Below are 72,089 nucleotides of genomic sequence, written 5' to 3'. Positions count from 1 at the left end.
GACTCCCACTGACTTCATGGCCGGAGGAGATCAAAGTGGTAGACTAATTTCTCTGGGCTGTAGGGGTTCAGGGCGAGGAGGAAGGGCCCTGGACGAATGACCACAAGGTCAAGAACTCAGTTCCGGTGAGGGCAGAGGGCCTGGACTGGCCAGAGTCACCAATCTAGGGCTATCATGCAGCTGTGAGGGAATCTTGTTGTTATTGATGATGATGATGGTGGTGGTGGTGGTGATGTTAATGAAGGATATGAGAACTGAGAAGGAGGGAATTTATTATAAAGAAATGTATATTTCACTGATTGGTTATACTTGGGGATATTTGGTTGGGTCGCTCTAGTTTTCTCAGGCCTTCATCGGAAAAAGGCTAAAGGTGCTAACTAACAGGGCTATCAGTGGTCCCTTGAAGTGAAGTGAAGCTGGAGATAAGCGGGCCGGTGGAGAGGGAGACTGTCGGACCTAGAGGCCATCTGGACCTTGTTCTCCTTAAGTGGTGCTGGGGTATGAATAGGGCTGGCTGGGGTATGAATAGGGCTGGGGTATGAATAGGGCTGGGTTATGAATAGGGCTGGGGTACCAATAGACAGGCACGGAGCCAGGATTTTTTCTCTCCCGGTGCTAATTGGGGGCTTGACCAATACGTGGGGGTGCTAAGAAAATAGTTGATTTTCATGACTATTTACAAGTGCATTTATTCCAGATTCATAATCAGACAACTGTGCATTGATAATAATGTTTCGGATGAAATGGCTATCACAACGTCAGAAATGACATATAATATCCAAAGTGGAGCCACAACGAGAAGTGCAATGCATTTAGCCTATGCCTGTTAACTGTGCACACACTTGTAAAACGAACTGGCTATCATCACTATCTTAGCGATTATATTTCTTTGCAAAAATACTTGTAGGCCGACTGGCTGACAATATGCATGTGTCTTCTGGTTCCATCCAGATCCAGATCAGTGTGCTTGAATCATGTTCCCACCACCGGACATGCGCTCTGTAAATTAATAAAAGGCCTTTCAGTTACTTACTAAGTGTTGTTTTATAGAAGGACGAAGTCTCTGTTGTTGTGGTTCAGTGCAAATGAGTCTATAATCTTCTGGACATCCAGGGCCTTGGTTCTTTCTGTGTGTATAGACAGGCAGGCAAGGTTGCTGAGTCGAGGGTTTGCCCAGTATTTCATTCTGTATATCATGATGCGTGAATTTAGCATTTCTAGGATTATCTGAGATTTTCTGTGCAACTGTTTGTCGATTTTGCGTATGACCTGTAAAAGTCCAAGGAAGTTTCCCTGGTTGACAGCCATGTCGTTTTCTATGTCTCCTCTCTGCGAAAGTCCCTGGAATGCAGAGTAACACAATGACTCCACAACTGCTCTCATATACTCTCTGTTCTCTTTGACTATTTTCAAATGTTTATCACTTAGAGCACTGCATGTTATTAAGCCAGACTCTTTCTGAATAGTCCACTCATTCCACGCTGTCATTGCATGTTTATTCTCCACACTAGCATTGTGTGTCTTGAAGGAACTTGTCGCCTTCTTCCAGTTCTGGTAGCCATTGTGGGTAAATGCTGCCTTCTCTCCACCATGGTTTCCTGGACGTTGAAAGTGGCGACATGCAAAGCAGAAAGCAGGGCCCTTTGAAATAGAATATTCCAGCCATTTGTAATCCTCATACCATCTAAGATTGAAGTAGCGATCCTGCTGTCCAACTTTTGTGGCTGGATAACGGTGAAGAAGAAGGCGCCTTGGTTCTTCAACAGGTGACTGGCTTAAATCAGAGGGAGTGGTGGCTGTGCTAACAGTGCAGCTAACTATGGCTGTGGGGCAGCTAGCAGCGACAAACTGCTCTGGTGCTCCCTCACGTCGTGGCTCACGAGTTTCTCTCTCCGACTCATCTTTCCTCTCCCTCTTCTTCTTTGGCCCCCTCGGAAACAGGGTCTGGGTCTGGATTTTTATGTTCTACCCGCGCTCTTCTCTTGATCAGAAAACAGTCCAACGCAACGGGTGAGATGGGCGACTAGCTAGCTAGGAGTTAGCTCACATAACGTAGCCTAACGTGCGTGAGCACATACATCAGACCCCCCCGCCCACACGTATACACACACACACACACACACACACACACACACACACACGTATACACACACACACACACACACACACACACACACACACACACACACACACACACACACACACACACTTCAAAGGGTACACACACGGCACGAGCATGCAGCCAGGGATTGGATTGGGAACAGAATGGCTGGTTATTAACTTTTACATATTTCTTTAAAAGGAAAAAAAAACACAAAAACGCTTGAGAGGGCTTAACTGGGGCTGTGCAGATTTGTGACGTGGCTATAGCTCCCCCTAGACCCGGTGTTGCACCGTGCCTGCGAATACGGCTGGCTGGTGTAAGAACTGGGCTGGGGTATGAATAGGGCTGGCTGGGTTACGAACTGGGCTGGGGTATGAATAGGGCTGGCTGGGGTACGAATAGGGCTGGCTGGAGTACATATAGGGCTGGCTGGGGTACGAACTGTGCTGGGGTACGAATAGGGCTGGCTGGGGTACAAATAGGATTGGGGTATGAATAGGAATGGGGTATTTATAGTGCTGGCTGGGGTACGAATAGGGCTTGGGTGTGAATAGGAGTGGCTGGGGTACGAATATGGCTGGGGTACGAATAGGGTTGGGGTATGAAGAGGGCTGGCTGGGGTACGAATAGGGCTGGGGTACGAATAGGAGTGGCTGGGGTACGAATATGGCTTGGGTACGAATAGAGTTGGGGTATGAAGAGGGCTGGCTGGGGTACGAATAGGGCTGGGGTACGAATAGGGTTGGGGTATGAAGAGGACTGGGGTACAGTACAAATGGGGCTTGGGTGCAAATAAGGCTAGCGTTACGAATAGGGCTGGTGGGGTACGTACAAATAGGGATCGGGTACAAATAGGGCTGGTGGGGTACGTACAAATAGGGATCGGATACAAATAGGGCTGGTGGGGTAGGGTACAAATAGGGCTGGGGTACAATGGGGGGTGTGGTACAGATGGGGTACACATGGGACTGGGTATCTTGGTTAGTGTTCCTAGCAGGAAATTCTATGATGCCAGTTTAGACATAAAATCTGGTTAAAGTCCCATCAAGATATAACCCTGAATGTAATTTCAAATTGAAGTCTACATAAATGCATGATGCACAATTCAGGTCAGATATTCACAGTAGGTGTCCGCATAGCAAATAGAGGTGTGGTGAGATCTGCTCTCTGTTCAGTCAGTTTGAAAAATGTTTGAGCTGAAACAACAGGAGACAAAGAAAGGAAGCGAGAGGGATTTTCTCTTTCCCTTTGTTTCTGTCACCTTGGCTACTGACACTTAGGGGAGCCCAGTCTTTAGTGGCATTGTTAAAGTGCCATCCTGGGCCCACCTCGTCTCCTACAGGTAATCCTGCATCATTCATTCATGAGGCAATGAGTGTTCGGTAAAGATTCACCATCTCCCCTGCATGAATCTGTTGGCAATAGATCCTGCTACACGTTAGGGAACATGACAACCACACTACCACTGAGCTCTCTTTAAGCTCTCTGAGCTCTCTGCTCTCCGACCCAGCCTTGCCTCTTGACATACTGTAATAGGCCAAGGGCAATCTCTTGCAGGGATGGTGTTTGAACCTGTACTTCCCTAAGAGCATGAGGTATTCATCCATAGACATTTGGTGGTACATTGCTCCAGTCTAGAAGCTCAATATGGGCTGTATACAGTACCTTTATGCATTTATCACCATTCCAGCTATAGATTGATCAGCAGTAGTAGATTTCTACTGTGAGAGTGTGTGTGTGTGAGTGTGTACGTGTGTGTGTGTGTGTGTGTGTGTGTGTGTGTGTGTGTGTGTGTGTGTGTGTGTGTGTGTGTGTGTGTGTGTGTGTGTGTGTGTGTGTGTGTGTGTGTGTGTGTGTGTGTGTGTGTGTGTGTGTGTGTGTGTGTGTGTGTGTGTGCGTGCGTGTGTGTGTGTGTGTGTGTGAGAGAGAGAGAGGCAGCAGGTATTGTCAGTGTTGGAATAACAGGATGGAATGATATCCAGAGCAGAAACATCAAACACCAGGAGACAGTTGAGTTATGGACCATCGACCGCATGCAGCAAGAACAAAGGGGGCGATGGAAACGGAATTGGTGGAAGAAAGAAAGAGATAAACGTATAGACTGAAAACAAGGTTTGGGTTCTGCTGTGAGTCACCTACAGTACAGGCTCTGCGGTTTATGTCAGGGAGGGCCCAGGGAAAAGCTGCTCCCATGAGGAAAGCAGTGGAGAGGAGAGGAGAGGAGAGGAGAGGAGAGGAGAGGAGAGGAGTGAGGGATGGAGGGATGTGTAGGGTACTGTGGGTCTGGATGATAGGAGACATTGCCCAGACGTTCCTAGCCGAGCTGTCAATCCATACCCTCCTCCTCTCCACTCCTTCGCTCCTAACTCTCTCCCCTCTTACCTTTCCTACCTCTCTCCCCTCTTCCCTCTCTCCAATGAATCAGGGCTCGGTGCTGGCGACATCAAAGACACAATGCATCACAGATAACAATACTATTAATTTGTCTTTCTCTGAGGAGGAGGGGGATCAGCGGCAGTTATTTCAATGACCCCAACATGCCACACAAACACTACAGAGATACACACACAAACACATAAACTGACAGGCAGACAGAAGAGCAGTCACACACACACTTGCCAAATTTGCAGTCTATGTCCTGTTCATTGTAGGCAGGTGCTGTAATGTGTTGCTGGTGAGTTACCTTGCTCTCTCTGTTTTTCTGGTGCGTGACAGCTCTGTATGGGCAGTCTGTCTATCTGCTGATGAATAACCAGGCCTTCTCTGGTTATCTAGACTTCCCTTTGAGTTGCACTGAGACACAGATGCATCTATCCATCTTCATCTGTCCTCTCTTTGAGTTCAGATTGAGTTGGACACCAGATCACTTTTCAACACAGATGAAACATTTGAAAGGGTTTTTATTTTTGTGAAAACACTGACATACGAAAGGCTTGTGATGTGTTACACAGTTTTTATAGGCTAGGTATGCTCAACAATGGAGATTGTACAGCGCATCCCCTCATTACGTACACAAATAATACACAATACAAAATACAAGCCATATAGCATCACTGCACTGAAAAAACTTTCATCAGATTCTCCTGGCTACTTTCTCCATGCGAGGATAAAGGGTTAATTTATATGAGCCGTAGCCTATGAATGCTAATGCACTTGAGATGTTCTTGAATATGTACTTGAATAAAATAAAATGGACTGGAGGAGGGTCTGAGTGTGAACTCAATGGAGATGGGAGTCCTTGCACTGCTGTAAGTGTCAAACAGGCCCTTTAAAACGGCTACACAGTGGCTAATACATTTTTTAAACCACCCAGATTTTATTATCCATCTGCTTGGATGAATTCCTAGGTTTTAAGGCATTTCTCTTGCTTTTGGAGTATTCTGTTAAAAAAAAATAGTAAAAATAAAAATGACTAAACAATTTCACATTCTTCATATGAATAAATAACTTGAGTTAAAAACAGGGTATTTTATCATTTTGTTAAAAAGAACAGTTAATGTGTTGAAAGGTCTCTAAAAGTTTGCTGTTAGTTTTGTTTTTTCTTTTGTTCATTTCTCATGAACGACAAATTTGTTACTCAAAAACCATGTCATGAAGGATGAGAATAATTAGGGATGGAATTAACACATTGTTGATTCTTGGATATATCCAGTAATTCTTCTTTGTCTCAAGGATATGAGTTTCATCTTCTAGGAGGCCTACAAGCATAGCATGTGACACAATAAGCCTACAGTCCTTGAATGGCGAGAGTGAGAGAGAGCGCGAGAGAGAGAGAGAGAGAGAGAGATCACGGGATCGGCCTATTTGTTTGTTTAATATTAGCACCGTTTGAGAAGTATCTTCCTTCACCGATGACAAGCCACAGGCCAGAAATGTCCATAGAAGTGTGGGAAGAAAATGTCCCTGGGTTGGTTAAGCAAATAATGTCTGTCAACCGTCTCCGTGTGACAAGACAAACAGGCTGCAGACTTAATTAGAGAAAGCGCGAGGAGCGCCCAAACCGCTTGCGTGAGTTGTGTTGTGCCATATGCTTTTTTTCCTTTCCATCTTTATAATGACTTTAGATGTTGTTTGCTTTGTGAAATAGCATACCACATAATTATGTAGCTGGTGGCAGAACTGTTGAAAGCTGACTTTGGGGAATGCGTTCTAAAATCATATTATTTTTCAATAATTTGACAGTATATGCCTACTTTTTTTATAGCCTCTCCTCTCTCTCTCTCCTGCTCATATGCATGCTCTCTCTTTCTCTCACACACACACACACACACACACACACACACACACACACACACACACACACACACACACACACACACACACACACACACACACACACACACACACACACACACACACACACACACACTATTTGACCCATTGATTGATTGTCTATAAAGTATATATAAACTGTTGTGTGTTTTTATAACTAAATACATGATTCATAATTATGCAAATAAATTCCCTCCATGAAGATGCCTGCTAAATAAGATAATGGAATACATTTCATTATCAGTTTCGTCTTGGTTATGGCTGACATTTAAACATTTTAACACAGTACATACACATTACATATTGGACCAATAATTGACATCTTTGTATAATCCAAAAAGACTGGAGCCATGTTCTGGGCAGCAGTGAAACAACAAGTGTTGCAGTTAGAGCTAGGGGTCCAGTCAGTGTGTGCTGGCATGTGATCCTTAAAGAAGTCCTACATGGCTGCATCACACGTATGTTCACAGTGTGGCTGCATTGTACCCCTGTAATTGATAGTAAACAGGTCTCATAGTGGCGTGTTTTACAGCTTTTTCCAGCCTTGTTAATTCGGACACAGAAACCCATAGCCTCTTTCCACCATGATTTAATTGCGGGGCTCGCTGGCTGCTCCATGAACATGCTTTTGTTATGGGCACCGTCGGTTGGGCCCCCTCGTGGCTCTGTTAATACCAGAGACGGAAATCAAATTCCTGCCGTGCTTGGCCTAACACTGGACAGTGTGTTTGATTGGGGATGGCTGGGGGCTGACAGTTTGCTCAGGACCAGAACTATGTATTTTAATTTCCCATCAGCCACTTGGTGATAGAGCTATATATTTTAAAGAGGATGTGTGGAAGTTCCATACTTTATGTCTCTTTTATGTTTGTTGAGCAGCTAGCTAATAGTTATGTAAGATTAAGATTTAGATTAAAAGTCAATGTTTGGTTTGAATGTTATAGTAGGTAGCAGGTGATACGTTATAGCCCAAGCATAGTCATGTCCTTCTCTAAATGAGAAAACAATCATGTTATGGAATCTGATATAATTGAATTGCTTCAGGTAAAGTGTTGGAGCAGGATTGTAAGAGACTTTCCAGTAGCTTCTTGTTGTATAAATGATGGTCACCAATAATCTGTTCATGTATCGGAGGCAGAGACAGATATTTTGAACCAAACAGCCACTGAGGAGAGTTATGCCATTGTGGCTCAATCATTCATGTTGTCGAATCAACTTCCCGGATTACGTCCAACACAACCCTTTGTGTGAGGGAGAGAGGGTGAGCGGGGTGAGTAGGGAGAGAGGGGTGACAGGGGGATGGAGGAGGGTGGGGGGTAGAGGAGGAGGCTGGGAGCGAATTCTTGTCCAAACATTCTGCACGCGGATTTGTATTCATTGCACCCCTGTTGCTATTGATATCATTACGCAGGGTGCTCATGCTGAGAGGCGGGGGCCTAGCCGGGCGATGGGGAGGTCACGGAGCCCGGGGCCCTAACGAGAAGTGACACTGGCTCCAGGTCGGCCAAGCATCCACCGGATTTCAATGGGAGCCGCACTTTCCCAGTCAGCGCATTAGATCAAAGATCATTACCTGTTAATCACAACACATGAGCGCGAGGGTTTCTGTTCCCTTCCCTTGGCTTCGCTACTCTATTCTGGGCTTAGTCCGGCTTTACAGGAGGCAGCTACCGGATTGGACGGACAAACCTCCACGGCCTCCCTGAGAACTGGAGGAAGCCCTCCACCCACCCATCCCACCCGCCCTGTTTCCCTCACTTGTGATGGGAGACTACTGCTAGCTTGAGAATAGTATTTGAGCTGTTGTTGCTTTAGCTTGTCTGAAATGACTCCACAGTCTGATCAGTCAAATACTAATAGCCCTTTCTATTTTTTACATTTGTCTTTATAAAGAGAGTTTCAAGGCTACCCTGTCTTCTATATGGTGGACTATGTTTAATACTGCTACATTGTGTCTATGTAATAGACATGGGAGCAACTGTGTTGTTGTGCAGTGTCTCTCCCCAGAGCCCAGAGCCAAGGGCCAGGCCAGCTAGGTCCAGCAGAGCCATGGTCTAATAACCCCTCTCTAATCCCATTTTGTGCTGCACCACGTTAGGTCACATCCTCTACCCGAGCGTGGTCAAACAACGTTGAGCTCCTGCGCTCCACGAGGGATGGAGACGACGCTCTTAAGGCTGGATGGAGACTGGCTGGATGAGGGAGACCTTTTATCCTCTTCTGTTCCGACCGGTGACCAGACAACGGCGCCCTGATGTCAGGACACCCATCTGGACCATCATTTGTGGATGAGGTTAATAATGTGCAATGGCAGGAAGTATGTAGTGATGATCCTGAAATGGCACTGTGTTTATGAAAGTATTTTTGATAAGCATGCCCCATTAAGAAAATGTACTGTGTGGTCATGTGTGCCCCATGGATCGATGATGAGCTAAGAAATCTAATGGTTCATATTAATGATGCCAAAAAGCATCAGACAGATCTGGCACTCAGTCTGATAAGCTAAGTTATTGTAAATTAAGAAATCTAGTGACCAAGATAAAGAAAGGATATTATCATCACATACTCGATGAAGTCAAGAGTGATGGGGGGGGGGGGGGGGGGGGGGGGGGAACGATGAAGAACTTTGAATGTTATGTGTAGGAATTCAAACCTGTCTGTCTCTTGATTAATCAGAGGGTATATTTATTAATACACGGTACCAGTCAAAAGTTTGGCACACCTACTCATTCAAGGGTTTTTCTTAATTTTTTACTATTTTTCTACATTGTAGAATAATAGTGAAGACATCAAAACTATGAAAGAACATATGGAATCATGTAGAAACCAAAAAAAGTGTTAAACAAATCAAAATATATTTTAGATTCTTCAAAGTAGCCACCCTTTGCCTTGATGGCAGTTTTGCACACTCTTTGCATTCTCTCAACCAGCTTCACCTGGAATGCTTTTCCAACAGTCTTGAAGGAGTTCCCACATATGCTGGGCATTTGTTGGCTGCTTTTCCTTCACTCTGTGGTCCAACTCATCCCAAACCATCTCAATTGAGTTGAGGTCGGGTGATTGTGGAAGCCAGGTCATCTGACACAGCACTCCATCACTCTCCTTCTCAGTCAAATAGACTGTACACAGCCTGAAGGTGTGTGGGTCATTGTCCTGGTAAAAAACAGGTTGAAAGAATGCTGCTGTCGCTTTCTGATGATAAGTCACTAGGTACAGATAATCTTGACGGAAAATTGCTTAGAGTTACAGCCAACCACATATATTAATAAGTGCTTAATGTGTGGGGTGTGCCCAGAAGTCTGGAAAGAGTCAAAGGTCATTCCATTAAGGAAAAAAAAATCTGCCTTCACTGGTCCTAATAGTCGTCCTATAAGCTTGCTGCCTGTATTAAAGTGCAATTCTGCCACTTTTCAACCTCATATTCATAATCTCCATCACCAAACCAGTGTTTACATATTTGACAACAGCACATTTCTGTTATCTGTGGTTTAAAAAAATAAGAAGGTCCTAAACAATACTTCTCTGTGACACCACAGGGTAGGATTTAATAGTAAACAACTGTGATTTTCAAAACCTGCAATGAGTTTTCTAGCCCAAGTGAGGGATTTTTCTTGCTCTCCACATCACTGCGAATCCCATAGTGCTTGAAAATAATGGTTTTTAAAATGTTTAAAATGTACATATTTTGTAGAAATGTGTCATTTTCACATGTTGACACTGGTATTGTGCTGGAGATAATTAAAATAATGTTGAAAAATGTTGGAGTTACCATTTTTTCCATTCTACAAGTATGGCCTAAGCGCAAATGACAGATGATTGGCTAAAGAGTATGGTTGACGGGAAGTTAGTGGGTGCAGTGTTTTTAGACTTTAGTGCTGCTTTTAATGTAATTGATCATGAACTGTTGCTAGCTAAACTCAAATGTAATTGTTTTATGTCTGCTGCACTTTCCTGGATGGAAAGCTATTTATTTAATGGTAGCTTTTCGGACAGTAAATGTTCACACTGTAGTGTTCCTCAAGGCAGCTGCCTAGGTCCCCTCCTCTACTCTTATCTTCTTTACTAATGATTTGCACTCAGTAATGAATAAAGCAATTGTGGTTATGTGTGTTGATGACTACAATGTATAGTACTGCATCATCATATAATAGTACATTTTTTTACCCCTTTTTTGTCCCCAATTTCGTCATATCCAATTGGTAGTTAGTCTCGTCCCATCGCTGCAACTCCCATATGGACTCGGGAGAGGCGAAGGTCGAGAGACGTGCGTCCTTCGAAACCCGACCCAGCCAAGCCGCACTGCTTCTTGACACAATGCCCGCTTAACACGGAAGCCAGCCGCACCAATGTGTTGGAGGAAACACTCTACACCTGGCGACCGTGTCAGTGTGCATGTGCTCGGCCAGCCACAGGAGTCGCTAGAGCGCGATGGGCCAAGGACATCGCGGGCGCCCAAACCTTACCCTAACCTGGACAACGCTGGGCCAATTGTGTGCCGCCCCGTGGGTCTCCCGCTCGTGGCCGGCTGCAACCCAGCCTTTAGATTTTCTTTAGGAATATAGTAATTTTTCAGACCAATTAATGTATACTAGCAATGAACATAAACACCAAACCAGACAGGCAAGTTCAGGTCATCTGATACCCCCAGACCAAGGACAAATCTCCTCAAATCTCCAGTAATATACAGAGCCATCACTGAATGGAATTCTTTACCAAATCACATTTCTTAGGCAAAAAGTAAATCCACCTTCAAGAAAACAATATAATAACATGTAATGCGTTCGACCATATGACTGGACAGATACTAATCCTACTTAATGTTGCATGTTTTACTCGTCAGATATTTAAATTGTCCGTAAAGTCTTAATGTATGGTGTCAGCTAATGGGGATCGTTTAAAAAAAGGATACCAGGATGACTACATACACACACACACACACACACACACACACACACACACACACACACACACACACACACACACACACACACACACACACACACACACACATGTACACTCATATACACACGCGTACACACACATGCATTCAATCTGGTCTTGAGAGGCCATGACAACGCATTTGGTTGACATGGGCTTCACACAGGCTACAGCTCAATACAAGGACTTTCAGCATGCTCATGCTATTTCTTTGTGTGGAACCATTTTAATCTGGTTTGACATCATGTTTTTACATATTATCAAGTGCATTATGCAAAATATTGGCTACTGAAAACAGCTTCACAAAGCTCGAGCTCCATGGCGGTGAATTGAACCGCTTTATGGTATCGTATGGTATCTATCTGAAACAGCGCTGTCCCGAAATTAGTCCCATAGTACATAATGTCCTTGGGAAATGGCTGCTGTGGCATGGTAGTGTCGCCCACTCCTCTGTATTTACCCTGCTTGTTCAGGGGGCTCCACAAAACACAAAGCGGAGGGGATGGGAGGGGGAGGAGTTGGCAGAAATATGTTGTTTCTGTGCAGTGTCCTGGGTCTTGAAATGCCAGCCTCTGTGCCCTGACCAGCATGGGAGTATGTGGACTGGAGGGAGAGGGTAGAGGATAGAGGGGGGAAAGAGAGAGGGGAGTGAAATGGGGGGGAGGGGGGAATGCTGTACTGAAGGGTCCATGGCCCATTAATCGTTTGTTTGAGTTTCCGCCCTGGTGAGCATGTCATGTCTCCATTAGAAAGGGTTTGTTTCTTCTTCCTGTCCGCCTCTTGGCAGCAGGGGGCTCTCACACATCTCACTTGGCTGTGTGCTGCTGTCTGGTGCCAGGCAGACTGTTCTCTCTCTGTGTGTGTGTGTGTGTGTGTGTGTGTGTGTGTGTGTGTGTGTGTGTGTGTGTGTGTGTGTGTGTGTGTGTGTGTGTGTGTGTGTGTGTGTGTGTGTGTGTGTGTGTGTGTGTGTGTGTGTGTGTGTGAGTGCGTGCGTGCGTGCGTGCGTGCGTGCGTGCGTGCGTGCGTGCGTGCGTGCGTGCGTGCGTGGGTGGGAATCGGGCATGGATTAATTGCGTTGACTAAAGACTGGGAAGATGAGACGAGGGCTAGATAGCTACTCGCTAATTCATTAATCCCAGGTTTTGATTTGTGCAGACATTGTGTCTCAAGTATTCATTTAACTTACTGTATCTGTTGTTGATTTGAATTGTACTGTATACAGACTGAGTCAATAGGATTATTGAATAAGCAAACTGCTATTCCTCACATGAAGGCAAAATATCAATATGAACCAAATGGATAAGACTTCAAAATGGATACGACTTCAACAATAGTATAATTTAAATAACTTGACTCTTCTAAAAAGTCAAGTAAGGCTAGTTTTTACATTCGTCAACACAACATAGTGTAAACTAACTACCTGCTAATGCTACTACAACTATACCATAAAACTGTATCACATACCGTAATATAATATAATGATGTGGTGTTATAACAGCCAGTCTGTGGGTCTAGCCAGTCACTCTGCTGGTCCGGGGAGGCTAACCTGCGCTGCCACCGCCTATCTTGATGTTAGTTTGACCTTTGACCCTGTGCTTTGCTGTAGACAGCAGCCTGCTGACCTGTTCAATGGGTTATTTTATTCCGCTGACCTGTTGAGCCTTCCTCTTTAACGTAAGATATGGCCTCCAAGTCAGCAATAGCCAGCCAATTAGGGCCCAGACGGAGATCAGAGTGGCACAATGAGCCGAGACTAATGAAGAGTCTTTATCCGCCTGTCTGATTTAACCTGGCCTACTACCGCCACACAGCCATACTGCAGATGGTCTGGTTGTATGCACACACACACACACACACACACACACAGACACACACACACACACACACACACACACACACACACACACACACACACACACACACACACACACACACACACACACACACACACAGGACTGTCAGGACTGATCATTATTAGTGGCATACTCATTTAATTTATCTGTAATCTACGAGAGGATTGTGATTGTATATGGTCATTAAGCAGATGCTTCATAAGCAACTTAAAGGGATTACATAAGTTCAATGTATGGTCCAGTACTAAGGAATCATACCCACTGATGTTCTCCTAACCAGCTGCTAAACTTTGTCAACCAAATCGAGATCACTTTCTTGACCTTATAGCGATATCTCAGAGTGTTTTGCATTTGAGCATGTCAACATAAGAACAGACAACATGAGGATAACACGTCAGCCTATGGTTCAGTTGGCTAGTGATGGTTGGAGAATTGCACCCTGCATTGTTAAGCAAAACTGTCTGGCTATTGATTTCTGATATGTTGGTGGCTGCTGTGGTCTTACTGCTTGAGTGCCCCTTTCCCCCTCCACCTCTCATTCCATGTCGCTAACTCAGCCTGACCTAGTGTGTGTACGTGTATGAAGGACTATCTCCTTTCTCCGCTCATACTCTTAATCCCTCCTTTTTCTCTTTCCCTCTCTTTTTCTTTGCACCCCTGACTGATCCTCAGTAGCGTTTGTCATCTAGGGACACGGCCACAGCCGGACTAGACGATTGTCTCAGTTTAATAACAGCGACAGAATCTCTAGAGGTGTTCTTTGACTGGCTCGCCACACATTTGAGGTCCTTGTTGTCAAAAGACAACATCCTTTTTCCCTGCCTCCCGGAGGAGTCCAGAGAGTGCCACCAAGGCCGCAGAGTGTCCTGTGCCTTCCAGAAGCCGGGAACACAATCAATAGCTTACTAGAGTGGAACCATAGTGGGCTGTGAGCTTCCATTTGTCACCTTGTCACGGTGAAACCCAGCTAATGTTTCGCCATGTCTCTGCGTGCTGGATTGATATCTGTTGCGCTTTAAGGCTCGAGGCTGTTGTCATAGTTAACCTCTCAGGTTTGTTGATAGCAAGAATATACTGGCCCTAGTCACCTTACAGTTTATACCTAACTATTGTGTAGATCAACTTGTAGCTATTGTTTAAAGCTTCTAGTTGCGTGAACAACAATCTTTCTAACATGCTTGTGTACGTCCCCCATTTAATATTTTTTTGATATGCAGATCTTCGAAATAACAAAATAGAAATGATATACAGTCACCTCCCAAATTATTGGTACCCTTGATAAAGATGAGCAAAAAATGTATTATACAAATACCAAGCTATATTGTACGCTCCATTTTTTTGTGAAAATTTGATGATTTTGTACTAATACAATTGCTTAGAGAAATAGATTTTGTTTAACAAGTTAAAAAAATTACAAGATTATTATAAATAAAAACAAACAAAATAAAATCTGCATCAACATTCTACTTTTTTAAGTTAGTCTCAGTTTAAGGAATTGTATTGTGGCCTTCCATGGCTTCCTGTTTCACTGGGGTATAAAAATGAGGTAACACGCATGTAAAATCCCTTTGTCATCCATCACCATGGCAAAAGGCAAAGAACTCACAAATAAAAAGAGACAGGCAATGGGTACAAAAACAATAGAAACATCTAATACAGTATACCACTTGCCACTATTAGGGAAACAATTAAGAAGTTTAAAACCAATGGAACAGTGGCAAACTTGCCTGGTAGAGGATTTTGTGTATCTTGTCCCCACTCACAGTGAGGAAGATGGTTCAAGAGGCAAAGAAAAGTCCAATGGTCACAGTTGGAGAATTACAGAACAGAATTACAGAATTACATTTCCAAATCTACAATTAGACTCCACCTCCATGACAATAGGCTATTTGTATTGGTTGCCATTAAAAGGTTGCCATTATGCTGCAGTAGTTTATGTGTCGGGGGGCTAGGGTCAGTTGGTTATATCTGGAGTACTTCTCCTGTCTTATCCGGTGTCCTGTGTGAATTTAAGTATGCTCTCTCTAATTCTCTCCTTCTCTCTTTCTTTCTCTCTCTCGGAGGACATGAGCCCTAGGACCATGCGTCAGGACTACTGGGCATGATGACTCCTTGCTGTCCCCAGTCCACCTGGCCTTGCTGCTGTTCCAGTTTCAACTGTTCTGCCTGCGGCTATGGAACCCTGACCTGTCCCCCGGACGTGCTACCTGTCCCAGACCTGCTGTTTTCAACTCTCTAGAGACCGCAGGAGCGGTAGAGTTACTCTTAATAATCGGCTATGAAAAGCCAACTGACATTTACTCCTGATTATTATTTGACCATGCTGGTCATTTATGAACATTTGAACATCTTGGCCATGTTCTGTTATAATCTCCACCCGGCACAGCCAGAAGAGGACTGGCCACCCCTCATAGCCTGGTTCCTCTCTAGGTTTCTTCCTAGGTTTTGGCCTTTCTAGGGAGTTTTTCCTAGCCCCCGTGCTTCTACACCTGGATTGCTTGCTGTTTGGGGTTTTAGGCTGGGTTTCTGTACAGCACTTCGAGATATTAGCTGATGTACGAAGGGCTATATAAAATAAACTTGATTTGATTAAAAAGCCTTTATTGAGAGCAACCAACAAATGTAAACGTCTGGAGTTTCCTAAACAGCATTGGTACTTGGATTGGAACTAGTGCTATGGTCAGATGACATGAAAATAAAGCTCTTTGGCTACACACACAGCATTGGTGGGTTTGGCCTCGAAAGAAGGATGCATATTCAGAAAATAACTTCATAACTGCTGTAAAATATGGTGGTGGTTGATGTTATACGGTCTTGTGTGGCTCAGTTGTTAGAGCATGGTGCTTGCAACGGCAGGGTTGTGAGTTTGATTCCCACGGGGGACAAGTAAGAAAATGTAGGCACTCACTACTGTAAGTTGCTCTGGATAAGAGCTCCTGGTAAAATGGGGCCGCTGGTCCTGGGGCCCTTGTTGAGGTCAACGGCATCATGAACTGTACCAGGACATTTTTTACAAAAACCTTGTTGCCTCTGCCAGGAGGCTGAAACTTGGCCGCAAGTGTATCTTTCAGCAAGACAATGACCCCCATCACACATCAAAATCTAAAAAGAAATGGTTAATTGAAAACTTTGCAATGGCCATCTCAGTCTCCAGACATGAACAACATTGAAACCCTGTAGTTTGAAGAGGGCAGTTCATAAGAGCAGAGTAGAACAAATAATATCAATGATCTGGAAAGATTCTGTATGGAGGAATGGTCTAATATCCCTCCCAATGTGTTCTCCCATTTCATAAAACATTATAGAAAAAGGCTAAGTGACGGTGTCCTCGCAAGGCTAGGGTGCACAAAGTATTGAAAACGGGGGTGCCAATAATTTTGACACCTATCTTTTTTACATTTGTTTGTATTACTTGTTAAACTATATTTTTTCTGTGAGCAACTGTATTCGTATAAAAGTATTTCCCCATTTTTTGAGCCTACAATATACTACAATATAATATACTGTAGCTCAATATTTGCATGATTTATTTTATATCGTCTCTTTTGCTCATCTTTATCAAGGGTGACAAGAATTTTGGAAGTGAGTTCACAATACTAAACACACTCAAACAGAGAGATACTGAAACACAATGGCAGCATGGGAGCCATCCATTATTGTCTCTGATGTCTCTCTCTCGAACTGATTTTCAAATGCTGAGATAAGCCCTTCACGGAGACGAGAAGCAGGCCTGGGTATTTTTACCCAAGGATCCACTTCTGTCCATGGGCTCAGATAATGAAGATGGTCCCAGAGCAAAGATTACCACCGATCCATGCCAGCCCCCCTCATTTTTCACAGCACTTTATTCGGGCAGAAGCTACTTGGTTAAGTACTTGTTAAGTGTGTTATGTACACACAACCATCGCCCTGGTGATGGTCCATTCTAAGTGTGCCTGTCATGTCCGGTGGAGGAGGACTGAAGGAGAACGTGTGGGAGGAGACCAGATCAGACCAGACAACATAATTCACCACTTGGTCACTTTGATCACAAGGGAACATTAACCTTCCCTCAAGAGGCCTTGTGTATTACAATGAGAGCCAGGGTTCTCATTATGAACATAACTCTATGATTACTACTCATTTAACCCCTGACGTGCCAACACTTCACTTTGGACAAGTGTGAACAGCCAGAGACACTTCTCAGTGGGATGTGTAGTTAAGATACGGTCTCGGTCATGTACTCTAGCTGGAACGGATGTGTGCATATGGATGCATGATGAATGAAACAAATTCCCTTGTCTTGTGATATGACTATAAACCCATTTGAACATGTCTACAGCAATGTTTTCACTCAGGATTCATCTTTTGTAATATCTCCACACAACTGGATGGGAACTCTTTCGGTTCCAATAACATATTTAGCTTGTTTACTTCTTTCATTGTAAACATGTCACTGAAGTCTATCTTCAAAGGCTCCTTGAACCAGACTGATGGTGGAAGATCTTTGTACAAGCTGTGCTGAGAACCTTCTTCTGTACACAAGAACGGGGTCAGAGGGGAATGTATCTCCTCAGATATCTACCTGTCCAGAAGACATCAAACATTTGCCACCAAAGATGATGTAGAGACACTAAAGCTGCTGCTGATGATAATGGCTATGACGAAGATCATCGCCCCCACACTTTGATCTGATAACAAGTTCCTTAAGAAGTCTTCCCCCCCACCCCAATAACTGCTTTTCCATAGACATAAAAGACAAACCATACTTTGAACATTCCACTTTTCTTTCCATGATCTCGGCACCCCTCACGTCATCACAATAACTCCCCAGCAGATGCATGCACCACGGAGAGAAGGGTTAAGAGGGAAAGGGGGCCCTGAAAGAAAGCACTGCTTAACCTTGACCCGTCTGGGGGGTGGGGGGATGGGGGGGTTCTCCAACGTGTCTGTGTGTGACTACAGCTGCCCCCCTCACCACTTTACACAGTGTTTACATTCTGGGAGAAGTCTTTATCTCCCCTGGGCCTGGGGTCCCTCTGGGTGAGTTTACATAGCGAACACACTGCTGGCCGGGCCAGCCGCAGACGGAGCCTCCCTGGGAAAGAGAGGGGAGAGCGCTGTCACACACTCATCCATCTGCATTCTGGGCCAGCAGCACCGGTTCGAGCAGAGCAGAGCGGAGCGGACTGGCCTTCTCCAAAACTCAAACACTGCAGAAGTAAGTTACCTGGAGTCTAAGGGCTGGAAGAGCTGGAAGCTGAGCTAGAAAGCCTGTATAAACTCCAGCAAGCGGATGTGTTGTCTATGTGCAAGTGGAGATGTTTGAACAGACCCTTTTCTCTTTGTGATCATGTTATAGCTGACATTTTGTTATATTATAACTCTAACAGCTGTATGTAAAATAAATAAAATGATAAGGTTTAGGAATTGACTCTGTTGACCCTTAAATGATAGTGAGATTGGAGGGAAGAAGATGAACATACAGTTTCCATTAAAATGCCCTTTTGCCATAATGAGGAATAGGAGCTACTCTTGGTAGGATCTTGAATATGTACACATTGAGACAATATGATTGGCATAACGGTGATGTGTGTATGGGTGGTATCCAGAGTCCTGCCTATCATCGCTGATGTCTGTCTGTCTGTTTGTTTTCCTATCAATCACATTCGAGCAATCCACTATCCAGCCAAGCCTATCTAGGGCTCTCAGTTAAGATATGGGGCTCTGGGCTCTGTTGCACATTGTTATTGTCACCTGTCAAGTGTTAGTTTAATAACGCTAGCTATCAGTCAATGCTGCTAACTAATAGGATTATAGAAGTAGGATCAACCTAGACATACTACAGTACAGTGAGAGAACAAGATGTGAGTTAGCTGTCAGTGAGACAACTGGGGCCTCTTAAACCACTATCTTTTATAAGAAAGAAAAAACAGTCAAAGTAATGCATAGGTTTCAAAAGCTATTGTTACGATGATGATCATTTGTTTTACACAGAACAATCATTGATCTTGACTCAGCGCCCATTTGTTTTACACAGAACAGTCATTTATCTTGACTCAGGGCCCATTTGTTTTTCACAGAACAGTCATTTATCTTGACTCAGGGCCCATTTGTTTTACACAGAACAGTCATTGATCTTGACTCAGGGCCCATTTGTTTTACACAGAACAATCATTGATCTTGACTCAGGGCCCATTTGTTTTACACAGAACAATCATTGATCTTGACTCAGGGCCCATTTGTTGTCGAATTGCATGGAAGAATCAGACCACTAACAAGATAAAATAGACCCTTCAACCCCTCTCCAGAGAATGTTATACACACACACACACACACACACACACACACACACACACACACACACACACACACACACACACACACACACACACACACACACACACACACACACACACACACACACACACACACACACACACACACATGCACACCTAGTCTATACACATTGAGACTGAGAAGAAGAAAATGACTTTTCTGTTCGAGGCGATAGCTAAGCTGTTAGAAAAGTCAAACAACCTGTCACAGATGAGAGAAAAGGAGCAGCTGATTCACTGCCCTGCTTTGGAGATTCCCACTAATGATCTTTGTGATACTATGAAGCACACTGTAGCAAACACCTTTATCTGTGGAGTGCAGAGCTAATATTTTGAAATAAACACTCCCCTATGTATTTGCATTTGGCCAGTGAAGCTAAAACGTTTAATTTGGTTCTATACTCCAGCATTTTGGATTTGAGATTGAATGTTTCATATGAGGCGACAGTACATAATGTCACCTTTTATTTGAGGGTATTTTCATACATATCTGTTCTACCATTTAGAAATGAGAGCACTTTATGTATCTAGTCCCTCCATATGAATTTACCCTCGCATAAAAGTGACATCTTGTACTGTCACCCCTTATGAAACATTTAATATCAAATCTGAAATGCTGGAGTATAGGGCCAGATTTACCAACTTTAGCTTCATTGTCCAAATAAATACGTAAGGGAATGTATGTACACTCCCCTGCGTATTTATTTGGACAGTGAAGCTAAAAAATAATTATTTGGCTCTATACTCCAGAATTTTGGAGTTGAAATCAAATGTTTTATGAGCGGAGAGTACAGAATGTCACTTTTTATTTGAGGATATTTTCATATCTGTTTTACCGTTTAGAAATGAGAGTACTTCATGTATCTAGTCCCCCCCATTTGAAGGTGTCATAAGTATTTGGACAAATTCACTTATAGTGTATTAAAGTAACCAAAAGTTTAGTATTTGATCCCATATTACTAGTGCGAAGTGACTATATCTACCTTGTGAGGCTACAAACTTGTTGGATGCGTTTGCAGTTTATTTTGGTTGTGTTTAGGATTATGTTGTGCCCAATAGAAAGTAATGTTAAATAATGTATTGTGTCATTTTGAAGTAACTTTTACTGTAAATAAGAATATAATGTTTCTGAACATTTCTACGTTAATGTCGATACTACCATGATTATGGATCCTCATGAATGAATTGTGAGTAATGATCAGTGAGGAAGTTACATATGCACAAATATCATTCCCCCAAAACATGCTAAACTCTCGCCATTACCAATAATAGAGGAGGTTAGCATTTTTGGGGAGGTATGATGTTTATGCCTCTGTAATTTTCTCACTCATTATTCACGATTTATTATTGTTTATCCATAATCATCGTAGCATCCACATTGATGTAGAAGTGTTCAGAAACATATTATATTCTTATTTACAATGAAAGTGACTTTAAAATGACACAACACATGCATCCAACAAGTTTACAGAGTCTCAATAATATATAATATGCAGCGGCTTCAGAAAGTATTCATGCCCCTTGACCTATTCCACATTGTTGTGTTACAGACGGAATTCAAAATGGAATTTAAAAAAATTCTCACCCACCTACACACCCCATAATGACAGTGACAAGATGTTTTTTAAAAGGTTTGCACATTCATTGAAAATGAAATAAAGACATATCTAATTTACATACATTATCATTCAAAAGTTAGGGGTCACTTAGAAATGTCCTTGTTTTTGAAAGAAAATCAAATTTTTTGTCCATTAAAATAACATCAAATTGATCAGAAATACAGTGTAGACATTGTTAATGTTGTAAATGACTATTGAAGCTGGAAACGAGGCGTACAGAGGCCAATTATCAGCAACCATCACCAAGTTTATAATTTTAAAAGGCTAATTGATCATTAGAAGGCCAGCATCCCGGAGTCGCCTCTTCACTGTTGATGTTGAGACTGGTGTTTTGCGTCGATTATTTAATGAAGCTGCCAGTTGAGGACTTGTGAAGCGTCTGTTTCTCAAACTAGACACTCTAATGTACATGTCCTCTTGCTCAGTTGTGCACCGGGACCTCCCACTCCTCTTTCTATTCTGGTTAGAGCCAGTTTGCGCTGTTCTGTGAAGGGAGTAGTATACAGCGTTGTACGAGATCTTAGGTTTCTTGGCAATTTCTCACATGGAATAGCCTTCATTTCTCAGAGCAAGAATAGATTGACGAGTTTCAGAAGAAAGTCCTTTGTTTCTGGCCATTTTGAGCCTGTAATCGAACCCACAAATGCTGATGCTCCAGATACTCAACTAGTCTAAAGAAGGCCAGTTTTGTTGCTTCTTTAATTAGAAAACAGTTTTCAGCTGTGCTAACATAATTGCAAAAGGATTTCTATTGATCAATTAGCCTTTTAAAATGATAAACTTGGATTAGCTACCACAACGTGCCATTGGAACACAGGAGTGATGGTTGCTGATAATGGGCCTCTGTACTCCTATGTAGATATTTCATAAAAAATCTGCCGTTTCCAGCTACAATAGTCATTTACAACATTAACAATGTCTACACTGTATTTCTGATTAATTTGATGTTATTTTAATGGACAAAAAATGTGCTTTTCTTTCAAAAACAAATACATTTCTAAGTGACTACAAACTTTTGAACTCTCGTACGGACTCGGGATAGGCGAAGGTCGAGAGCAGTGTGTCCTCCGAAACACAACCTAGCCAAGCCGCACTGCTTCTTGACACAATGCCTTAACCCGGAAGCCAGCCGCACCAATGTGTTGGAGGAAACACTGTACACCTGGCGACCGTGTGGCGGGCCGGGTGCAATGCACGCTGACAAGAGTCGCTAGAGCACGATGGGACAAGAACACCACTGCCGGCCAAACCCTCCCCTAACCTGGACGACGCAGGGCCAATTGTGCGCTGCCCCATGGGTCTCCCGGTTGTGGCCAGCTGCGACAGAACCTGGACTCGAACCAGGATCTCGAGTGGCACCTGGCCCGCCACACGGTCGCCAGGTGTACAGTGTTTCCTCCGACACATTGGTGCGGCTGGCTTCCGGGTTAAGCGGGCATTGTGTCAAGAAGCAGTGCGGCTTGGCTAGGTTGTGTTTCGGAGGACACACGGCTCTCGACCTTCGCCTATCCCGAGTCCGTACGGGAGTTCAAAAGTTTGTGGTCACTTAGAAATGTATTTGTTTTTGAAAGAAAAGCACATTTTTCTGTCCATTAAAATAACATCAAATTGATCAGAAATACAGTGTAGACATTGTTAATGTTGTAAATGACTATTGTAGCTGGAAACGGCAGATTTTTAATGGAATATCTACATAGGAGTACAGAGGCCCATTATCAGCGACCATCACTCCTGTGTTCCAATGGCACGTTGTGGTAGCTAATCCAAGTTGATCATTATAAAAAGGCTAATTGATCAATAGAAATCCTTTTGCAATTGTGTTAGCACAGCTGAAAACTGTTTTCTAATTAAAGAAGCAACAAAACTGGCCTTCTTTAGACTAGTTGAGTATCTGGAGCATCAGCATTTGTGGGTTTGATTACAGGCTCAAAATAACAATGTATCCATTTTCAGGCAAATGGGCAGCAGCTACGTTTGGCTACATACAGACAGTTAGTGGAATTCCCGCGAGAGGGTAACGGTTAATGTGATTGAATGTTAATTATTTGACTACTAGGCTACTTGTATTTGTCCTGTCATTTCGCTGAACACTAGATGGTTTAATTTTATTTTTGGCAGTGAAACAAGGCTACTCAGGCGAGAAAAAACATCACCCAAATGTATAGCCCTGTTGGAAAATCTCAAATGTGTATCACATTTTTATTGGCGTACCCACGACGGTATTGCGCGTACCCCTGGGGGTGACATGATTTGTAAACAACAGGTGTAGACTAATAGTGAAATGCTTACTTACTCTTACTTCACAAGAGTGCAGAGACAAATAGAAAAATAATAAGACAATAACTTGGCTATATACACAGGGATACCAATACCAAGTCGATGTGTAGAGAAACAAGATACACTTTTTTTTACCTTTATTTAACTAGGCAAGTCAGTTAAGAACAAATTCTTATTTTCAATGACAGCCTAGGAACAGTGGGTTAAGTGTCTTGTTCAGGGGCAGGACAGATTTTTACCTTGTCAGTTTGTGGATTTGATCTTGCAACCTTTCGGTTGTTAGTCCAACACTTTAACCACTTGCCTACCTGCTCCTCACAACTGAAAAAGATACAGTTGAAGTTTGAAGTTAACATACACCTTAGCAAAATACATTTAAACTCAGTTTTTCACAATTCCTGACATATAATCCTAGTAAAAAAATCCTTGTCTTAGGTCAGTTAAGATCACCACTTTATTGTAAGAATGTGAAATGTCAGAATAATACGAGAGAATGATTTATTTCAACTTATATTTATTTCATCACATTCCCGAAGTTTACATACACTCAATTAGTATTTTGTAGCATTGCCTTTAAATTGTTTAACTTGGGTCAAACGTTTCGGGTAGCCTTCCACAAGCTTCCCACAATAAGTTGGGTACATTTTGGCCCATTCCTCCTGACAGAGCTGGTGTAACTGAGTCAGGTTTGTAGGCCTCCTTGCTCGCACATGTTTTTTCAGTTCTGCCCACAGATTTTCTTTAGGATTGAGGTCAGGGCTTTGTGATGGCCACTCCAATATCTTCACTTTGTTGTCCTTAAGCCATTTTGCAACAACTTTGGAAGTATGATTGGGGTCATTGTCCATTTGGAAGACCCATTTGCGACCAAGCTTTAACTTCCTGACTGATGTCTTGAGATGTTGCGTCAATATATCTACATCATTTTCCGTCCTCATGATTCCATCTATTTTGTGAAGTGCACCAGTCCCTCCTGCAGTAAAGCTCCCCCACAACATGATGCTGCCACCCCTGTGCTTCACGGTTGGGATGGTGTTCTTCGGCTTGCAAGGATCCCCCTTTTTCCTCCAAACATAACGATGGTCATTATGGCCAAACAGTTCCATTTTTGTTTCATCAGACCAGAGGACATTTCTCCAAAAAGTACGATCTTTGTCCCATAGTCTGGCTTTTTTTATGGCGGTTTTGGAGCAGTGGCTTCTTCCTTGCTGAGCGGCCTTTCAGGTTATGTCGATATAGTACTCGTTTTACTGTGGATATAGATACTTTTGTACCTGTTTCCTCCAGCATCTTTACAAGGTCCTTTACTGTTGTTCGGCGATTGATTTGCACTTTCCGCACCAAAGTACGTTCATCTCTAGGAGACAGAACGCATCTCCTTCCTGAGCGGTATGACGGCTGCATGGTCCCATGGTGTTTATACTTGCATACTATTGTTTGAACAGATGAACGTGGTACCTTCAGGCGTTTGGAAATTGCTCCCAAAGATGAACCAGACTTGTGGAGGTCTACAATCTTTTTTCTGAGGTCTTGGCTTATTTCTTTTGATTTTCCCATGATGTCAAGCAAAGAGGCACTGAGTTTGAAGGTAGGCTTTGAAATACATCCACAGGTACACCTCCAATTGACTCAAATGATGTCAGTTACCCTATCAGAAGCTTCTAAAGCCATGACATAATTTTCTGGAATTTTCCAAGCTGTTTAAAGGCACAGTCAACTTAGTGTATGTAAACTTCTGACCTACTGGAATTGTGATACAGTGAATTATAAGTGAAATAATCTGTCTGTAAACAATTGTTAGAAAGATTACTTGTGTCATGCACAAAGTAGATGTCCTTACCGACTTGCCAAAACTATAGTTTGTTAACAAGAAATTTGTGGAGTGGTTGAAAAACGAGTTTTAATGACTCCAACCTAAGTGTATGTAAACTTCCGACTTCAACTGTACAGTATGTACATATAGGTAGGGATAAAGTGACTAGGCAATAGGATAGATAATCAGCTGCAGCAGCAGCGGTGTATGTGACGAGTCAAAATAGTTAGTACAAAAGGGGGTTAATGCAGATAGTCCGGGTAGGTATTTGGTAAACTTATGGTTTGGGGGTGGAAGCTGTTCAGGGTCCTGTTGGTTCCAGACTTGGTGCATCGGTACCGTTTGTCATGCTGTCGCAGAGGAAACAGTATGACTTGGGTGGCTGGAGTCTTAGACAATTTTTAGGGCCTTCCTCTAACACCACCTGTTATAAACCTGGATGGCAGGGAGCTCAGCTCCAGTGCCGTATGTACTGCCCTCTGTAGCGCCATGCAGTCAGATGATAAGCATTTGCCATACTAAGCGGTGATTCAGCCAGTCAAGATGCTCTCAATGCTGCAGCTGTAGAACTTTTTGAGGATCTGAGGACCCATGACAAATCTTTTCAGCCTCCTGAGGGGGAAAAGGCATTGCCGTGCCTTCTTCATGACATTGTTGGTGTGCGTGGATCATGTTAATTCCTTAATGATGTGGACACTGAGGAACTTGAAGCTCTCAACCAGTCGATGTGGATTGGGGTGTGCTCGGCCCTCCGTTTCCTGCAGTCCACGATCCACTCCTTTGACTTGTTGACTTTGAGGGAGACGTTGTTGTCCTGGCACCACACTGCCAGGCCTCTAACCTCCTCCCTTTAGGCTGTCTCATTGTCATCGGTGATCAGGCCTACCACCGTCGTGTCGTCAGCAAACTTAATGATGGTGTTGGAGTCGTGGGCGGCCACACAGACGTGCATGAACAAGGAATACAGGAGGGGACTAAGCACGCACCCCTGACGGGCCCGCGTGTTGAGGGTTAGTGTGGCGAATGTGTTGTTGCCTACCGTCACCACCTGGGGGTGGCCTATCAGGAAGTCTAGGACCCAGTTGCATAGGGAGGTGTTCAGTCCCAGGGACCTGATCTTAGTGATGAACTTGGAGGCCACTATGGTGTTGAACGCTGAGCTGTAGTCAATTAACAGAATTCTCATATACAGTACCAGTCAAAAGTTTGGACACACCTACTAATTTCAGGGTTTTTCTTTATTATTTTTTTTACTATTTTCTACATTGCATAATAATAGTGAAGACATCGAAACTATGAAATAACACAGATTGAATCACGTAGTAACCAAAAAAAGTGTTAAACAAACTAAATAGATTGTATATTTGAGATTAGCCACCCTTTGTCTTGATGACAGCTTTGCACACTCTTGGCATTCTCTCAACCAGCTTCACGAGGTAGTCACCTGGAATGCATTTAAATTAACAGGTGTGCCTTGTTAAAAGTTAATTTGTGGAATTTCTTTCCTTCTTAATGTGTTTGAGCCAATCAGTTGTGTTGTGACAAGGTAGGGGTGGTATATAGAAGATAGCCCTATTTGGTTAAAAACCATGCCCATATTATGACAAGAACAGCTAAAATAAGCTAAGAGAAAGGACAGTCCATCATTACTTTAAGACATGAAGGTCAGTCAATACGGAAATGTTCAAGAACTTTGAATGTTTCTTCTAGTGCTGTCTCAAAAACCATGAAACTCTATGATGAAACTGGCTCTCATGAGGACCGTCACAGGAAAGGAAGACCCGGAGTTACCTCTGCTGCAGAGGATAAGTTCATTAGAGTTACCAGCCTCAGAAATTGCAGCCCAAATAAATGCTTCACAGAGTTCAAGTAACAGACACATCTTAACATCAACTGTTCAGAGGAGACTACGTGAATCAGGCCTTCATGGTTCAATTGCTGAAAAGAAACCACTACTGAAGGACACCAATAAGAAGAATAGACTTGTTTGGGCCAAGAAACACGAACAATAGACATTGGTCTGATGAGTCCAAATTTGAGATTTCTGGTTCCAACTGCCGTGCTTTTGTGAGACGCAGAGTAGGTGAATAGATGATCTCCACATAGATGATCTCGGTGGTTCCCACCGTGAAGCATGGAGGAGGTGTGAGGAGGAGGAGGTGCTTTGAGGAGGAGGTGTGGAGGGGGTGTGGGAGTGCTTTGAGGAGGAGGTGTGGAGGAGGTGTGGGGGTGCTTTGCTGGTGACACGATCTGTGATTTATTTACAATTCATGGCACACTTAACCAGCATGGCTACCCCAGCATTCTGCAGCAACACGCCATCTCGTCTGGTTTGTGCTTAGTCCCACGATCATTTGTTTTTCAACAGGACAATGACCCAAAACACCTCCAGGCTGTGTAAGGGCTATTTGACCAAGAAGGAGAGTGATGGAGTGCTGCATCAGATGACCTAGCCTCCACAATCACCTGACCTCAACTCAATTGAGATGGTTTGGGATGAGTTGGATTACAGAGTGAAGGAAAAGCAGCCAACAAGTGCTCAGCATATGTGGGAACTCCTTCAAGACTGTTGGAAAAGCATTCCAGGTGAAGCTGGTTGAGAGAATACCAAGCATGTGCAAAGCTCCCATAAAGGCAAAGGATGGTTACTTTGAAGATTCTAAAATATATTTTTGATTTGTTTAACACTTTTTTGGTTACTACATGATTCCATATGTGTTATTTCATAGTTTTGATGTCTTCACTATTATTCAAAAATAAAGAAAAATAAAGAACTGAGTAGGTGTATCCAAACGTTTGACTGGTGCTGTACATGTTCCTCTTGTCCAGGTGGGAGAAGGCAGTGTGGAGTCCACTAGAGATTGTGTCATCTGTGGATCTGTTGGGTTGGTATGCAAATTGGAATGGGTCCAGGGTGTCTGAGATGATGGTGTTGACGTGAGCCATGACCAGCCTTTCAAAGCATTTCATGACTATAGATGTGAGTCATTTAGATAGGTTACCTTGGTGTTCTTGGGCACAGTGACAATGGTGGCCTGCTTGAAATATGTTGGTATTACATACTGGGTCAGGGAGAGGTGGAAAATGTTTGAGTCCTGGTAATCCGTCTGGCCCCGCATCCTTATGAATGTTAATCTGTTAAAAGGTCTTACTCACATTGGCTACAAAAAGCGAGATCACACAGTCATCCGGAATAACTGATGCTCTCATGCTGGTTCAGTGTTGCTTGCCTCGAAGCGAGCATAGAAGGAATTTAGCTCGTTAGGTAGGCTCGCATCACTGGACAGCTCGCGACTGGGTTTCCTTTTGTAGTTCATGATAGTTTGCAAGCCCTGTCACGTCGGAGGTCGTTGCGGGATTTCTTATTAGCGTCCAGATTAGTGTCCCGCTCCTTGAAACGGCAGTGCTAGCCTTAAGTTCAGTGCGGTTGTTGCCTGTAATCCATGGCTTCTGGTTAAGACATGTACATACGGTCACTGTGGAAATGTCATCATTGATGCACTTATTAATGAAGCCGGTGACTGATGTGGTAAACTCCTCAATGTTATCGTATGAATCCCAAAACATATTCCAGTCTGTGCTAGCTAAACAGTCCTGCAGCTTAGCATCCGCTTCATCTGACTCTTGTTTAAGTTTTTGCTTGTGTGCAGGAATCAGGTGGAATTATAGTCAGAAGGGAGGGTGAGGGAGAGCCTTGTATGTGTTTCTGTGTATGGAGGAAAGGTGATCCAGAGTTTTGTTGCCTCTAGTTACAAAGGTGACATGCTGGTAAAAATGAGGAAAGCGGATATATGGCCCTATACAGCTTGTTGAGTGTGGCCTCAGTGCCAGCATCAGTGTGTGGTGGTAAATAGACAGCTACAAAATGTTTTAATTAAAACTCTCTTGGTAACTAGTATGGTCTGCAGCTTATCACGAGGTATTCTAACTCAGGCAAGCAAAAACTTGAGACTTCCTTTACATTAGAGACACAACCCTCCCCCCTCGCCTTACCCGAGGGTGCTGTCCGGTCTAGACAATGTATGGAAAAACCAGCAAGATATACTGTATATTATCCTTGTTCAGCCACATCTCAGAGAAACATAGAATATTACAGTTCTTCAGGTCCCGTTGATAGGAGAGTCTCAAGCGGAGCTTGTCAAGTTTGTTCTCTAGTGCTTGTACCTTCGCCAATAGAATGGAGAGTGGAGGCGGTTTATTTGCTTGCCGACGTAGTAACGTTGGGATGCCGGCTCGTTAGCCTCTTTGGTTCCGTTTTTTCCTTTTTCGGGTCCTGGGGATTAGGGCCTAGTCCAGAGTAAGCAGAATGTCCAGAGCTCACTCATTAAAGTAGAATTTATCATTCAAATCGAGGTTAGTGATCGCTGTTCTGATGTCTAGAAGCTGTTTTCGGGCATAGGAAATGATGGCGGAGACATTACATACAAAAAAGTTTAAATCAGTGTAAAAACAACATAAAATAGGAGAATTGGTCAGGGCCCCATAAAACGGCTGCTCTCTACTGAAGTGCCATCCAAATAAATATGTAGGGAAGTGTATAGTGAGATATTTCTAAGTCTGTTGTACCTCTCTTTAGACTTTTTCCTGGCTATTTCTCTCCATCCCGTACCTCTCTTGCCCTGTCTCTCCTACCTCCCATAGCTCAACTTGGACCCACATAGTTCCAGTTCCAGTGTTCATCCTATCTAAGTGCCGCCAAGCACTAACCCAAACCCTGAAGACCCAGAACACAAGGAGGGAAAAACAGAGACATGAACTTGTATGGATCTGGGAGGACAGACCTACCGGTGAGATATTGAGTGTTTGTATCCTAGAGGGCGAGCCTCCATTGAGGTGAGCCGCAACAGAGAGCCTGTCTTACTGTGCAGGGACGTGACCGAGGTCCAGCTCAGGCTGTAGTTTTATCGATGGCATCAAGTCACACGTTGGCCTCTGTGGAGGTGGAGGAGGCTCTGGCTGGCCCTGGTTGTGTGCTGGGGCAGAGGGAAAGAGAAGGAGAGAGGCAGAGGTAGCCAGAGCTAAGCGTTGTTCCCCCTCAGAGGCCTGCATGGAGGCCCCTGCATTTACGGAGATCAATACCCCTCAACTAACAGCTCAGGGCCTCCCAGGAGACCGGCCCGGGTCGACTGAGCACTGGTGTTAATAGAATGAGCATGACCTGATATAGTCCACTCTGTAGGTTCTTTGGTTTAATACCTCCAACCCAATACATTTTTTAAATTCTAAATAAAACAGCACCTAGTAAAATGGGTAAAGATTCTAGCTTTTTGTACCGCATTTTATTCAGTGTTCAATATTAAATGTTAATCATTTTCACACTTAAACAGATTTCTTGAAAATAAAAACTTGAAAATAAAAACTTTTATGGACCACATTTGATTCAAAAATAATCGTGGGTTCTTTTTTATGAGTCCTAAAATGTTGTGATTTTTTACGAAAAGTCCAAAAAGTCTTGAAAGGAAAACATTTATATTGGAAGCACAAACTTAAACATTGTAAACAAAACTTAACCAAAAGGTATTGCAAGGCAAAAATAAACGTATTTTTTGCAATTCTGAAATGTAAATTAGCCAAATTATAAAACTAGCTAGCCAGCTATGGGTAACTGTAGCTAGCTACTTGACAGGAGCGCTAGCTAGATACCTTAGCTTACGAGGTACATTAATAGCTTTAGGCTGGTTGTTTTTAAGCTCAACTTCAAGATTTCCACCAAGGACGTTGCGCCTCCGATCATCACTCTCCCTCGCTTGGGCAAGTGACATTTGGTACACTCAGCTGTGACGATATAAACGTAATTCAAGGGCTCAGGGCAGTCTACTTTGAGCCAAAACGGATGTGGGGTTTAGAAGGGGGGGGGGGGGGGGGGGGGGGGGCGATATTGCTTACTATTGGTCAATACATTTGGAGTGAGACTTCAACGACTGTGATTCGAAATCTTTAAGATTTCCTTTTTTAGCAATGATATTATTTATTTTTGGCTTGTTATACTTTTGATTCGTTTTTGTTTACAGTATTTGTTTCCTCTCAGTGTTTTTTGGACTAGTATATATTCATTTTTTCATTTAAAAATGAAAAGTTTGACTCATGAAAAATAAAAAATAAAAATGTTTTAATCAAATGTGATGCCATACATTTACTCATTGAACTGGGGCATTGTCTGTGTAGGATTAGAGGGTCAGGTGAGATTGTGCCCTCCCCTGGGCAACTCCACTCTATTGATCCCCAGGCGGGGGTTATGGGGCTCCCTGTGCCCTCCCCTATCCTCAGCTGGGCTTTTCCAATAGCCTGGTGGCCCCTTTTTGACCTTTGCAGGAGGGCACCGTCCACACCTGTCACAATTGTGCCCCATCAACAGACAGCTTTACGTGACCAGATTACTTGCATCCAGTGTGTCCTGCTGGCATCGGATTAGATGTGATCAGTGGCCTGATCGTTATACCTATGTACATGTGTATTGACAGCTTTTTCGAAACAGGCCCCTTGAATTAATTCTGTCAATTCAAATGACATGAAATCAGTGCCCCTTAATCAAAATACAATGGAAGTTCATATGTTGTACCTTTGTCAATAGGGGTTATTGAACTGCTGTTGTCATAAATGCACACGGAATCCGACGAGAAAAAAGGATGAGTACATTTGAATGGAAATGATAGGCATCCTTGTCAAGTGATAAGGCTGATTCCCACAGCAGACAATTATTTGACCCCAGTTGACCCCTGTTTGTTTACTTGTTCTGAGACTAAACAGTCACTTCCAGACAAAACAGACCCAGTATCAAAAAGCTTTAAGAAAATAGATGATAATGTAAAAAGTAGTGAACATATATTTTTACCTCAGTCTTTACCAGGAAAATGTAAAAACCTGGAGGAAAAGTAGGAAAAGTGTCACTGCCAGAAAGTAATGAGTAAGTAATTCTCAACAAAACAAAGCAGCATCCTCACAAACTCAATGGGGCAGTGGAATGTGTTCAATATGGGCTCGATAGGCTGGTGGAGAGATATAATCTATTATACTGTATGTGGCCCTTACCTCAGGACTTCACCTCAAATCCCATAGATTTACGGAACGTACTGTTATGTGCTCAATGTTGGCACTTATGTAAAGACTCTTAATTGAATCTTAGCCCTTAATCCCCCCACCCCCTGCCCCACAGGAGGCCTCTTGCCAGGCTGTCATTGTAAATAAGAATTAGTTCTTAATTGACCTGCCTGGTAAAATAAAGGTAAAATAAAATAATCAAAAACGTCAGGACTCTAGGCCTTTTCATTTCCAACAGACTTACATGGGGCTGTACTCTGCTGTGTGTTGTCCCTTACCTCAGGAGTCTCTACCTTTACTTCCCAACAGACTGACAGTGGGCTGTGCCGTGCTATCTTGTGTGGGGCCCCTTACCTCACGATTGTAGACCTTCCTTTACTTCCCAACAGACTGACAGTGGGCTGTGCTGTGCTATCTTGTGTGGGGCCCCTTACCTCACGATTGTAGACCTTCCTTTACTTCCCAACAGACCGACAGTGGGCTGTGCTGTGTGGGGCCCCTTACCTCAGGATTCTACCTTTAATTCCTACCTCTGACAGAGAGAGTGGAGGGAGCCAGGGTGCCTTATCAGCTCTAATGATGAGACAGCTGGAAGCCATTTTACAGCCTGGGCCAGATTAGGCTTTGAAACCCCCATGGCCTAGCCTACCTACTCTCCCCATGACAAGGATGGATGAGACCGCTCTGACATTAGCCATACATTAAAATCTGATATGATTTCCTTTATGCGCAAATGCCATTATTTCACTCATTCTTGGTTATCTCTTTGTTGTAGACAGAGCTTTCACTGTAGGAGCCAAGCGCTGCCAGTTTTTAAAAAATGGTCTGTCATGGCAAGTCTTTGAAAATCCTTTTTGTATGATAAAAGCATCATGGTCAAATTAAATAAACATCTATTGTGATATTAGTGGAAAAATAAATCCTTAGTATGATGCCACTGAGTAAATGATAAATCGATATGTCCCTTTTTCTACCAAACGTTTTACAGTTCAAATGAGATTTTATATAATACTACAGTTGGGCATTCCACTGATGTGGCTGATTACGATAATAAATAGCTAAGTTGCGTGAATAGCAAAGTAAAGAAAAAAGCTCTCAAGGGACCACAAGCTTCACAGACTTGTTTCAAGTAGCTGACGCTCTCCCAACTCTGAACAGGTCTTCTCACAAAAATATCTGTCAAGTCTTAATGGTTTGAGCTACAAATGAATATGACCCCACGATCGAAAGCTGAGACTCTCACAAACACGAATGGGTTCTCTGTTTGCTCTATGATTCCCACAAGCTTGACAAGACTTGTCTCAAGGGTCCTAAAATTCAAAATCAAACTGCTAAATGATCCAAGGAACAGTATGACCATCTTAAAACAATTCCCAAGGCTTAGATGCTTAGGTAGCCTTTTATACTAGTACCTGTATAGGGGTTGAAAATGACAGATTTGGGCACTGATAAATGCCTAAATTGGAACGAAGTGGCTGTAAAGTAACATGCTATACATGACATCAGAGCTCTGTCTCTGCGCTTCACAGTTCTATGGGTTTTGACTGACGGACGTTCTGAACCTGAGCACCCATCCCTCCCGCTAATTGGGCAACTTTAGCAAATATTGATGAGATATTTGAAACATTGAGGATTACAATAAATACGGCTTTGATGTCTGTCATACAATCAAGCCAAACACCCGTGAGTCCATATGTGCACTTCACATTTCCATATAATACAACTAATGCCATAGACAGCATCAATGTTTACAATCACTATGTTTGATGTACAGTTAGTTACAATATGACATGTCGTCATACCCTGAGTTGTTCTGAACAGAATGAGCCTATGTTGGTCTATTGTGAAGAAATTTCACTGCGGCACACACACCTGACTCCTTTCTATGTGCACCAAAATGATGATCTGTTTCCCTGAATTGCATTGTGAAAGCATAACAGTGTAACATCATATTTTAGAACGTAGCTAGTCATGTTGGCAATATAACATACTTTCAAATGATGCCCACCTGACCCAGATTGTGACTTAAAATGGCCAGTGTTTGGATTGCATAGTTAGTCCTCCCACTCAAACCCTTGTAATTCCTTTGTCTTATGCTGCACCTAACACACATTTTCCAATATTGTTATCATGTGACAGAATGTATCCAGAGTATTTTCAGATTTCATTATGAACAAATGCAGCGAAAAGTACAGTAAATGTAAAATACACATAAAATCAACAGTGTAATGTTTGGATTCAGTCTTGTGTCAGGTGAAATATTGTCCTTACCTTTGGTCTAATCATTTTCACATAATCTCCAAACTGTTCCTTTTCAATTTCTAGCATTGTTATGCATATGCTTTTCATATTTCTTCTGTAAGAAACATTTCAATTTAAACCTATTCATATAGGCCAATTCCCACGAGTGTAAAGGGTTAAATACATTCATGTTCAGATTCCCATAATATGGTCTTTCTATTAATATGATTTTGAGTGATAACAACACATTTCCAACATAGATATAAAAGTAGAATAGAATTCACTTCACCTTCCCCTTTTTCTAACCACTCCCGCTACTGTATTCCCCTACATTCTGTATTCTGTCAGTACTGTATTGCAATGTGTTAGTGTTCAGATTCTGCCATGTCCTGGAGGAAAACACCCTGACAGGAGTTTAATTGAAAGCTCTACACTACTGTACGGGCAGGCTTAGCAGCTTTATCCCACTTTCTTAGCGCTGTGACACTCTCTGGTTCTCACCCTATCAACACCCCACCTCCATCCCCTGTCTCCCCAGAGAAGGACTCTGGCCAGGGCAGGTGCTGAAAGACTGAATGGTGGGAGCTGGAGGGCCTCCGCTCCCATCTCAGCACTGGCTGGCCACAGAGCCAGAGCCCAAGGCCCTGTGCAGATGATGAAGCCCCATCAGGGTGATGCATGTCTCTGTTGATACGCCCGACGTCTTTACATGAACCAGAAAATATGTTATCTGATATAGGGCTCTCTCCAGACCCCCCTCCCACCCAACATGTGCCCTGGGATCCTGCCAAGGAGAGCTTGCAACTCGCCTCTCTCTTACCTGCCTGCTCAGAGCCGAGTAGAATAGAACAGAACGAGGCCTCGCCTTCATGAAGCCCAGATTCAGGTACAAATAAAGGCACAGCCCCTAGGTGTGAGAGTGCTTCTCTCTCTTCACTGGCAGGGAGAGCCCTTTTGATACTGTGGTCAGACAAGGAATAGCTCCCAGTTTCTAATGATTCCTCTGAAGACTGCAACATTGTGGTTCAGGCTGCCTTTTCAAAGCAGATGTGTGACTCTAGAACGAGATGGATTTCTTTTTTAACTGCTCCATCCATCTTTGGTGAGCAGCATCTCAGTACATTCTAAAAAAGTCATCCTATCCCTCATTTTTTCCCCAGTAGGAATGCTCTTGTGCTCCTCTGCTTTGTCATGTGGAGCACCCCAACTATGATTTTGGTTTCACATCATGTAGCAGACACTCTTATCCAAAGAACTTACAGGACTAATTAGGCTTAGGTGCCTTGCTCAAGGGCATATCGACAGATTTTTTTCCTAGTTGGCTCTGAACCAGTGACTTTTCATTTACTGGCCCAATGCTCTTAACCATGATGCTACCTGCTGCCTTGGCTGAAGCAGTGACTCGTCATGACTCTATGTGGACTCTGCTTGATCGGCAGTGTTGTGGGTTTCTTTACTGTACTGCATTTCTGTAATTCTACGACCAATACCAGTATAACTACCTGAGCGTATTGAAGAGACGCTAACACGGAACCCAAACCGGCTGCGTGCGTGCGCCATTGTGTGCTATCGTGCATAAATGTATTTTGTCCCCCCACACCAAACGCGGTCAGGACACGCAGGTTAAAATATCAAAACAAACTCTGAACCAATGACATTAATTTGGGGACAGGTCGAAAAGCATTAAACATGTATGGCAATTTAGCTAGTTAGCTTGCACTTTCTAGCTAATTTGTGCTATTTAGCTAGCTTGCTCTTGCTAGCTAATTTGTCCTGGGATATAAACATTGAGTTGTTATTTTACCTGAAATGCACAAGTTCCTCTACTCCGACAATTAATCCACACATAAAACGGCGAACCGAATCGTTTCTAGTCATCTCTCCTCCTTCCAGGATTTATCATCTTTGAACTTGTATGGTGATTGGCATCTAAACTTTCATTGTATTACCGGCAACACAGTTCGTCTTTCAATCACCCACGTGGGTATAACCAATGAGGAGATGACACGTGGGCACCTGCTTCTCTAAACCAATGAGGAGATGGAAGAGGCAGTTCTATTTTAACCCATGGCAACGCAGACGCTCGTTGGCACGCGCGAGCAGTGTGGGTGCAATAATTGAATAACATGGATTTCTAAATGTATTTTGCGACAATGCTCGCGCACGCGACGTGTCCGGTCTGCTCAGCATGTAAGCCTGAACAACCAGTGGAGATCCGTGAGCATTGTTTTCTCTTTCCTTTTCTTTTTACTTTCACTCCCTTATCTCCAAACCTATATGTTTATCATCTAAGTAAACCAGATACGTTCCAGTGTTAGGATACATGAATCATTCAGTCTTTCAGTTCATTAGACATTCATTCCTTCTCCCTCCAACGTAGCTCTCTCCTTTCAACCACTGACCTATGATAACTGAACCAGTGGCCAAAGGTTCTGGCTCCCCCTTTGAAGCTGACCTCCTTTAAATGTTTAAAAAACCTCTTGCATCATCCTCTCTGGCTGGGCTCGCCCACTCGTGCATGTTTGGGTGAATGAGAGGATGATGCGTGGGCCGTTGGGTGGCGGGTGGGCATCCCGATACATCATGTGGATGCAGCAGAGTGGAGGCCAGGGGCTGCGGGGTTAATGACTCTGTGTTGCAGTGGTACGCGCTGCGGCTCTCAGGGAGGATAAGGCTGGCTGTGTAGGGGCAGGTAGTGAGCAGGGGTCACATCACTCACATCAAAGGAGGCCAGGGTCAGGGTGGTTGGCCATTGGACTGCCCTCAGGGAGACAGGGAGGAAGGAGAAAGAAAGAGGGGAGAGGTATATGAGGGATGGGGGGGCAGAGAAAGAGAGAGTGAGGGTGGAGAGAGACTGAGACAGGGTCAGGGAGAGGGGAGGGATAGAGTGCAGCGTCTATACTTTCCACTTCGTTTGAACATATGAATTAATCTCCCACAGTGGCGGAAAATATCTGCTCTGAGCTCCTGTGGACTGTCAAGGGAAAATACTCTGTGTCTATCAGTGTCCTGTGTTTACACATTCACATTCACAGGAATTGCACCAATCAATGGAATTACGGGAAGCAGAAATATGAATTCCAGGCTAAGATAATGGGTCTAGACTGTTTTCGTCACTGAAATTTCAGTTCTCACACTGTCTGCCTGCATGTGTGTGAGTTCAAGAGATCACATATCATCTTGTGATATCCTGTGGTACTGAATGACACATATGTGTGCTGGAATGTGAAATTAACTGTTATATTTCCACTAACCCTCCAAGAAAACCATTTCACATTGGTTGATGGAGCTTTACCACTCCCTGCGCTGCATCTCATTCTTTATGCGTTGCAACATCCAACTTGTCCACATGCCCATCCACATTCTTACAGAAACCGTTAGTTCGTAGCAGAGTGAATTGATATACAGTGGGGTCCGGAATTATTGGATCCCTTGATAAAGATGAACAAAAAAGATTGTATAAAATAAATAATACAAATAATGAGTTATATTGTATTTTACATTCTTTTCTTTTTTAAATGACACTATTAGTTATTGTCCTGTTGGAAGATTCACTTGCTGTCTTCTGTTACAGCTTTCTGGCAGAGGCAATCAGGTTTTTGGCAAAAATGTCCTGGTACTTGGTAAAATGCATGATGCCATTTACCTTAACAACAGCCCCAGGAGAAGTGAAAGGTAAATAGCCCCGTAACATCAAAGATCCACTACCATATTTTACAGTAGTGATGAGGTATTTTCTGCATATGCATTGTTCTTTTGAATGGCCAGAGCCACCATTGTTGTGCGTGGCCAAAGAGCTCTATTTTCATGTCATCTGACCATAGCACCGCCTGGAGTTTGTTAAACAGCATTGGCACTTGGATTCGAATCGATGTTATGGTAATATGACGCGAAAATAGAGGACTTTGGCTGCCGCACCAGCGGTGGATTTGGCCTTCGAAAGAACAGTGCTTACACCCAATCCCTACTGTAAAATATGGTGGTGGATATCAAGGATATGGAAAGATTCTTTTCGGAGTAATGGTCTATAATGTATGCTCCAATCTCTTTTTGGGGAGGGTGCTGGAGTATTGAAACAGGGGAAACAATATTTAATTACTTGTTTAAAAAAATCTCTTTCTCTTAGGAATTCTAGTAGTATGAAATTATATATTTACTGATCAAAAATATAAACGCAACATCTAAAGTATTGGTCACATGTTTCATGAGCTGAAATAAAAGATGCCAGAAATGTTCCATACGCACAAAAATCTTATTTCTATAAAATTTTGTGCACAAATTTGTTTACATCCCTGTTAGTGAGCTTTTCTCCTTTGCCATGATAATCCATCCACCTGACAGGTGTGGCATATCAAGAAGCTGAACAAACCAAATGATCCTTACACAGGTGCACCTTGTGCTGGGGACAATAAAAGGCCATTCTAAAATTAGCAATTTTGTCGCACAACATAATGCCACAGATGTCTCAAGTTTTGAGAGAGTGTGCAATTGTCATGCCGACTGCAGGAATGTCCACCAGAGCTGTTGCCAGAAAATGGAATGTTAATATCCCTACCATAAGCCGTCTCCAATGTTGTTTTGGAGAATTTGGCAGTACATCCAAATGTCCTCACAACCACAGACCACGTGTACCCACGCCAGCCCAGGACCTCACATCGGGATTCTTCACATGGGGGATTGTCTGAGACCAGTGACCCGGACAGCTGATGAAACTGTGGGTTTGAACAACCGAAGAATTTCTGAACAAACTGTTAGGAACCGTCTCAGGGAAGCTCATCTGCATGCTCGTCTTCCTCACCAGGGTCTTGACCTGACTGCAGTTCGGGGGCGTAACTGACAAATGCTCACCTTCGATGACCACTGGCACGCTGGAAAAGTGTGCTCTTCACGGATGAATCCCAGTTTCAGTTGTACCGGGCAAACAGAGTGTATGGTGTTGTGTGGGCGAGCGGTTTGCTGATGTCAATGTTGTGAACAGAGTGCCCCATGGTGGCGGTGGGGTTATGGTATGGGCAGGCATAAGCTACGGACAACAAACACAATTGCATTTTATTGATGGCAATTTGAATGCACAGAGGTACCGTGACAAGATTCTGAGGCCCATTGTTGTGCCATTCATCCGCCTCCGTCACCTAATGTTTCAGTATGATAGTGCACGGCCCCATGTCGCAAGGATCTGTACACAATTCCTGGAATCTGAAAATGTACCAGATCTTCCATGGCCTTCATAGTCACCAGACATGTCACCCATTGAGAATGTTTGGGATGCTATGGATAAACATGTACAACAGCATATTCCAGTTCCCGCCAATATCCAGCATCTTCGCACAGCCATTGAACTGGAGTGGGACAACATTCCAAAGGCCACAATCAACAACCTGATCAACTCTATGCGAAGGAGATGTGTTGTGCTGCGTGAAGCAAATACTGACTGGTTTTCTGATCCATGCCCCTATCTTTTTTTAAGGTATCTGTGATCAACAGATGCATATCTGTATTCCCAGTCATGTGAAATCCATAGATTAGGGCCTAATGAAATTATTTCAATTGACTGATTTCCTTATATGAACTCTAACTCAGTAAAATCTTTGAAATTGTTGCATGTTGCGTTTATATTTAGTTCAATGTGTGTGTGTGTATGTATGTATGTATGTATGTATGTGTGTGTGTGTGTATGTATGTATGTATGTATGTATGTATGTATGTATGTATGTATGTATGTATGTATGTATGTATGTATGTATGTATGTATGTATATATATATAAAGCTCAGAATTTGAATTATTTATTTTATACAGTCTTTTTTCTCAACTTTATCAAGGCATCCAATAATTCTGGACCCAACTGTAGCTTCCCATTAGATAATTTAAAAAATGGTGTGTTATGTTAGGGAGAACACTTCATCATAAATGGTCCCGATCATGAAGTGATTCATATGAGATTCTGAGGACCTTCTAAGCTTCATTAGGCTGATCAACAACAAGCTCTTCTGTAAAAGAGCACAATGTGAGCATCAGGCTGGGGTTGGAAACAGTGATCAAGGAGTGGTCAACTCTGGTCAATATGTCTTCCAACGTAACCAATCAACTGCAGCAAGGGGCAAAACCAGCACAACACATGTAGACAGACAGACAGAAGATTTATGAGGGGCTTCAGAGGGGTTGGCCAGACAGCAGACCTTTAATCCTCAGGATTATCTATTGAATAAAGAGAAGCTGGGGACAAGTATGTATAATTAGTTACTGCTGCTGCCTACATTGGGATGACAAGATGTAACATTTGTTGCATTAACAAAAATGATGTGTATACAAACAAAGGAGCAAAAAGTCTATGGTCAGAGTTTTTGTCCATTACCCCACACTTTGGTGTATCACATTATTGTCTCTTATGATTTTGCATAGCTGTCTGTATCTATGTAGAGTTGTAGTCAAACATCTTATCTCTGTACAGAGTCCTATAGATCCCAAATTATGAACTCAATGTTTTATGTTTAAGTAGTTTTGTTAGGTGTCACAATTCAACAGTAAGCGTCATCAAAATAAAACATAGGTCAAATCAGAAAATACAGAATCCTCTTTTAAATTTATTGCAAGTATTCCGTATTCTATATACATGTGTGTTTATTTACACCACAGTAATCAATCTCTGTCTTTCTTAGACATTTGACAACTGTAAATGAATGTCCTGATTTCTAAAGCAGGATGATTAAAAAAGAAAATACATTTAGCCTAAATAACATATTAATTAAAAGAACCGGACTGACTAACACATTTCATTGTCGATACAACAGGAACAAGTTGATTTACAATACAGGAAAAAAATAAATACTATCGACAAGTAACATTCTATCAACTACAAGCATTTTAAAAATAAGTCTTTGTCCATACATAAAACTGACCTTTAACATGTAACATGACTTCCATATATTGGCAGAAATTACGTGTATTTTGACTGATGTCTTGTAAAATCTCTGAAGTGACCATGATTACATATTATGATTATTTGTCTCTATCAATCTTTGCCTCTGGTTCTTTGCATTCTACATTGTTAAAGGCGTCATACACCATACATATCTTTGTTTGCTCCAGTTGAGTTCATGACGGTAGTCGTAGGAGAAGTGCCAATTGTAGGAGCATAAATGAAAAGATTGAGAAACAACACACATTTACTGGGTACAGTAATACTAATAATACTAATAAAAATTGTATTTTCAATGACCAAAATAAAAAATATGCAATCACCTTTTCACCGGTTCTAGCTTATGTCTCTTATAAGGGCAGTGTCTGAATGAGAACCACTATGTCAGAAGGTTACTTGTTTCTTAGCTTTCGTTGCAAGCGAATACCAGGTACATTTTTCACACACCTTCCCCAGACAAACGGCAAACCACATCCAAATATTTCCAGGTCAAAGTGTGTGTTGTACATGCCAGAGTTAGAGAGGATAACAATACACACTTTCTCTACAGAACACACTGTCATCTTATTGACCTGTCAACTGCCTATGACCTCACCGTTATGCACACCCGTATCCATGGATATGGTGGTCATGTATTCAAAGTAAAGTAGAGCAATACAATGTCTTTCATATCTAATGTTTTCTGCCCTTTGTCATTTTGATTGACAAATCTGGCCAGCAACTCACCGAGTATGTTTTCAAAATAGCCACAGAAAAAAGAATCACATCTTCTGAATTTCTGTAGAATGGTTTTAGAAAGTAAGCGTTTCACTACAAAAGCACCAAACAAAATGGAAACTTTTTTTTGCACAAAATCTAAAGTATGTAAAGATCTACAGAATAAAGGTCAACAAAATTTCTACTTGAAGCAGAAAAAGAAGAAAACATATCCTTCAAGCACCAAGATGTATAATACACTATCAAAACAGGACATTTAAAAAATGGGAGTCTCTTGATAAAGTCACTTCTGTCCCTCATGCAAAAGCATTGGCTTTTAAACTCGTATTTAGTTGTCCTAATAAGACTCCTTAAAACTCAATGGTTAATGCTTGTCTCCACCTTGTTTTGCTCATCCTCGTGATGTTTGCCCGTAGGCGCAGTAACAAGTCAACTGCAAAGACATTCCCACTTCCTCTGAGCACCAAAGTCCAATGCTCGAGGCATTCATGGCTCACCCACTAATCTCACGAGACTGCACTGCCATACTGTATATAGCTTAAAAAATATAAATATAGATGTATCTAAAGTCCCACCTTATCACTGTCCTATTTTCTATAACGTCTTCATCTTTCCTATGAAGAAAACCCTTTTAGCTGCTCTCATTCCACTCTGGCATGATGCTGACGCTGTGCACCGCGTGGTACTGATGAGGCGACAGTGTGCGCGGGATCCCATGTGAGTACAGGTACTCGTTGCCTTGGAGACCTGCAGTGGGTGACTGGATGCCTGTCCCGGGGCTGCACTGGCGGCCCAGAGTCTGATGGGCCATGGAACCCTGGTACATGGCGTGGTGGGCGTCACCCAGCTGCGGAGAGGCGTGGCCTGCCACCCCACTCAGTCTGGACACCAGGGGCCCCGAGGTGAAGTGGGCGGAGAAGTGCTGGTAGGGCAGCCGCTCCATTGGCTGCATGGTGGTGACGGAGCAGCTGCCGTAGGGCGAGACGCCGGCCCAGGTGTTACAGCTGATGTCCTCCAAGCTGGGGACGGGCTCGGCCCCCTGGGAGGCGCTAGCGTACATACAGGCCTGCCTCTGGCCGGACTCGGTCCTGTAGGGCCCCCCGGGCAGGCCCAGGCTCTGTGGGTAGCTGACGGGACGGTAGTAATGGTCGTCCTCGCTGGAGGAGCTCTCCAGGTAAGCCTTCTTGTAGGTGTGCTCCCCTGAGTGACAGTCATCCTCCACTACGGACCGACAGGTAACAGTTACAGTTACAGTATGTACACATACTGTAGACTCCTATCAGCTGAACAAAACATTGTACATATTTTTACTTTAGTAATCAACTATGTTTCCCTTTTTTATGCTTCCTAACAACCCATCCCATTAGCATGTATGGCTCATATATCATGATAGCCTGGCCCACCTTTTCTCTTGATGCAGTGGTAGTCCTGGCTGTGCTCGTGTGGGAGAGGGTAGGAGCCAGACTGGGGCAGGAGATCCTGTGAGGTGCTGGTGGCCCCGTTCTCACACTGGGTGTACTGGGAGGCCAGGCCACTGGGGTTGGCAATACCCTGCACCTCCCCACTGAACGGGCTCTGGCTGGTGCCCACCCTCTGGCGCACCGTACTGCGAGGGACCACCGGGTACTCCTTAGTGCTGCAGACATACATACAGAGACAGGGTTAGGAAATGATGATAACATTTACTGTACTGTATGCTTCTTCAACTAATATTACCAGCACTACTACTACTACTATCATTGCCATTAGTATTTAATCATCACCTAGGTATCCTAGATCAATAATCCTAATTATCCTCGTTATAGTATTTGTTCATTTATTTGCATTCATAATACATTTTCACATGCAAAAGAAGAAGAAAAATATATTACTTGACAGCTTGGTATCAACTTGAGGACTGCGCCTGACCTCATTCATTAACCATGGCTGACTTATATACACACTCTCTTGCATCCAATGATCGGACACTATACCCTTCTCAATGCTAAGAAACCACACTGACCATCAATGAGACAAACCCACTTAGGATTCCCAGGGAGACGATGTTCCAGAGGATCAGTTTCCAGTGGAAAGACAGGGATTTATTCCAGTCACATTAATCTATAGGATCCATGAATGGACCATTCTTGCCTCTTCCGTTTCTTTGATTTCTTTGACTGTTACTTTTGAACCAGTGACCTGGTTTTGCAATAAGCTCTCTCTTGGAAATACTAACCAAGACCAGACGTGCTGAGCTTACCGTACTTGGCAAGACAGGACAGTGGCATTTAGGAGTGATAGTCTGGTTTGGCCTTTGGCCAATTTTTTTTTTTTTACAAATGTCTATAAAAAATAACTATTTCACTTACAGCAGTGTTATCTTGTGACATGAACCAACTTAATCAACGTCTGACTTAGATAATCCCAAATTAAATTTGCAATATCAATTTGTTAAAACATTACTGCAGGTAAGAAAAAGGAAAAACACCCCAATAGTTTCTTAAGTATAATTTCACTACAAGATTTGCATTTAATGTGTCCTATCACCTACTGATGGGGAAAATCAGTCAAAAATGACTCACCTGCAGTGGCTTACTAGAGAGAATGTTCTGTTCTCCCATTCCAAAAATTTATGGGAGGCAAAGTTTCACTGCAGCATTGGAAAACAAGGCTCCTTTCCCATTTTTCTCTGATTTCGGAATGCTCTGTTTGAAAGGCCATGCAACACCTTAGTTGGTGATCTGGGGAAGTGTCAAACCAGATTTTCTCCTTTGAAAATGTGTTTTCCACACTGTGTGGACGCATGCGTAAAGCACTCATCTGGAATGAATAAAGGGGAGGGGCATGTGGTCGATGCTGCTGCTGGACCAGCCATATCATCAATGCACAGATGAGTGGTAGGAGTATTGGGTAAAGATGGATGTCATTGGTTCAGAAGGCCCTGCCAGATAAGCCATAAAAGCCCTGGGACACAAAGACTGGCCTCTGCTCAAGAACTACACTTAAATCACAGCTGGGGAGAGAGGAGCAGGGGGCGGTGGGGCTCACTGAAAATAACACTCATATCTGGTTTGCATTTCACTGACTGAAGGATTACAACGGTGCTTGTGAAGTGACACTGATTACAATGTTAGTAATTCTTATCTACTGTAATAGCGATTACATTGTCTAATGTCTGTTTCCAGTTTATCATCTTACAGTATAGTGTGCTAAACAACTGCTAATTATGGTAATTTTGGATTATTTCTAGTAGGCTGAGATAGAAAAGTTAGGCAATTTAAGCACTGAACCAAAGCTTGGCCATTGGCTATGTGTCTGTTTGAGACTGTGATAGGTTTCTACAGATGTAGGTTCTTAATTTGACCAGTATTGTCATAGAAAAAGAATCGTGCTGCAAGAGGATTTGAACGTTTAGTCCATAAAGTTGCTTGATCGGTGGTTGGGCTATTAGCTGGATAAAATAGGCTATATGACAAGTGCAATACTGTTAATATAACTGTGTTAGTGCAGGTTTTCAGTGAATTTACGTAAATCACAAAGCTCATATGCATTTCCTGTGGTGCAGGAAACTTCTCAGTAACAAAAGAGTGATCAAATTAAGATCCTACATCTGTACCTTTGCATTCTGGACATCCGATGGAGCTCCATGTCATCACTCCCACGGAAGCCTTTTGCAAATGGGTTGTTCTCTATCTTCAGCTGGGTTATCTGTAAAACAGCATGCACATTTGTAAGTTGTTACACAATTCAACCGTCAGTTACAACAATATGTAAAAAGAAAACTTAATATCACAATGCTCTACTTGTGTTTCCTTTCCTCTATATTCTGTGAGGACTTGTTGTATCCTTTGAGGCCTATAGCAGTATATGTTCACTTAAAACTAGCGTGTTTACCCTCCCGTGTGGAACATCAGCCTCATGATGCTTTTGGGATGAGACACTTTCCATAGGTCCACATGCGCTGTGGTCAGTCTCGTGACAAACTGAACCTTTCAAATAAGCACCTGGGGAGAAACCTCACAAAACCTGTGGTTTGAAGTCTGCTATTTAACAGTGCTGGGGAAGCTACTCTGGAAATCTAGTTTACCAAGCTACCAATTACTTCACACTGGAAGAAGTTAAACTACACTAAAGCTACCCTTAAGAATATACAGTTGAACTAAAGTTACTTTGAAAAAGTAGTTCACTACATCCAAACTACTTGGTGAAAAAAATCTGAAATGCCGTATACTACAAATTGCAAGAACCAGTCACTTTGGGGTCATATGTTCACAAAATGTGGAATTTACCCTATTAAACACAAAACAATGTTTCAAGTGATAATTAGGCAGGTCTGATGGCAAAAAAGAATGCAAAGTATTGCCTACCTCACCTATGACCATTTAGATGAATTGAACATGTGCTCAGTGTAAAGGGGCGGCAGGGTAGCCTAGTGGTTAGAGCGTTGGACTAGTAACCGAAAGGTTGCAAGTTCTAATCCCCGAGCTGACAAGGTACAAATCTGTCGTTCTGCCCCTGAACAGGCAGTTAACCCACTGTTCCTAGGCCGTCATTGAAAATAAGAATTTGTTCTTAACTGACTTGCCTAGTTAAATAAAGGTAAAATAAATAAATAAATAAAACCACACAATTTAATCCTGAAAAACAACATTAAATCATTAATTCTAAATATGAATACTTTCTATCATAAAAGTATAGCTGGACCACACAGCTCTATAAATATTAGAGTGGATCGGGCTACAGTTCTAAAGTTGACGCCAAAAATGTAATTTTCCATGGACTGTCCCCCTTTAAGGGTTCCAAGTAGAAAACTTCTGTGTTCCATGTATAACCCCCTGTGGAAAGGGTTCTACCTGGAACCCAAAAGGGTTCTACGAACGGTTATCATAAGGGGACAGCCGAAGAACCATTTTAGGTTCTAGATAGCACCTTTTTTTTCTAAGTGTAGTAACGACTCCGAGGTTGAACAGAATGCAGGGATCGCCCTCTCCCAATGGCGCGCTGTTTCTGGCAGGTAGGCCCTAATTAGTTGGCGGGTCTAGTGCTTACCGCCTCACAACAAGAATGGATTTTTGTCCTCGCACTGGCTCTCATTTTCTACGAAACCTTGTACAACATCTCTTGTTGAGAAAAAACACGTTTTTAGCTTCTCGTTAATGTATGGTGCCTTTTGGCACCATGTAGATTTTCATTGAGAAGCAAATGTAGAAAATAAAGTGTGGATAATAAAGAAGTTTTAAGGGAATTCAATCCTTTTTTTGATCGTTTTCCAACAACATAATGATTCTCAATGTTAGTTATCTATTTAAAAAAGCAATACTTTTGAAAATAACTGTTGGTGGTACAAAATGTTCGCAAAAATAACTTGTAACACACCCTCAACAAAATAGCATACCCAAACGCCGAAGTAATCGCTTAGGCCTACCATGCCTGTTTAATTGCAAACCTAATATGCAGGATAATTCAGGTGAAATATTACATTATAAAGGCGGGCAAGAATAGCATAGTAAATGCAAATGTTAATGAAACGAAACCTAATTCACTAATGAAACTTTGATGAAAAGTTTATATTACTGAGCGTCAATCAGGTTGAATCAATTATCACTTGGACGAATTCCTACCGGACTATACAAATGTAAGACTATTTCCAAACGTAAATTATAAATATTGAATAGTGTGCTGTTGGGTGTATCAAAGAAAGCGCCGTGAATTAACATTGATAGTATGAAAGAATTAGACAAGCCTGGGGTAACAGAGTTTCCTAACAATTCTGGAAACATTTATAGGCTTATACACCCCGTTAAATACAAAGCAAGTTGTTACCAACTCGTTAGATATACTTGTCTTTACCACAGATAGCAACCATGACAAACATTCATTCATAATACAGTAGGATACTGCATTTGTTTATATCATGTATTGCATGTGATATTTGGCTCTGGTATTTACTATAATGCAATTATAATTCGTTAGAGGTAGTCAATTAGCTGGTACAAGTATACGTTCAGATTCAACATGCCTAGGACCAATGCTTTTCTGTGTGCTATTTGCCTATTGATTTGAGAACAGAAGATGTGAAAACGCGAGTTGTTTTCAAAATAGCTTACTAAGAAGGACATTTCTATATTTGTTCAATACAAGCCTATAGTATGGTCAAGTTTGACCGTTTTGACGGCAGATGGCTGCGTCTGCTCATGCGCGTTAGTGCCCTTTCCCCAAAGTGCATGGCATGATAACTTTCTCTAGTTTAATTGGCAGATGTAACCTTCTTGGATTATGTATTCGTGGAAAAAGTTACGGTAATCAGACATCTATCTGGAAGTCTGGCAGGCTCTGGTAATAATAATTAGCCCATGTTGCATTCTCAGGTCCCCTCAATAAACTCCCTGAATATAATTAATGGTTTCTCCAGAGTTTCAGTCATTTGAATTTCCTGTTTCTCAGAGTCTTTGGGAATTCGGATTGGCTCAGGACACATTAAGGGTCCTCGCCCCCTTGCATATTCCCTCTGTTCCACACTCAAATCTGACTCCGACATAGTTAAAAACGGATGTTAAACAGACGCAGAAACGATAGGACAGCACTCCTAAGATTATGAGTCGTCAGAATTTGAGGAAAACGAATTATTTCATATTATTTCGATGTCTTCTCTAAACGCTCCAAATCGCAACCAAAATAAAGCGCATTCAACAAGTGGATGTAAATGTTTTCAAGTTCATATAGGAAAATATCACAATAAATATATGTATGCCTAGATATGGTAGTGTACATGAAAGAAAATATACTCATGTTTTAATCTAGAATTGACTTATTTAAGTAGAACTAAAATTATAATACTTGCAAGCTCGAGTCCATGCGTAATAGTCTATGTGCCTGTGAAATATCACATTTCAATAAGAAACAAAAATAAATGCATACATTAATTAATTGTTTATGATTAAAATAATCTCAATATGCACTATTTCGACATTTACTGCAGCTTCAGTATCCTATGGAGTTGGGCACATTGGTGACAATAAAACAAGCTGTTGCTTTATTTCTTACAGGCTATAGGCTACTACATTTTCTCTAGTAATATACAATAGCATATCAATACAGCGCAAACATAATAAAGAACATACACTCATAGGCCAGTAATACAACTTTCAAAATGTATGAGGAGTATCTGTAATTCGTATCGCGAGTTTAAAGTTTAATGAAACGGGAGCAGTCACTGAAATTACCAAAAGTCTCTTGAGGTCGTGCCTTATCCAATATTTTGGACATGCGGTTTCCCCGGCCCATAGGACAGTTTACTCACATCTGCCAATGACTGAATATGATATCGGTGATTATCAGACGTGGGCCTAATGTTCTGCCACTGCTCATGGGGACATATAATTACATCGGACTCCATTTCTTGCGAAAGGATACACCCTATCCGTTTTATTTTTCAAGCTTTGATAATGAGCTCATTCGTCGGCTGTACGTCTTACCGTCAGGTCTTTAGCAGCAATAAAGCCTACAGCATGAGCAACTTTCTGATGCTAATGAACTGTTTTCGATTATTCCATGAAATTATTTTCTACGTGTTGTGACGTTTTGTGTCACTTTCAATTGACAAGGCGATGCAAAAAGGCGGTTTTACTCTATGCCTATAAGTCAAAAAGTTTGTATTAGTTATAAACTATGTGTAATTAATTACCAATATATGATACACTGACAAATTCACAACAATTTAGGCTATTCACACACACACACACACACACAATACAATGACTTAAATATGTCCAAAATCGAAGATTTACCTTATGGTTCTGGTAGGACGTAACCGCAATGAAGGCAGTCTCTGGAAAGACGTGGGTACAAAACGCAGTGTTCTTGGAGCCAAAGCCGTTATTTTCATCTGCTTTCACGATGTGAATCCTGGGTTGGTATTTATGCATGGAGTTGAGGATAATCTGAAGAGAGAAATGTATGCCTATTTGTATTTTGACAATTTCTGTTTTCTCCTGACAAATAGGCCACCCTGACGTATAATCTCACCAAAACACAAAGTCTGATATTATCAAAATCCCATTCAGATAAATCTAAACCAGTGTTTTTCAGTTGAGTTTGCCCTAGTACTACACAACTGATTCTACAAATCAACTCATCAACAAACCTTTGATTAGTGGAATCAATCAGGTGTGTAGTGCTGGGGCAAATGTGTAACCATTTGGGTCCCCAGCACCAAGAATAAGAAACATAGTTCTAAACCCATTCAGAAAATTATGATAAGCATCAAAATACTATTGCTAGTGCTTTGAATAAAACATACAAATATACTGAACAAAAATATAAACTCAATGACTGAGTTACAGTTCATATAAGGAAATCAGCCAATTGAAATAAATTCATTAGGCACTAATCTATGGATTTCACATGACTGAGAATACAGATATGCATCTGTTGGTCGGATACCTTAAAAAAAAGGTTCATGCGTGGATCAGAAAACTAGACAGTACTGTATCTGGTGTGAACAATTTTTATCTTATGCAGCGTGACACATCTCCTTCATATAGAGTTGATCAAGCTGTTGATTTTGACCTGTGGAAAGTTGTCCCACTGCTCTTCAACAGCTGTGCGAAGTTGATGGATATTTGGTGTGAACTGGAACACGCTGACGTACACGTCAATCCAGAGCATCCCAAACATGCTCAATGGGTGACATGTCTAGTGAGGATGCAGACCTTGGAAGAATTGGGACATTTTCAGCTTCCAGGAATTGTGTACAGATCCTTGCGATATGGGGATGTGCATTATCATACTGAAACATGAGGTGATGGTGGCGGATGAATGGCACAACGATGGGCCTCAGGATCTGATCACGTTATCTCTGTGCATTCAAATTGACATCGATAAAATACAATTGTGTTCATTGTCCATAGCTTATGCCTGCCCATACCATAACCCCACCACCACCATGGGGCACCCGGTTCACAACGTTGACATCAGCAAACTGCTCACCCACACGATGCCATACACGTGTTATGCGGTTTAATGGCTGTTTGGATGTACTGCCAAATTCTCTAAAATGACGTTGGAGGCGGCTTATGGTAGAGCAATTAACATAACATTCTCTGGCAAACGCTCTGGTGGACATTTCTGCAGTCAGCATGCCAATTGCACACAAATTATAGTGAACATTTATTGTCCCCAGCACAAGGTGCACTTGTATAATGATCATACTGTTTAAGCAGCTTCTTGATATGCCACAACTATCAGGTGAATGGATTATTTTGGCAAAAGAGAAATGCTCACTAATGGGATGTAAACACATTTGTACACAGAATGATAGAAATCAGATTTTTGTGCATATGGAACATTTCTGGGATATTTTATTCCAGCTCATGAAACATGAGACCAACACTTTACATGTTGCATTTATATTTTTGTTCAGTGTATATAAAACATACATTAAAACCAAGAATACTCATATAGCAATTCACTTTTTATTTTACCTTTATTTAACTAGGCAAGTCAGTTAAGAACACATTCTTATTTACAATGATGGCCTACCCTGGCCAATTGTGTGCCGCCCTATGGGACTCCCAATCACAGCCGGATGTGATGCAGTCTGGATATGAACCAGCGACTGCAGCAACACCTCTTGCACTAAGATTCAGTGCCTTAGACCACTGCGCCAATCAGGAGCCCAAGATACAGTATATGTACATTTATTTGACCATATAATTTAAAGTACAGTCAAAATCTAAATGTGAGCATAGCTTATATGTAACTCTACAAACACATCACTGAAGGGCATGACAGTAATACATTCAGTAATACATTACAATGCTCTTTACATCCCATGATAATGCACATATGTCAGAAAAGATGAGTTCCCATTGTAACACGTGAACATCTTCTCTTTCCCTGCATTTGCCCTGACCCCTCTGGTCTAGTAACGCTAAGTGATGACTACTACCATTGGCGACATTAAGACGCGGTCCACCCAGTTGAACTTGAGCCCTGAACTCTTCTCATGAGGCCATCTCATCCGCAGGCTTTAGTCTAATTGGTCTGACATACTGTGGAGTCATGGGCATCAGCCATGAACAATCTAATGATTTTTAATTTCATTAAATCCACTTACATTTGCAGATAATAAAACAGGGTTTTTTCTCCTTTGCCCCCTAAGGAACCCCCTGCACCCCTGCCCCTGGGCATTCCACCTATTTCTTATCTGTAGGGTTGTTTTAGTACTTTCCTTTCAATTGCCATGCTGCAGAGAAAAGGGAGAGGATGCCCTGACCTCCTAGACTGCTGGGGCATTACAAAGACATGAACTCAGTGGATTCTCACAGCTGATGGAACAGTTCAACCTCAGAATAGAGAGTAAATAGTTATCCACTGTGAAATTTCCAAAAGCACTTTGATAGTAGGTTAGTGTACAATGCATTTGATTGTCTTTGAAACCAAAAATGGGTGAATGTATTTCAACAGCCAACACTGGAAATGCATTATGACTCACATTGATGTTACCCATTAAAAATACAATGGGGTCAAAGCTGAAGTATTTTTGAAGTATTTTAAAACACTGAATTAGATAAACGCTGTGGGAGAAAACAGAATGTATGCTCACATTCACCAATCCCACCACAAAGCCTTCAGAGGAGGTTTGTTAGGGACTTGTAAATAATTTATGAACAACAGCCTATATCACCGCAAATGTAAAAGTTATCTGTCTTACAGATTCACTATGATACAAACCATTGGGATGCTTTGATTTAACACATTTAGATGGCTGCAACCTTGTTTTCTAACTCCTGGAGACATATATGTGTCATGTGACCTACACCAGGAGTCTGGTGTTAATTTTCTACAGACAACAACATGAACCACAGACAGGGTTGGGGTTCCCTTCGTGTCTGTCAGTCTGTAATCGGGTGACCACAGAGCATAGCAGACCACCCACTAGGCCTCCAGCACACGCCTTGTCTCCCTGCCCAGTTGCCCTGGCTCTCTGCATCTCCATTCTCCCCGACTCTTTATGATAGTATTTAATGATAGTGAGGGATCAGCCTGGGTCCCCAGCGGCTGCCCTCTGCTTTCAAGTTCCTCCACATCAGAGGGCTTTCTGAAGCCTTTGGATTAACAGGCTTTGTACACCATCATCTATTGCTCATCTCACACTGCCATTGGAACATAAACAGTGGGATATCCACACTCCACCCTCCTGGCTAAAACATGTGTGGGGAGGACTGGACGAGTGCACCAGCATCAGCAAATTGGGGGAGAAGATGCATAACATTGAGAAATGTTTCGCAAGTTGAGAGGGAGATCAAAGCCCTAGCTGAGGCTTGTGATAAAACGTAGGCCCTAAACTGAAAATGTGTAATCATATGTTTATATGCATACTGTTGGTATCAGATAGAAACTAACGCCTCAATTAGCAACCTAACCCAAATAACTGAGATTATACCATCTATATGATTGAGAGTCAACAAACATCAAATATATAAATATTGTCAATAAGATGTATTGTAAACTTTAACAATAGCAAAATGAACTGTAAAAATCTAACCAAATATCAGAAATCCCTTCAATAAACTCACATTCACACTCAATTACAAACATATACAGTCATAAAAGCATTCATTTCAACCTTCTGAAACCTACAGGAGCCACTGGTTTATCCCAGCATGCTCTCTGGCTGGGGAGGGGAGGTCCTGCTCTGTTCTGCCTAATTACCAAACAATTGTAATGTAAAGTTCTGTTTCAGGTCCCTCCTAACTGTCTCCAACCTACCTCACTGACATGTTTCAACTCCATGTCTGACGCTAGTAATTATAAATTGTCTCAAAGTTATTTCAACCAGCTGGACAAACAAGCTGATAGAATCGTTTTTTGGCCCAGCACCAGTATTTCATTTATGAATCCTATGGAACTTTTTGAGCACGAAAGAGGGTATGCCAGGAACCACTGCAACCAATTAAAAATGCATTCTGGCCCGAAATTTACAACACTGCTCACAATCCAACTGAACTGAGCTCCAATTTCATTCTACCAGCTGGGATTTGGCAAGGCAACAATCACTATAAATTCTCACACACCGCCAAAGGAGTCATGTGATCGAGCAGAAGATAGATAGTACTGTGTGTGCTGTAGGTGCTTTGGTCAATGGTTAAAGAGAGTACAATCTGTCCTATTGCTAACTTCAAAATCACACGCATTGGGCTGTAGATTTGCAGTGAGCCCATACTTTTACACATGCAAACAATGCGAAATGATTTCCAATCAACATACTCCCTACTACAGCTATCATCAATGATGGCAAATTGCTGTTAAATCTGTGACCATATGATTATGTGCTGACCTTTATAGTGTTATGGTTTGCATTCAGTTTGTTATTTGCTTAAATCATTAAAATAATGTTGCTCCACTCTGAGCAGAAAGAATAGGCTCAACCAACTGCAATTCTAATCAGCTTCATACATGTAGAAGCAACAAGCAGGTGACTAATATTGACACTTCATGCCATAATTCAAGAGATGGAAAGAGCAAGTTTATCACTTAACTTTCTAGAATTGTTATAGTTTTCTAACTTTTTTCTTATTGGCTATTTTGTGCATAATCCACTTCCTTATTTCAATTACTTTAACAACCAATATTGTTCTTGTGATTGTCAATTAACAAAATATTAATAATTGCATAGGGCAGTTTTTATGTCCAATAAAGGATATAACTATTGTATCGTAATCAGTCTTATCCTGTATTCTCTGTTTAGATGTCTAATTTGGACACAATGTCACCCAAACCTGGAACCACATGAACCACATCTCTAGCCAAGAGCACAATTTTTAACATCGAAGCAAATCGATTATGTAAGTGATGTTTGTGTTTGCTATATTGTTTCAGACATGGATCACAAAATCTAGGGTCTTGGGAGTTCATAATGAGAGCGTCGTTAAAAGGAAAGAAACGGATGCCATCTGACTTCTAATCTTTACTAATGCATGCAGATGTTGTGTTGATAATTATAAGCCACGGTATTCCTTTACGAAAATCATTATGCGTCTTACAGACCAACCGATAATATATGAAGAGCCGTAAACATACATGTCCAAAAGGATCCAGGTGGTTGTTCGTCAGTTTCAGCTTCTGGAAAGAGACTAGCTGCCTCATCCAATGCGCCCCAGTCGCAGGAGAGTCCGGGTGAACGTAGAGCCTCCCGGGCATGGCAGGTTCGGCCTTCCCGGTCACAGACCTGAGAATCACACCACCAGAGTCAGCGTTTAAAAAAATACTTTTCCTACTTCCCCACTGTTTCCCACTGCTGTTTATGAAAATGCCTCAGGCATAGTTCACTTTTCATCAGAAATACAGGTTTAGCCTAATTTGTAGCCAAGGCTTCTTCGAAATAAATTAATGTAAGCTATTTGGAAGTAGGCCTGGGGTTTGTTCCAAAACTGGAGACTTTACCAAGGTTATACCATTATAGGCCAATAGTTCATGAAATTGAAGGTTCGACAAATGCCTTTAGTTTGTAGTTTTTAATACTGTCCACGTATAGCCTATTTTTGTTTAGCCTACTCTCACCCCAAAGGAATGCGAATGGCACATTTTTGTAAAAAAGGCTATTGTGTGACAATAAATGCAAACTGAACACATGTTTTTATATAATATCCTACATTAAACCTATAGTCTTGTGTCCTATGGCGTGCTATACGTTGACCAACAACAAATAACCTGCAATTTGGCACGGGCGAACATTATTTTCTTAGTTGACCAAGAGCCGATTAGTTCCACAACATGCGCTGAACAGGTCATTATCAGCGTTATTTGCATGTGATTATACTCTTTAAAAACTCTCAATAGTGAACCACTGACCCCAAAAGGGCATTGTTGACCAGATGGACATGACAAATAGTGTTTAAGCTACGTTTCACTGACGGTAAAGAGAATGCCTCAGAGGTGTCAGAAGAGAGCTACACCCTCACCATACGAAACATCAACACTATATTAAAGTCGCATAAAACACAAAAATAGCCTAAGCCTCCAGTCGGTAGTCAACACAACTCCACAGCACTTTCCAAGGATCCCCCTACTCAATTGCCCTACTCCACCCGAAAGCCATTTATTTTTCTTCGGATTTGGTAAAATTTTATTTTAAACTACATTAGGCTGCACAGCCTACAGTAACATGTTTATACATTTGAGACATAAGGAATAGTTTGCTAAAGATTGCCTACTAGGCCTACGAAATGCATGGGAAAAGAATTTGAGGCATAAACCGTAGGCCTAACCTTACAAATTGAATAAAAAAGTTTTTTAGTCCCATGACTGATTATGAATCTCATTCCATAGCGTGAAGTATAAGGCAATTTATTGACATAAACTGGATACATTCCTATAGGCCTACTATGATAATTTATTGCACATTGATTACAGTTTCCATATATCGATGTATGCAATAGTAGTAGCCTGAGGGCATAGGCCCATATGCTACTGAACTGCACTGTAATGCTATTAAAACTCGCAAACAGAAAACGCCTCATTATAGTGTTGTGAAACACCCTGGAGCTGAAAATACGTATCATAATGTGTTCACGTGATCATGTTGCATACAGGTAGTTGTGATACGGCTTTGGAAATTGCCTGGAACGATCCAAGAGGCACTTGTTTTGAAAAAGTCCTACATACCATTTATTATCAGCGAATTTGTAGCGATGGTCGTCCGCAGGCACGACATCCATCAGAAGTATGTATTTCGTTTTAGGGTTCAATCCAGTGACCTTCACTTTGAAGCTGGGAAACATTCTTCTGCAAATGAAGCACGATGAAATAGTTACACAATGCAAGTGCAAATGTTTCCCATGAATAAAGTATGACTGCTATCATTGATTGAAGTGACCATTTGCTTAAGGGAATGTAGGATTATTGACACATTTATGGAATAGTCGATATTGTTCAACTCTACATGATGTCCTGCCTGTCATATAAATTGATTACAGTTCCGAAATCATACTGTTAAAATCAATGAACTTCTACAACCTTGACACAGGCCTTGCATAGAAGCCCACAACTTGATCCAAATTTAGCAAGCTTAAACAAATCTACGAATGACCTACACTCCACGTCTTTAGGGGTGGGTGTAAACCCCACTGGTTCAAAATGAATATCAACGTCAGACACATACAACCAAATGAAGCGTAGAACATTAATCAATAAAACAAAAGAAAATAAATGGGAATTAAAGTAGCCAAATATATATTTGTTCGTTTGGAAGCGACTGCATACTTTTACGCATGCAACAAAAGAAGCGAATGTACTCCAACAAAAGAAAATAGGCAATCTATGAAGGAATGGGCCAATTGTTTCTCGGTTTAAGGAAGCTTATTTGCATCAAATGCCCCACTAAAACCAGATGTGTGATGTGTGCGCATATATTTCCAGATGTGCCAATTTCCACAAGTAAAACGTCAGCAATGGTATAGAAATTGCTAAAGAAAATAAGTCGTACGCTGAAGTGGCGATTTGTTTTACTAATCTTTTATTTAACTAGGCAAGTCAGTTAAGAACAAATTCTTATTTACAATGACGGCCTATGAACAGTGGGTTTGCCTTGTTCAGGGGCAGAACGACAAATGTTTACCTTGACAGGGATTCGAGGTATCAACCTTTCGGTTACTGGCCAAAAACTCTAACAACTAGGCTACCTGCCGCCCCGGGTGATGGGAAGGAGTAAGGGCTGATGGTTAATAAAGTCTTAAGCCAAAAATGGGGAATGAATGGGCATAATATAAAGACGGCTTTATGTAGCTATGAGAAAAAACATGAACCTAATGTACCCTAAGAAGGCTATTGAGACATCACTGAAATTAATAATAAATACCTAAAAGCCACAAGACGATTTGTGAACATGAGCAGAGACCACCGACCATCATGCATATTGAAGTTCACAGGTACAAGAATATCTCAACCATATTCCTTGAGAGTTTCTAAACAGGCCAGTTAGACGGAATTGCTAAACGGATTTACACTCCGCCCCCCTACTTTTTGTCTTGAAAAGTCATTCGACAATGTTTTCAATATGGCAAACGTGACGAACACTAGGGTAGAATGAAAAGAATATCACCTATTCAATTTGGACAAATACACGTCAAAAATAAAATGGATGGAGAAAGTGAGAGAGGATTACAAGAATGGAGGTGATATAACGCGTAATATATGCCACGTGTTGTTTATTTGACTTGTATCTAGCCAATGGTCTGTCTTAAGAAGACTCTGCCTATATAGATGTATTTATGGCGCTATCTCTTGGCCTATTGAGAAAAGTGAAAGAAGGCCTCCTTCCAGGAACGAATACAGCATTAATTTCACTATCACATTCTTGAAAAGTAAAACCTCTCATCTCTGTGCTCATACATCAAACGTAACATGGACGGATTCACTTTTTCAGACACAGAGCTGCCAAAATTAGTACCATTAAATGTTGACAATTTTTTTCAACAAATAATTATTCAAACATAACCTCACACGTAGGCCTAAGCGTATTGCAAACATGGATAATTCATAAAATTAAAGCATACACACGACACAACTAATTTCAGTAATATATTGGTATATGTATGTATATATTGACCATGGCAACAATATTTAAATAATTGCATGTTCCTAAAAATGTATCTGCATAGCCCATAACGCCAGTGTATGCAGGAGTTGCTCTCTTACCTTCCTGCTTTGGTGATAATCATCTCCGTCCCCACCTCGTGAAACTTCTCCCACAGTTCCCTCTCGTGCAGGTACACTTTAATCCCCTCCATTCCCTTCACAATTAGACAAGTCAAACGAATATCACTTTTCCTTGCAGTTGACATCATTCTGTAAGCTTAATTAGCCCAATCATTATACAACTAATATATACTTCTCTATGTCATGTCATTCATACCGGGACAATGTTGCACTTTTGTATACATTCTACTATAGTTCAACAAAAACCTATAGATACAATAGCATTTCATATTAACCTACTATTCACATGTGGCTACTCTGAAGCAATACTATAGATAGGCATATAGGTCCAGAGCAACCTCTAGGCAGTGACTTGAGGCTGTCGACCTGAAGTGCATAGGTTCAAAATAGTTAGTAACGCTGACCTGTTGAATATATGTCGTCTGGGAGGATGGAGATTTGCCCGAAGTTCCATTTTGTTTATCTGCTTTACTCTCGGAGTGTAATTCCTTTGACTCTGAACCGCTTGGCGAATTTTGGAGCCCAACGGTTTCATCCTGGTCCGCCATGTCTGGAGCTCCGGAGACCAAGGCCTCAACTGTCAGATCGAAACAAAAGCACATTTTAACGTCACAATCTCAGTCCTGAATAGACCTATGCGCATAACTTTTTTCAATGCATTTTTTATGTGATATTAGCCAATTGAAATTCCAGTTCGACTGAAATGACTTGTAGGTCAAAATAAAATAGCCATGACATGCTCAACACACGCAGTCCTCATACTTCTAATACATTTCAGTCTGCGACTCTTTCATTGAACAAAGGTTGAGCGTGAGTCGTAGTGATTCGCAACTGCTATACGTCTATGGCTTTCATTATAATTGATATAATAACAAAGAAAATAAAGACAGCAATAATTGTAGCAGAAATTATTACAATAACAAATAAGTATGTAGGCTACTAGTAATAATAAAGATAGCAATGGTTATACATGCTCAGCAAGGACTCATAACTTGTCTAAACTCGATAACGCTGACTTTGCTAGTAGACTATTTTTTTAACCTAGGGAAGTCAGTTAAGAAAAAAAATCTTATTTACAATGACAGCCTGCTGGGGAACAGTGGGTGCCTTGTTCAGGGGCAGAACAACAGATTTTACCTTGTCAGCTCGGGGATTCGATCCAGCAACCTTTCGGCCAGTGGCCCAAAGCTCTAAGCACTAGGCTACCTGCCGGCGTGATGTTTTTTGTAGGGAATCTAGACCAATTATTACAAAAACCTTAAATTCGGGACAAAGCCGCCCGGCTATGTATTCCTTGGATGCTAGATGGCGATGATAACAACTACCACCACTGCAAATCGTAAGATATATGTATTTGTATAAACAGAGAGCACGACGTATAGCCAAAATGGTCTAATGTACGGCTTCTGTATCTAAACGCGTCCCCAGCTCCTTGCAAAAACAGACCTGATGTTTTCCCCAATACGAGGGCCTAAACTGACATGACCTGCGATAACAATTACTATAATGAACCACTAACCACGATGACACCGGGTAGCCTACTCCGTACAGTAAAAACGGATTTACCTTGTAACCAGAAACGTCACTTTCAATATCGTGAAGCTATGCCACAGCCAAGGTAGTTTCTTCAAAAAATGTTTGCTAAGAGTTTCCACCCAATTCAATGTACAATCCCAATGTGTAGCCCGAAAAGGCTATCCAGTATCTCCATGGATTGTCTCTATCTTCAGATTGACTGCAACCTAGCGACCAAAACCATTCAAGACTCTTGCAAAGATGGCTAAAATAACGCGCGCGGCGTTACTTTATTGTACATTTTATAGTCAAGATGTTCGGGAAGCCTTCCCTGGTGATAGCACATAGCAGTATAGCAGTGTTCCAGAGGAGCAAGTCCGTCAACGAGCTTCTTTCCTCCCTCCTCTCTCTCTCTCTCTCTCTCTCCCTCCCTCTCACACACCAACAGTCCACAGTAGTACGCGTTACGAAGCGGAAGCGCTGAGTCTGTGACGAGCAGCTTAGGCTAGTTTGGGGTGTCCTCTCTGCCTATCCAGTGCCTGAACAGGAATGGTCACCCTCAAGTATAGTCTTCTTCATGTCCACCCTCCCACGTCCCTCAACCCCCTATAAAACCTCTCATTTACTGCTAAATCTGCTGGAGATATTTTCCTATTGCGCAAACTCAGTAACGTTTGCAATTGTGATTTTGTTTACAGAAATAACTCGTCACGGTCAATTAAGAGACAAACACAGATAAAGGCATGTGTTAGAATACATTCATCCTATTTAAAAAGTATGTACACTTACAAATTTAGCCTAGGCTATAAGCGTCATGCATCAGAGAACTGAACAAATAAACCCTTGAATGGGATTATGGATTATATGGGCAGATCTGAGAACAATGGTCAACAAAAGCATATAAGAAAATAGGAGTGCATGTGCATAGTAGGAAACAATAAGTAAATTGTAGCCTACAGAAAATATCCATGCAATGTGTGAATGAGCTGCGTCTGACCCTTCATTTCGCATCGTCAACATTATTTGGAGCATTAAGTGTGGGCCACGGCCGCATAACTTTACAATGAGTGAATAACCATGACAAGATAGCACAACACAATTGTTTAGACCATCATTTCCATGACGATAGGCCTGCAATGTAAATTGAAGGCCAGGTATCCTACATATCTGTATTTACGCGTGAATACAAAATCACACCACATGGAAGATTCTCCATTGCGCACAGGGAGGTTGACATACTGAGCTTGGTCGTTGAAGAATCTGGCAGTCTACTGTATATAGGGAACACAAAATGACTGAATAATCCTCAAATCTAGTATTAAACAGACGTTCTTCTTATGTGGACAACGCAGACATTTCTGTTTTACGGCTTCGTCATGGTGGGAATCCTCCACCGTGCACACTACATTAGATTTGTTTCACCCGAGGCTATTGTTCCAGTACGCAAGCGCCTTACCTCTGATAAAACCACATTTGGTTTTCAGGCTATTTCCTATATGATTTAATTCAGTGAGGTGTGACACGTCGAACGGGAAGAACCGTGTGATAGAAACTATACAGAGCTTGTACTAAAGACACCTCACACGGCGTGGTATGACTCCATAGGCTGTTGGTCTATGTTCATTCAGTGGCACGATGTCAATATTTAGACGTCTAAGATGTCAGTTGTTCTTATTCCAATTACCATAACCCCTACCATAACCCCTGTAGCCTACCCTGCCCCACACGCACACCACATATGTGACGACTGACCGCTATGACTCATCATCACAAACAGCATTTCTATTCACGTGTCAAAATATTACACATCACCAAAGAAGAAAGTAGGCATACCTCCAAAAAGACAACGTTTATAAATAAATGAACGACATTTAGGATAAATGAACTCATCAGCTTTAGGCCTAGGGGGAAACAAGTCCGTGCCAAATTTGGTATCAAAATATCGGTTTATCTTGTCTGCGTTTGTGCCTGGTGCGTCTATGAAATCTTGCTCCTCAGTGTGTGAAATGTTAGCCTATAGATAGATATACCACATACACCACCATGACAAACTGGACTGCGCTATATAGCAAATAATAACCCGTTGGCTCACACTGAAGATCATGGGAACCGGTTCTTTGCAATGATAACATGCTAATCCAGCAAACTCATGATAAAGAATTGCCAAATTCTTGGCACCCGGGGGCCACACAAGAGCTCCTCAATATATGCACTGAACTCTACGCACCAAAGGCATTCCTCTTTCGATAATTTGGAGGAGGAAAATAAAGTAGCAAATCTGAGTGAGTGAGATAGGCTGACCTAGCAAAACAGCTAAGGATTGTATGCTTCGAAAGATAAATAAATTGTCAAAGGCAACATTTGGGTAAATCGTTGTATAGGTCTAATTGCTACTACTAATCAAATATTTTAGTCTTCCACAAACAAATACTACTCTAAATACGGAAGACCTTCGGGGAAGTGAGACTCAAGCCTTGAACGAAACATACATCATAAATCAATTAGCATACCTGAGGATATATAACGTTAGGCTAGTCTGCTCAATGCATTATTCTGTCAAATGGATATAGATATAACGCAGGTAACAGCGGGAGTAATGCATTTAGGAAAAATAACATTTAGGGTTAAAGAGAGACTGTCCTAATACTAGAAGAATTATAGCCTATCACACAAAGCGGTGGACTTTTTCGTTGTTGTCAAAGACAATATTCCCATTTAAATTCTTATACAGAAGTGCATGTGCGTGAGACAAAACAAAGAATCATTATTACCAACTCCCTAAGTGAGACGTAGCTTTTGAATTGTGTATATGGCTACATAACTTTTAAGGGTGATGCAGCTCACTGGATTGTGTCAACATTACACCCGACTGGTCACTGAAATGGATAGGCCTACTATGTAAACTCTCATAATGCATTGTTTAGCATGGTGGTGATATGGGGCTAATCCTAAAACAAATTGGGCCATTCCAGTTTGGTGTCGAATACACAAGCATGTTCATGATGTTGTTTTTTCACTCCAAAATATTCAACAAAACGTTCACTTCTCCGGAGGACATCTGATGCAACTGGTGGAACCATAATCTACTAGAATAATCATAGTCTTCCTCATCATAATCATCGGTATCATCATCATCGTCGTCATCATCGTCAACAACAGGTAAACATTTGCGTAACGGGACTCAACCCTTAATTTTTCCAAATACGTATGAGGCTCCATTATCAATATGAAGACTGAAATCGTTTTACAGACCAAACGTTTTCGTTGAATGTTAATAGGAAATTATTGTCAATTGCGAAAATATCAAATTATCAGAGATTATAGCCTAATACATAAACCAATTTACTTTCAACATGGACTTGCCTACATTTTGATTCCTGCTAATGAAGTAAAAACGAAAACAAAAAACAAAAAACAAAAACGACAACAAAACACCAATCAACTCAGCTGTGTAAAGGGACACCTTCTGTAATTCGTTTCAAAATGACGTTTGGACGTGAACTTTAGAAAGTCAAACTTTTATTAATTAACTTCATATTTTATTGCAATTCATGATATAGACATTGAAACAACATGTACATTTCTCTTGATTGTTCCATAACCATAGCCAAACGCATGAACAACACTTGCGTGAAAATGTCTCACCATTTCACGGCCAAGTCCAGAAACGCAAAAAGGTCGAGTAGTTCAAAACCAAGGATAAAGTGTCAAACCTTTATTAGGTTGCCTTTATAGTTAGGCTCCTCTAAAGCCTAACTACGTTTGTAACAATAATGTTATTAGGCAACTCAGCTAGGCCTTGTGTAGATAGCCCACCATCAATAATTATGAATTGTAATACAGGTACACTGTAAAAAACGTATTATAGTTAGTCCTACTAAGTAATTACATGTAACAGCATCGAGGTATTATAACAAGTAATTGAGCCGCATGGCACTGTAGCTTATCTTTCAATTTAATGTTAAAGCTGTAATCCTTAATTGAAACAATAACAAGTACCCTGCCTGTGTTTCGCAAAAAATCTGAGGGACGGGCCTGAAGAAATTGAACCATTCTCAAATTCAAAGCGTGAGGACTGACCATCCATGACATAAACATTCGAATTTTAACCATGTTTTGAGGCTATTTGTTAACATTTACTTTGTTTACAAATGTTGAAATATAACAAGCTTATATTCTGGTGCTGATCGGGTACGACAGTTCAACTACGTTAATGAAGCCTTTATTTCTAAGTTATATTCTTCAACAGTTATCGTTAATTTATAAGCCATTCGTCAACAACAGTGATGCAGCAACTAAGGATTCTAACTTTAACAGACAAATATGTCAGGGATTAGGCATATGAGAGAGCCATCTTTATTTTGATCTTAATTTAACTAGGCAAGTCAGTTAAGAACACATTCTTATTTACGGTGATGGCATACCCCGGCCAAACCCGGACGATGCTGGGCCAATTTAACGCGGCCGGATGTGATACAGCCTGGATTCGAACCAGGTACTGTAGTGCACTTTAGACCGCTGCGCCACTCGGGAGCCATCTACAACAACAAAAAACAAGAGCACTAAATGTATGCTATTTGCTACTTAGTTCTGAGCATAAATCCTAATTTCGAAATTATGTTTGAATACAGTCGCCTACACTAGGATAATTTTATCATGATGAATTTGTATATTGCTATATTTTTGAATTTGTTTAAATACACTGTAATTCCGGTGTATTCGTCGAAGTCTGGGTTTTTACTAATTTACATTTAAAATCCCTTTGCAATCCAAGGGTGCACGTGAACAAAGCTGACAAATGAATTAATCGCCTGATGGAGTTGTACACTAGGCCTACGCCACTGTAGGCGTGAAATAAAATTGACATTATGTCAATGGTCAATGGAAAAGTACGACACGTGAATTACTATAACAATACTACTAATAATGAATTGTATTTGTCAGACGCCTTTCAAGACACTCAAGGACATTTTACATTAAAAGTAGGCTAACATAAAATGTAGTGCAGTACATAACATCTTAAAATCAAGTGCGTCAATCAATAGTGCAGTATAAAATCAAGCGAAACAGGACCAGGCGAAACAGGACAGATCACATAGGGATACTGGGAATTAAGGCACAGAAGTGTGGGTAGGACAAAGTCAATCAGAGGCTATAGGCCATCAAACGCTTTTGTGCATAACACAATCTCAAAGATTTATGGCTGGATTAAATTCTTATCGCGGAAGTATCGCGAAAGACTGCGTTAAAATGTAAAGGTAATTTCCGATTGAGCTGACACATGCAGCATACATGGAAACATTGCTTTTCAATTCCCATCGCGCTTTCACTTCTGCGATGAGAACACGTATTCATTAGTGAATAGAGGCACTGCCCCTAATTTGCACTTTCTTTTGCCCAATAATTGTGGTTATATGTTCATAGATATTGCCATAGTCCTACAACTTTTTATATAACATGTAATTACTCATAAAACTGATCGGAAAACATTTTAATGTTAACATTAGCATCACATGTTAACATCACATTTTTCAAGGACGTTCCTTATAGAGCTCGCCAGCTTGTACTCATACAAACCGGAAATTAGTTACCTCTGGTTAGTTCGGATAGAATCGGGTTTTGGATAAACGCCAACAATGAGGTCTGAGGTTACCACAGGTTTAGGAGATCTTATACCTTTTGTTCTATGAGATAATATCAGTCAGTTAACATGACCTTTATGAATCATGAAGCCTTTATGTGCTTTTCTTTATTGCATAAATGCTTCAAAATTCACAAAAAGCTACATTAGTTCATGAAGATTATTTCATAGAACAAAACGTAAGATATACGATCTCCTACGCCTGTTTACCACAGACCTTACTATCAGCGTTTATCCAAAAACTCCATTCATTTCCCCATAGGCTTTTGCCAACAAGCTGTGCACTTTAAAACCGGATAAATTCTCAAACATTTTGAGGAAACCGATTACCTAAAAAAAATTAAGTTAAGAAACTGAAATGGTTGAAGTGAGCAGTATTACATTCATATGAGTAATACAACTGCAGTTTTTTGTGTAAGGTATACTTACATTTAACTTCCCCACTAAGCCACACCTCCAATAATTTCCCAGTGTGCCTTGTCTTTTCGATTGAATTGCACAGTTACCACCCATGACTGTATTCGTTAGTGACAGAGATTTGGTTGCTCAATTCGTTCATATTCAGTACTGTGGCCTTCACCATGTGAGTACTTAGGCAAATATTATCAACATAATTGAAACAAACCATCCACTATATCACCAAAAGTATGTGGACGCCTGCTCGTTGAACATCTCATTCCAAAATCATGGGTGTTTATATGGAGTTGGACCCCCTTTGCTGCTGTAATAGCCTACAATCTTCTGGGAAGGCTTTCCACTAGATGCTGGAACATTACTGCAGGGTCTTGCTTCCATTCAGCCACAAGAGCATTAGTGAGGTTGGGCGATTAGGCCTGGCTTGCATTAGGAGTTCCAATTTATCCCAAACGGTGTTTGATGGGATTCAGGTCGGGGCTCTGTGCGGTCCAGTCAAGTTCTTCCACACCGATCTCGACAAACCATTTCTGTATTTACCTCACTTTGTGCAGGGGGGGAGGGGTTCATTGTCATACTGAAACAGGAAAGGGCCTTCCCCAAACTGTTGCCACAAAGTTGGAAGCACAGAATCGTCTAGAATGTCATTGTATGATGTAGTGTTCCCTTCACTGGAACTAAGCGGCCTAGCCTGAACCATGAAAAATAGCCCCAGACCATTATTCATCCACCAAACTTTACAGTTGGCACTATGCATTTGGGCAGGTGGCGTTCTCAGGGCATCCACCAAACCCATATTCGTCTGTCAGACTGCCAGATGGTGAAGCGAGATTCATCACTCCAGAGAACGCGTTTCCACTGCTTTAGAGTCCAATGGTGGTGAGCTTTACACCACTCCAGCAGACGCTTGGCATTGCGCATGGTGAATTTAGGCTTGTGTACGTGCGGCTTCTCGCCCTTGGAAACCCATTACATAAAGCTCCCAAAGAACAGTTCTTGTGCTGACGTTGCATCCAGAAGCAGTTTGGAACTCGTTAGGGAGTGTTGCAACCGAGGACAGACTATGCGCTTCAGCACTCAGCGGTCCCATTTTGTGAGCTTGTGTGGCCTACCACTTCACTGCTGAGCCGTTGTTGCTCCGAGAAGTTTCCACTTCACAATAACAGCACTTACACTGCCCTGCATCTCTAGAGGAGCAGAAATTTGACAAGCTTACTTGTTGGAAGGGTGGCATCCTATGCCGGTGACACGTTGAAAGTCATTGAACTCTTCAGTAAGGCCATTCTACTGCCAATAACTATGGATATTGCATGGCTGTGTGCTTGATTTTATACACCTATCAGCAATGGAGGTGACTGAAATAGCCGAATCCACTAATTTGAAGGGATGTCAACATACTTTTGTATATATAGTGTATATCATAAGGCCTTAAACAGTGGCTTGAAACTCATAGTTTACAGGCCACATCAGGCCTGCAAGTAGGGTTGAAAAATTCCACAAACTTTCCCAATTCTCCCAACCTCTCCTACAAAACCTGGGAAATTTACCAGATTTTTGCAACCCAAACTGTAAATCACATTATGGTGGATTGCAAAGTGATGCCTAGCCAGTGTTTGTCACGCCTGCTCCCGCTCCCTTTCTCTGACGCTCGAGGCGACAACGTCATTACGCACACCTGTCACCATCGTTACGCGCATCAGCGCTTCATCAGACCCACCTGGACTATTTTACCTTATTGATTGCCTCCCCTATATCTGTCACTTCCTCAGTTTCATCCTCTTGTCTGCATTGATGTAGTTTTGTTCCACTTGTCCAGAAACTGTCCTTGTTTTGTTTCTTGTTCGTTATTTATTAATTAAAACTTCTTGTCAATAGGGGGGCGCTATTTTCACTTTGGAAAAAATCGTTCCCAAATTAAACTGCGTCATACTCAATTCTAGATCATACAATATGCATATTATTATTACTATTGGATGGAAAACACTCTCAAGTTTCTAAAACTGTTTGAATTATATCTGTGATTAAAACAGAACTCATTTTGCAGCAAACTTCCATATAGGAAGTGAAAAATCTGAAAACGAGGATCTGTTCCAGGGCCTGCCTATTCAACTGGCTTATATTTATCGATATGCATGCACTTCATACGCCTTCCACTAGATGTCAACAGGCAGTGGAAGGTGGAATGGGGTGTCTAGCTTGATCTGAGGTCGAACAAGAGCTTTTGGAGTGGCAGGAATATTCTTTCTCTACCTAGGCGCGCGAAGCACCTCCATATTGTCTTCTGATAAGCGTTCGGTATACACGGCTAATATCTCCGGCTCTGATTGTATTTGATACGTGTGATAATAACATCGTAAAGTATGTTTTTTCAACTGAGTTTTATCAGATTATTCAACGTTTATTGGGACTTTTGGAGTTTAATATAATGCTAATATAATGCTATATTGTGTTTTCGCAGTAAAACACTTAAAAAATCGGAAATATTGTCTGGATTCACAAGATGTTTATCTTTCATTTGCTGTACACCATGTATTTTTCATAAATGTTTTATGATGAGTATTTAGGTATTTCACGTTGCTCTCTGTAATTATTCTGGCTGCTTTGGTGATATTTTTTATGGTAGTTGCAATGTCAAACTATGATTTATACCTCAAATATGCAAATTTTCAAACAAAACATAAATTTATTGTATAACATGTTATAAGACTGTCATCTGATGAAGTTGTTTCTTGGTTAGTGACTAATTATATCTCTATTTGGTCGGTTTTTTAATAGCTACCTATGCGGTAGAAACATGGTGAAAATATGCGCTTGAGTCTTTGGCTATTGTGGTTAGCTAATAGAAATACATATTGTGTTTTCGCTGTAAAATATTTTAAAAATCGGAAATGATGGCTGGATTCACAAGATGTTTATCTTACATTTGCTGTATTGGACTTGTGATTTCATGAAAATTATATTATATGATATCCCTGTCCCGTTAGGCTAGGCTATGCTAGTCAGCTTTTTTGATGAGGATGCTCCCGGATCCGGGATGGGTATTAAGTAAAGGATATTCACTCCCTGTACTTGCTTCTCATCTCCCAGCGTCTGTCCTCATAGAATGCAGACACCATTAGCACTAAAAGTTTTCTTAAAAAAGGTAAAGCATTTGGCAATATTTTTTTAATTTTCAAATAATAAATTAATCTTTACCTGATGTTTATTTTATTTATTTCACCTTTATTTAACCAGGTAGGCTAGTTGAGAACAAGTTCTCATTTGCAACTGCGACCTGGCCAAGATAAAGCATAGCAGTGTGAACAGACAACAACACAGAGTTACACATGGAGTAAACAATAAACAAGTCAATAACATGGTAGAAAAAAAAGAGAATCTATATACAATGTGTGCAAAAGGCATGAGGTAGGCAATAAATTGAATAATTACAATTTAGCAGATTAACACTGGAGTGATAAATCATCAGATGATCATGTGCAAGAAGAGATACTGGTGTGCAAAAGAGCAGAAAAGTAAATAAATAAAAGCAGTATGGGGGGTGAGGTAGGTAAATTGGGTGGGTAGTTTACAGATGGACTTTGTACAGCTGCAGCGATCGGTTAGCTGCTCGGATAGCAGATTTTTAAAGTTGTTGAGGGAGATAAAAGTCTCCAACTTCAGAGATTTTTGCAATTCGTTCCAGTTGCAGGCAGCAGAGAACTGGAAGGAAAGGCATCCAAATGAGGTTTTGGCTTTAGGGATGATCAGTGAGATACACCTGCTGGAGCGCGTAATACGGGTGGGTGTAGCCATCGTGACCAGTGAACTGAGATAAGGCGGCACTTTACCTAGCATAGCCTTGTAGATGACCTGGAGCCAGTGGGTCTGACGACGAACATGTAGCGAGGGCCAGCCGACTAGGGCATACAGGTCGCAGTGGTGGGTCGTATAAGGTGCTTTAGTAACAAAACGGATGGCACTGTGATAAACTGCATCCAGTTTGCTGAGTAGAGTATTGGAAGCTATTTTGTAGATGACATCGCCGAAGTCGAGGATCGGTAGGATAGTCAGTTTTACTAGGGTAAGTTTGGCGGCGTGAGTGAAGGAGGCTTTGTTGCGGAATAGAAAGCCGACTCTAGATTTGATTTTGGATTTGGATTTGATATGAGTCTGGAAGGAGAGTTTGCAGTCTAGCCAGACACCTAGGTACTTATAGATGTCCACATATTCTAGGTCGGAACCGTCCAGGGTGGTGATGCTAGTCGGGCGTGCGGGTGCAGGCAGCGAACGGTTGAAAAGCATGCATTTGGTTTTACTAGCGTTTAAGAGCAGTTGGAGGCCACGGAAGGAGTGTTGTATGGCATTGAAGCTCGTTTGGAGGTTAGATAGCACAGTGTCCAAGGAAGGGCCGGAAGTATACAGAATGGTGTCGTCTGCGTAGAGGTGGATCAGGGAATCGCCCGCAGCAAGAGCAACATCATTGATGTATACAGAGAAAAGAGTCGGCCCGAGAATTGAACCCTGTGGTACCCCCATAGAGACTGCCAGAGGACCTGACAACATGCCCTCCGATTTGACACACTGAACTCTGTCTGCAAAGTAGTTGGTGAACCAGGCAAGGCAGTCATTAGAAAAACCGAGGCTACTGAGTCTGCCGATAAGAATATGGTGATTGACAGAGTCGAAAGCCTTGGCCAGGTCGATGAAGACGGCTGCACAGTAATGTCTTTTATCGATGGCGGTTATGACATTGTTTAGTACCTTGAGCGTGGCTGAGGTGCACCCGTGACCGGCTCGGAAACCGGATTGCACAGCGGAGAAGGTACGGTGGGATTCGAGATGGTCAGTGATCTGTTTGTTGACTTGGCTTTCGAAGACCTTAGATAGGCAGGGCAGGATGGATATAGGTCTGTAACAGTTTGGGTCCAGGGTGTCTCCCCCTTTGAAGAGGGGGATGATCGCGGCAGCTTTCCAATCCTTGGGGATCTCAGATGATACGAAGGAGAGGTTGAACAGGCTGGTAATAGGGTGTGCGACAATGGCGGCGGACAGTTTCAGAAATAGGGGGTCCAGATTGTCAAGCCCAGCTGATTTGTATGGGTCCAGGTTTTCCAGCTCTTTCAGAACATCTGCTATCTGGATATGGGTAAAGGAGAAGCTGGGGAGGCTTGGGCGAGTAGCAGCGGGGGGGGCGGGGCTGTTGGCCAAGGTTGGAGTCGCCAGGAGGAAGGCATGGCCAGCCATTGAGAAATGTTTGTTGAAGTTTTCGATTATCACGGACTTATCAGTGGTGACCGTGTTACCTAGCCTAGACCGTGTTACCCAGCTGGGAGGAGGTGCTCTTGTTTTCCATGGACTTTACAGTATCCCAGAACTTTTTGGAGTTAGAGCTACAGGATGCAAATTTCTGCTTGAAAAAGCTGGCCTTTGCTTTCCTGACTGACTGCGTGTATTGGTTCCTGACTTCCCTGAACAGTTGCATATCGCGGGGGCTCTTCGATGCTATTGCAGTTCGCCACAGGATGTTTTTGTGCTGGTCGAGGGCAGTCAGGTCTGGAGTGAACCAAGGGCTATATCTGTTCTTGGTTCTGCATTTTTTTAACGGAGCATGCTTGTCTAATATGGTGAGGAAGTAACTTTTAAAGAATGACCAGGCATCCTCAACTGACGGGATGAGGCCAATATCCTTCCAGGGTACCCGGGCCAGGTCGATTAGAAAGGCCTGCTCGCAGAAG

At 41.9% G+C, this 72,089-nt stretch overlaps 1 protein-coding gene across 1 annotated transcript; it reads right to left on the bottom strand.

Moving 5' to 3' along the window:
* Positions 1 to 41,064: 41,064 nt before the first annotated feature.
* LOC129863581 (T-box transcription factor TBX5-A-like) lies at positions 41,065 to 60,736 on the bottom strand. Its single transcript, XM_055935656.1, has 9 exons — positions 60,372 to 60,736; positions 59,210 to 59,382; positions 58,785 to 58,879; positions 56,754 to 56,873; positions 55,170 to 55,317; positions 49,874 to 50,026; positions 45,703 to 45,794; positions 43,511 to 43,743; positions 41,065 to 43,328 (listed from the first exon to the last, which is right to left on the bottom strand). Exons 2-9 carry the CDS (start codon positions 59,351 to 59,353, stop codon positions 42,739 to 42,741), a joined length of 1,575 nt encoding a protein of 524 aa, XP_055791631.1. The 5' UTR covers positions 59,354 to 59,382; positions 60,372 to 60,736; the 3' UTR covers positions 41,065 to 42,738.
* Between the last annotated feature and the right edge of the window lie 11,353 nt (positions 60,737 to 72,089).

Source organism: Salvelinus fontinalis, chromosome 10, assembly GCF_029448725.1.
Source record: "Salvelinus fontinalis isolate EN_2023a chromosome 10, ASM2944872v1, whole genome shotgun sequence".
In the NCBI taxonomy this organism is placed as follows: domain Eukaryota; kingdom Metazoa; phylum Chordata; class Actinopteri; order Salmoniformes; family Salmonidae; genus Salvelinus; species Salvelinus fontinalis.
The sequence above is the reverse complement of the archived record's forward strand: the minus strand, read 5'-3'. Positions and strand labels throughout refer to the sequence as shown.

Excerpts from the sequence above, each read along its gene's own strand:
- LOC129863581 (XM_055935656.1), bottom strand. The coding sequence starts at position 59,353 with ATGGCGGACCAGGATGAAACCGTTGGGCTCCAAAATTCGCCAAGCGGT. Across the intron at positions 56,874-58,784 it reads ATTATCACCAAAGCAGGAAG|AAGAATGTTTCCCAGCTTCA; the intron begins GTAAGAGAGCAA and ends CTTCATTTGCAG. Across the intron at positions 50,027-55,169 it reads ACCTGGATCCTTTTGGACAT|ATTATCCTCAACTCCATGCA; the intron begins GTATGTTTACGG and ends TTCTCTCTTCAG.